The sequence below is a fragment of the Littorina saxatilis genome, linkage group LG3 (genome assembly GCF_037325665.1).
Source record: "Littorina saxatilis isolate snail1 linkage group LG3, US_GU_Lsax_2.0, whole genome shotgun sequence".
Taxonomy (NCBI): Eukaryota; Metazoa; Mollusca; class Gastropoda; order Littorinimorpha; family Littorinidae; genus Littorina; species Littorina saxatilis.
In genome coordinates this window covers 23,256,344-23,325,742 of record NC_090247.1, presented here as the reverse complement: position 1 = coordinate 23,325,742, position 69,399 = coordinate 23,256,344, and the positions used below count along the sequence as shown (strand labels likewise).

Here is a 69,399-nt window from a genome sequence, read left to right as displayed (position 1 = left end):
GAGAGAGAGAGGGGGGGATTGACAGACAGAAAAAGCGCGAGAAAGCAGAAGAGAGAGACAGTTAAAAGGGATGGAGGGTGCTTTTTATTTTATGGTTGGTTGGTTTTAGTTCTTAATGCACTGTTTTTGACAATAGTTTTCATTCGGTAAAAGCCAAATTCAATTACTGCTCGCTCTCTCTCTCTCTCTCTCTCTCTCTCTCTCTCTCTCTCTCTCTCTCTCTCTCTCTCTCTTCATTACACACACACACACACACACACCGCACACACACACACACGCACACACACGCACAAACGCATACGTACACACTGTATCGTACACACAAACTCACACACAGAAAAACATCCGTGTATGTGTATACGGTATCATGCGAGAGAGAGAGAGAGGTAGAGAGTGCGGAGGGGGAAATCCAAGATTAAGGGTGGGTACGAAGTCAACGTAGTTGGCATCGCTGATAGCCGTGCCATTGACAGACACGAAGTGACTCGAGCAGACTTTTCAATGGCACGACAAACCCCTGTCGTCGGATTGCTTGCACCCATCGCGTCCTTCGCTGTTACGCCTTCGCACTTGCACCCATCGGAAAGCCATACAATGACAAATTCTGTCCACCGTATTTCTCTTTCTTCATTCCACTGTTGCACTTGCAGTTGCAAACACAACAGTTTGCCTCGTCGTCTCCGCACTTGACTTTGCACCAAGCCTCGTTGTCGATTTTTCCTTTTGCCCCCTAGTTCCGGTAGATCTGACAATAAACTTCACAGCGCATGCGCCAAAATTTAAGTGAAAAAGGTCTATTGCATTGCAATTTGGGAAAGGCGCCCCACAAAGAGTTCCTTTCCCACTCGTGTCACTGAAACCGTGACACACCTTATCTGGTTGATATCTTACGACAATTTGCAAATGACGAAATATCACATGAATCAGTGGGCGCGAATGTGTTGCGTTTCTTTTGCCGCCAACTGTACAGTTGAACTTCAGAACTTTTCAATCGCGGAAAATATATCCCTCAAGTCATGACTGGTCTGCGCCACATGCGCTTTCGAGGATTCAGTGTGATGCCCGTGTGAATATTTTCTGGTTGCAAGGTGAATGCGATGACAACACTTTTTCTAAATCTTGCAAAAAATTATCGCACCAAATTTTTCTAAAGCAAACGATCATTTATTCCACCAACTACATCTGTAAACTAAACTAGGCAACAAAAGTATTGCACCCATTCACGTACCCCAACTTAAACGTTCATTCCGTTGTCATTTCATTCAAGCTTTCTGTGCCATTAAAAGGACCTCCACTTGGCGATCACGTGACCGCCGCCGAAATAAGGGTACCCCCAAAATCGACCTGAAAAAACCCGTCAGGTACCATTTATAAAATCGACAAAAAAGTAGAATCGTTGCAACTTGGCAACTTTGACACACGAGTAGAAAGCCAAATCGGTTATCCATCCAGAACAGGTTGTTTTGTTTTGCCATCTTGCGTATATCTTGTGTAATGTCATTTCTACTGATGCAGGTGTGAAGCGCATGAGCAGTAGAAAACGAGAGGTTTTTGCGTCTATTTTGAGGGGTACCATGACAAAAAACCGCTGTATTTCAGCAATGACTGAATGACTGCTTTACGCGACATGTCGATTATTCTTAGGTGTACTGGACCTTTGGCTTGATAAGCGTCAGAATGGCTTAATAGCTTGGTATGCTGTGTGTGTGTGTGTGTGTGTGTGTGTGTGTGTGTGTGTGTGTGTGTGTGTGTGTGTGTGTGTGTGTGTGTTGGAATCGTACAGCGTTTGGAGCTGCGAATCGGGACTTTTGCAATAGAACAGTTATTATTATAGTTATTATTATTATCAAATTGTACCCGCAGGCAAGGTGTTAATCGCATCTTCCTTCTAGTCCCAATAGGTGCGGTATGTTTGCTTCCTCGGCAAACGGGTCCGTGCAGAGCAAGGATGCCAAGATTTTACTACAACATAAAAGAGGGCTGCGTCTCGTTCATCTATGGTGGTTGCGGGGGCAACGCCAACAACTTTGAGACCAGAGCGAAGTGTCTGAGGGCCTGCGGTGCGAAGTGACGTCATCATTTCAACATGGCTGATGACAGGGAGCACACTCGCTCGTGACAGCCTCTTATCAGATTACGAACTGACTCTTCTTTTTCTTCTTCTTTTTGTCAAGCGGTCTAGCGGTCTAGTTGCTGTTCCTTTGAAGAACATGATTTGTGTTGCCTTCAAGTTTCCGGTTAAACATGGCTTGACTAAGCTCTGATTACTTTCTTTCTTGTCGTAATTAAATAAACTTGACCGGACGATGTTTTTGCCTGTTTCCGTTTATTTCTCACCAAACACCCACACGGCGCGCACCCACACACACTCACGCAGGCACGCACGTAGGAAACACACACACACACACACACACACACACAGACACACACACACACTCACGCACGCACGCACGCATGTACGCACGCACGCATGTACGTACGCACGCACACATAAACATACACACATGCATACACACACACGCACATACAAAAACCCACACCCTCACAAGCATACACAACAGACACAGGCACACACACATATAATAATAATAATAATAATAATAATAATAATAATAATAATAATAATGAATGAGCATTTATATAGCGCAACATCATAACTTTACAATTATGCTCTTTGCGCTTGACACATTTAAAATGCAAACACAGTTATACAAGCATTTACATCTACATTCATAGTCAGCAACGCTTGATTAAAAGCATACACCATCAAACATACATTACAACAGATTCTTCCACTAATTAAGTAATAAAAACATGAATAAAATAGGTAGTAAAAACACGGAAATACCAGCTGAATACCCTTAATCAAACAGAACATGTTATTAATACTGAAAAACAGCCCTAAATGTGTATACACATTATCACATTATCACTAAAACAACAAATACACTACATGTAGCCTACTGATGGACTGAGAAAACAAAATCAGGGGTTGTATTTCTTGAAGAGGTGCGTTTTAAGTGCTCGTTTGAATGCTTGGGGTGACTGAGAGTGGCGGATGTGAAAGGGGAGAGAATTCCAGTGTGTGGGTGCGCAGAAAGTAAAAGTGCGTTGTCCGTATGTTTTGGTTTTGGTGTGTGGAATGGTGGGGATGCGACAGTCAGAAGAGGCACGGAGTTGTCTTGCTGGAGAATAGACGGTGAGGAGTTCAGAGAAGTAAGCAGGAGACGAGCCAGAAAAGAAGTTAAAGCAGAGGGTGGACAGTTTGTAGTCAATGCGGGCTTGAATAGGTAACCAGTGCAGTGTGTGAAGAAGTGGTGTTGCGTGATCTCGTTTTCATGCTTTCAGAATGAGGCGTGCTGCCGAGTTTTGGACTTTTTGTAGTTTATGCAGGAGATACAGAGGACAGCCAGAGAGAAGAGAGTTGCAGTAGTCGAGTTTAGAAAGAACAAAGGCACAGACAAGAGTGTTAGTTGTTTGAGAGGAGAGTGTGTGGCGAATGGTGCTGATCTTACGAAGCTCAAAATAAGCTGCTCTACAGACTAAAGATATATGTTTGTTAAGGGTCATGTCAGATGAAAGGGTGAATCCAAGGTTTCTAGCTGATGGGGAGAAAAGAATGTCGGTGTCGCCTACTTGAACAGAAACGGGTTGGGGAGAGGGAAATGTAGTGTTCTTCTTTTTGCACAGTAAGACTTCAGTCTTATCATCATTCAGCTTAAGTTTGTTATCGATCATCCAAGATTTAACATCAGTGATGCATGTCTGAATGGTCTGGATGGCGGAATGTGTCTCTGCAGGGGGACTGGATTTATACAGTTGGGTGTCATCAGCAAAAGACTGATTTAAGACAGAATGGTTTTGAATCAGTGTGGAGAGGGGCTTAGTGTACATGATGAAAAGGATGGGACCGAGTACTGAACCTTGCAGCTTGAGGAACGCCGAAAGAAAGTGGGGCTGGAGCAGACATCTGGCCATCGACAAGCACAGCCTGAGTCCTGCCAATGAGATAGGACTCGAGCCATGCCAGCGGCGGACCGGAGATGCCGTACAGAGTCTGAAGTCTATGGAGAAGCGTGACATGATCAATCGTGTCGAACGCTGCTGAAAGGTCAAGTAGGGTAAGCACTGACACATCACCACCATCCAGAGCAGACAGAATGTCACTGATTACTTTAAGTAGGGCTGTCTCAGTACAATGAGAAGGGCGATTAGCGGACTGAGAGTACGAGATCAAATCATGGGTGTTCAAATATGACAACAGCTGCTTCAAAACTACCTTTTCAAAAACTTTGGACAAGAATGATAAATTAGATACAGGACGATAGTTTTTCAAAATATTGACATCAAGACTAGGTTTTTTGAGAAGTGGTTTGACAAGTGCAGTTTTGAACAATGATGGAAAAACACCAGATAACAGGCTATCATTGACAATTTGAGTAAGAGTTGGCAACAACACATCAAGATTCTCAAAAAGCAGTGGTGTGGGTATGGCATCAAGTGGACAAGTTGTTGGTTTTGACTTCAGAATAATGGATTTAAGGTCTTTTTCACTGATTGGCTGAAATGATGTAAAAGAACAATCAGTGGGAACATCAACATGACTGGAGGAAGCAGAATGTGCACCCATCTGATCAAGTTCAGAGCGAATATCTGAAACCTTCTTGATAAAATATTCACTAAATACATCTGGCAGCTGACTAGCGGGGAAAACAGTGGGAAGTGGGGATACCTTACTGCGGCCGGTCAACCGGCTGCAAATATCGAACAGTTTTTTGCTTGAATCGCAGGCAATAATCTGGGTTTGGAGGAAGGTTGTCTTTGCTGCGTGTACTAACTTAGTTACAATGTCCTTTGCTCCTTGAAATATTTGTTTATGAACAGTAAGACCAGTCTTGAGATACCTGCGCTCAGCACGCCTACGGTCACATTTGGCATCACGCAGTTCGACACAGATATCGGAATACCACGGTGCGGACTTGGACGGACGGACAGGGCGACGTGAAACGGGGGCATGAACATCAAGAGCAGCACGAAGTGTGGCATCAAGTTGGTCAGCGGAGGGGGAGGGGGGCAGCGCGTTCTGCAGCTCGTCCCTAAAAGCGTCTTTATCCATCGTACGGAGACAGCGGACAGACTTAAACATGGGTGGAGGAGGAGGACACTGGGTCATCAGATCAAACAAAACACAAAAATGATCTGAGGCTAAGGCGTGTGTAACAGACACAGATTGAACAATATGATCATCAGGCCTATGCATAAAGGCTGTTCTTAAAGGAAAAGTCCAAGGTTTAGGGTCACTTTTGATATGTTGACCCTCTTAATTCATCAACCACAAATGCGTGTGTAAAAATGAACACAGAAGTCCAAAAAGTATACTTTGACTCGTTTGCTGGCTGTTCTGAATCGTTCCATCGCGCGCGCAGTCTTGGCTCATGACCTTGTGCACATACATGTGCTACGTCACGGGCCTTGAACAACAAATATGGCCGGTCCAGCAGTGAGGGGTTTTCAATTTTGGGGCAAAAATGAAAAAAAAAATCGGGGGGGAATAATCTTCACCAAAGGAATCAGCAATAATTTTATGTTGAACTATACACATTGGGTATTCCATAGGTCGCTTCTTGCCACTTTTACAAAACTATGTGAAGAAATATAAAAATGTGAAAAAATGTACACATGTGAAAATGTCCGTCGTGTCACGGACAAGTTTTTTTTATTTTCTTTATGATAAATTTAATCACTCAGTCCATTTCTTTTCAGTTACACAACACACAGATCAGCCTTCAATGGAATAAATCAAAATATGTGGGTTTTGTTTTAAAGAAAGTGCATTGATTACAGAAAATGATAGAGTAGAAAGAAAAAGTAATAAATCACAGCACACGTCAACACACATAAAACTGAAACAAATGCACACATTTATGTGAAACTTTTTTTTACTAGTAACTCTGAACGATGGCAACAAGCACCCAAAACCCTTGATTATGAAACAACATCTTTGGTTTGCAAATTAAGCCTTAGTGTGCAGTGTGACACGATGGACACGCTCGTGACACGATGGACACGCTCGTGACACGATAGACATTTGCACTACAAAAGGAAGCAAGTTTGAAAATTACATTTTTTTAAAATTGGGTATTAAACTAAGCAAACAAAAAGCAGAATTGGAATGCCTTTCCACATGGCATTTTTATAAAACTGAACGAGTCAAGAGGAACGACTGAAAAAGTGTAAAGGTAACCGTCTTTGAACTTAATGTCTGTTATGATAGCGAGCTCTAGGTTGAGTGAACACATTAGACTGCAACGGGGTGTGTCTCCGGAAAAGCTTCTCTTGCACATGATTCCATACAAATAGATCTACAGTGTAATGATCAGAGAAGCCATCTTTTTTAACTGGCTCAGAGATGACAGCCAGAATATCTTCATAGTGTGTCCTTCATTCTTGGTGAAAAGAAACAAGTGTCCTTTCCAAGTTGGTGCAAGCAGTCCACCAGGTATTCTCCATTGTCAACGTCTACCACTAGACCGGGATATGCCATCTTGTCGTAAGCGACAAACACCCAACGCCCAAGATAATCTTCCGGTCGAATTCCTTCTACACTCTTCAAAAAAAGTTAAGGATAACTTTTTTACAAGCACGCCACACATAACAGACAAGACCGAATTTTTTTTTTTAAATTATAAAAATTGAACAACCAAGGCGTAATGACAAACAAAGCAAAGATCGAACGCGGCAGCGACAATTTAGCTAGAGTGTGTCAAACGTGACAACCCTCGAAAATGGAATTCACAACAATGTGAATCAGTGTCAATAACGCGTGTGCCCTCCGTTGTGTGCCAGGCATTCAACACATCGTTGGCGCATGGAGTGGATCAGGCTGCATATGTATGCTCTGGGAACTCCATTCCACTCCTGCTGGAGCCATTGCAGCAGTTGACCCAGATTGGCAGGAGGAGGGTGATGTTGCTGTACCCGACAACAAAGCTCGTCCCACATGTGCTCTATGGGGTTCAGGTCCGAGCTGTTGGCTGGCCACAGCATCCTGTTGACCCTGGCCTGCTGGATGAAGGTGTTTACAGCTGCAGAGCGATGGGGAGGTGCGTTGTCATCCTGAAGAATCGCACGAGGGCCGATCGCTTGGAGGGCTGGAATGACCAGGGGTTGCAGGATCTCATTCTGGCAGCGGACAACGGTCAAGTTGCCCACTACATGGTACAGAGGTGTCCTTTGACGTGTGCTGATCCCTCCCCAGACCATCACAGAGCCTCCGCCAAAACGCTGTCGTTCCAGAACAGCGCCTTCTGCGAAGCGCTCTCCGCGACGCCTTCACACTCGGATGCGACCATCAGCAGGTTCCAAGCAAAAGCGGGACTCATCTGTAAACAACACCTGAGCCCACTGCTGACGTTGCCACCTCACATGTTGAGTGCACCAGGCTCGGCGAGCTGCTCGGTGATTAGCAGTCAGGGTTGTTCCTCGGACTGGACGCCTTGCACGCAAGCCAAAGTTGTGTAAGCGGTTTCGGATCGTCTGACCACTAACAACAGTGTTGCCGTGGTAGCTTGTAGGCGTTGCCTAATGTTGTTTGCCGTAGCCATTCTTTGTTGCATGGCCTGGCTCTGAATGAAGCGATCCTCTCTTTGTGTGGTGACTCTGGGCCGACGAGAACGTTGTCGCTCCTGCACTCTTCCAGCTGCGTGGAATCTCTGTTTTAGTCTAATGATGACAGAGGGAGCCACTGCAAGCCTTGGGGCCACTTGCCTGGCAGCAACACTGTCTTGTAGCCATCCTATTGCCCTTGCTCTATCCAAATTGCTCAGTTTTCTTCGTGGGGGCATGTTTCTACTGTGCATAATTGTGTCAGCGTGTCAACCTTTAAATACAAGGTGGTGAGCGATGTTAATAGCCAGGACCCTGTTGTAGCACGTGCATCACAACCTTTTGCCCTGGCATGCGTTCCGCAAACTTCATGGGGCTATAAAAAACCACCCTTTTTCTACCAAAATGCAGAAACTTTTGAGAAGTCACACAAAGGGAAATAACTCTGCCTGCCAAACAAAATTCTAGGTCAAGACTCATTGTTCATTTGTTAATTCAAACACATTAATCTTTTGATTATTATGTCGATGTTTAATTTTTTGGCAATTTTTTATAATTAGATCCGTTTTTTCAACCGATCCTTAACTTTTTTTGAAGAGTGTATGTATCACTAGATCTACATGCTTACATTGTCAGCTAGCCCATTTCATCGCCTATACATAAATAACTGAATTACATCGAACAAGACACACGAATATGTCCGTTGTGTCACAATTGTGTCCATCGTGTCACGACTGAGATCGTGACACGATGGACCGTGACACGATGGACAAATTTCAACAACAAAAATTATGAATGCTCCCTGTTCCAAATTTGATTGCAATTTCAAATCTAGATAGTTAAGTGTCCCAAAGTCCCATGTATTGAATGTGATTTGAGCACATTTCAAGTTTTAATCACTATCACACACCCCGTGACACGATGGACATAAAATATTTTTAATACTCACTTTGACAACTTCAGGACACCAATAAAATAAGACGTAAAGGCCACGCGGCGATAGGTTTTTCCTGAAAGGAGGCGACAAAACTGCCGTGTGCTGACAAAACCGAGTAAGTCCATTTTTTTCAAAAATGATATTTTTTGTTCATCAAAAAGAAGAAATCAATGCGCATCTTTTGTGTTAATTTCTACTTTTTAGAGTGCTTAGATAAGCAGATATGAACAGGTAAGTCCACAACCAAAAACAACTTTTTAAGTGTGCATGAATGTTTTGACAAAACCAAGTAAGTCCAAGGGTTTCCCAATTTTCGTATAATGGTAGTTTCAAAATTCTTTCAGACGACTCATACAGAAAAGACGTCATTTTAAGTTTAGAACTCACAAATGACGTCATTTAAAGTTTAGAACACACAAATGACGTCATTTGATAAGGCGAGACATAATGACGTCACCTTATGACGTTTTATTTCAAACATTTTTCTTCTCTATATGATTCTCCTGACGATCCTTGTCTCCCTCTCTCCCTCCCTCCCTCCCTCCATCTCTCTTTCTATCCCTCCCTACCTCTCTCGCTATCTCTCTCCCTCTTCCTCCCTCTCTCAATTTCCCCCTTTCGCTCTCTCCTCCTCCCTCTCCCCTCATCCCTCTATCCCTACCGCCAACAATCGACTTTTCTCTACCTCCCTCCTTCCCCCTCTCTCCCTCCCCTCTGTCCCTCCATCCCACTCTCTTTCTCTCCCTCCCTCCCCCTCCCTCTCCCTCCTACTCTCCCTCCTTATCTCCCTACCCCTCTCTCACTCCCTCCCTCCTCTCTCTCTCCCACCATCCAACTATCTCTTTCCCTCCCTCCCTCCCTCCCCTCTCTCCCTACCTCCATCCCTCCCACACTTCCTCCCCTCCCTCTTCTTCCTCCCTCCCTATCTCCCTCCCTCCCCTTCTCTCACTCCCTCCTCTCTCTCCCTCCATCCCACTATTTCTTTCCCTCCTCCCTCTCTCTCTCTTCTTTCCTCCCTCCCTCAATCCCTCTAAGTCTCTCCCTCCCTCTCTTTCTCTCTCTTCCTTCCCCTCTCCCTCTCTCCTTTCCTTCCTCTCTCTCCCTCCCTTCCCCCTTTTCTCTCACTCAATCCCTCAATCTATCCTCCCCCTCCCTCTCTCTCCCTCAGTCCATTCCTATATCTCTCTCTCTTCCTTCCCATTTATCTCTCCCTCCATAGCTCTCCCCCCCCTCCCTCTCACCTTCCCTCTCTTTCTCCCTCTCTCCACGTCTCCTTCCATCCCTCTATCTCCCTCCCTCGCTTTACTTCTCTCTCTCCCTCCATCACTCCGTCCCGCTCCCCCCCCCCCCACCCCTGCTTTCTCTCCTCTCTCTCACTCTCTCCTCTCTCTTACTCTCTCTCACTCCCTGTCTAGTCTCTCCCCCTCTCTCTCTCTCTCTCTCTCTTTCCATCTTGTGCAAATTCGTAGTGTTATTTTCACTGTTTTGTCATTTCTCTTGACAACACTTCTTCTTCCAAATATTCTGGTAAAACCAAGTAAGTCCGCTTGCTTAGATCTGCGCATTTTTTGTTAGATCTGATATTGGGGGGAAAAGTGGTAAAACCAAGTAAGTCCACAAAATGCCCAACAAAACCAAAACCATCCATCAGATTATTATGAAAATCGGGGTTTAAACGTAAATTAATGCTATTTATCTTATTATCTCGGTTGTTTGATCTAGATAATCATCACTTTTGAGATATTTTATCAAACAGTAAAAGTCGTTTTTCTCGGAAGTAGCGTCAGTGGACTTACTCGGTTTTGTCAGCACACGGCAGAAAAGGGACGCGATCTTGGTTACATTTAAAATTACGAAAAAAGGGACCCGTCATTGTTTTTCAGTCGCGTTCAGTAAACGTGACACGACGGACATAAAAAGTGAAGACAGCATTTTTTGCTCTTTTATTTTCGTTTCATAAATAAAGTATAAAAGGACATTAAAAAAGCTGCTCACAGATCGGTTAGTGTTCTAAAAAACAATTTTTTGAATATTTTTTCATTCATGTACGATTTTTTTCTGACGATATACAGACATTTGAAATTTTGCCTTCTAACCAAAAGACACCCATTTTTTGGCACCCTCGCTTACTATTTGACCTTAAAAGGTATAAGGTAAACACACAAATAACGCAAAACTCTTGACCAGTTTGCGAAGGACATTTTGAAGAAGACATTAACCCGAATTTCAGTACAATCGGAGCACTGTGTGAAGCTCTGAATTTTGTTGAAGTTGAAAGACACGTTTTTGCCTCAAAATTGAAAAACCGTCCGTGAGGAAGACAAGTGGAATACGGACCGGTTTTCAGCCAGCCTGAGGTTTTACCGTGCCCGTTTGAGCCTCTTCGTCGTTAAAATGCTTGCGAGGCCACAATGAACTGCTTGAAACAGAGCCAGCATAAGCGAAATGGTATGTGATTCTCTTTGTTGTGATGTTGACACACTAGTCCGTAGTGGCATAGACCTCATATTAAATATAGGTCCCTGGTAGTCGCTACCTCTTGCAGTGCTAGATCGAAGTCAGGTGTGTTTTTCACAGATCAGTTGATATGCTTCCACAGATCTGTAAGCATGTAAAGATTATGGATTTATGCTATTATGGTGTTGTTTATTTTCCTATCTTTAATCACGGATTAAACTGCCCAGTTTAGAATAAATGCTTCCACCGTGATGTTCACACGCGACTATCCTTATTTTCTCTTGGAATTCTGAGTAATTCTACAGTCACACAACGAAACATGTAGACAGCAAGTTAACATTGTGCAAAGCCTGTTTCTTTCGGACAAAACTGCACTTATCCTGGTATTTTTATTTGCAACAGTAAGACACTACATGACATTGACACCACTAAACAGTGAAATTTATTTCAAATGGCGTTGGGCTAATGTGCTAATAGTGATCCTGACATTTTTCTTGCGAAACGGTCAAAGGGAAGTAATAAATGAATTTTCAACGAGCACACGTGATTCCGATATTAAACTAGATCTGAAATCATAAGATTTTCTGAGCAGTGGCGAAACGCTGATGGCGTGATATCGCAAGCCGTTTTGGAAGCAAATAAGCACTGTCAGACATATGCTGAAACACGATTACAGCAGTTCAAACTTTTTGATCATTGATTTTTAGGAGTACGCAATATCGGACAGTCACACTACAAAAAGACAATGCGTTAGTGCAAAGGTTACATAACTTACAACTCGCTATTGCCGCGGCCCGTTGTTGCCGCGGCCCGTTATTAAGAAAGATCCCCTGATTCCGTTTAAAAAAAAGAAAAATTGCGCCAGTCAGATGCCATCAAACAACAGAGTTGGTAACTCTGCCGTGTGCTGACAAAACCGAGTAAGTCCATTTTTTTCAAAAATGATATTTTTCGTTCATCAAAAAGAAGAAATCAATGCACATCTCTTGTGTTAATTTCTACCTTTTAGAGTGCTTAGATAAGCAGATAATAAGTCCACATCTCTCTCTCCCTCCCTTCCTCCCTACCTCTCTCTCTATATATCTCACTACTTCCCTGCCTCCTTTTCTCCCTCCCTCCCTACCGCCAACAATCGACTTTTTTCTACCTCCCTCCTTCACTCTCACTCCCTCCCCTCTGTCCCTCCATCCCACTCTCTTTCTCTCCCTCCCTCCTCCTCTCTCTCCCTCCCACTCTCTTCCTCCCACCCTATCTCCCTCCCTCCTCTCTCTCTACCTCCATCCCACTATCTCTTTCCCTCCATCCCTCCCACACTTCCTCTCCCCCCTATCTTCTTCCTTCCTCCCTCCATCCCATCTCTACTCTCTCACTCTCCCTCCATCTCTCTTCTTCCCTCCCTATCTCCCTCCCTTCCCCTCTCTCACTCCCTCCCTCCCTCTCTCTCCCTCCATCCCACTATTTCTCTCCGTCCTTCCCTCTCTCCCTCCCTCGGGAGGGCCGCCGCGCCTGCCTCCAATGCACAGGATTGCGAGTTCCAATCCCTGCGGACGTGGCGAAAACTTACGCTGGGGGTCGTCCTTTCTCCTTGCGTAAGAGATGTTCTCGTCAATAAAAATTATTGTACATAATGAAAAAATGAAGAAAAAACAAGTCGCGTAAGGCGAAAATACAATATTTAGTCAAGTAGCTGTCGAACTCACAGAATGAAACGCAATGCCATTTTACTCGTAGCATCGTCAGGCCACCGCTCATGGCAAAGGCAGTGAAATTGACAAGAAGAGCGGGGTAGTAGTTGCGCTAAGAAGGATAGCACGCTTTTCTGTACCTCTCTTTGTTTTAACTTTCTGAGCGTGTTTTTAATCCAAACATATCATATCTATATGTTTTTGGAATCAGGAACCGACAAGGAATAAGATGAAAGTGGTTTTAAATTGATTTGGACAATTTAATTTTGATAATAATTTTTATATATTTAATTTTCAGAGCTTGTTTTTAATCCAAATATAACATATTTATATGTTTTTGGAATCAGCAAATGATGGAGAATAAGATAAACGTAAATTTGGATCGTTTTATAAATTTTTATTTTTTTTTTACAATTTTCAGATTTTTAATGACCAAAGTCATTAATTAATTTTTAAGCCACCAAGCTGAAATGCAATACCGAACCCCGGGCTTCGTCGAAGATTACTTGACCAAAATTTCAACCAATTTGGTTGAAAAATGAGGGCGTGACAGTGCCGCCTCAACTTTCACGAAAAGCCGGATATGACGTCATCAAAGACATTTATCAAAAAAATGAAAAAAACGTATGGGGATTTCATACCCAGGAACTCTCATGTCAAATTTCATAAAGATCGGTCCAGTAGTTTAGTCTGAATCGCTCTACACACACACACAGACACACACACACACACACACACACACACACATACACCACGACCCTCGTCTCGATTCCCCCCTCTACGTTAAAATATTTAGTCAAAACTTGACTAAATATAAAAAGAAGAAAATAAGGGCCGCGGCAATAATGGGCCGCGGCAACAACGGGACGCGGCAATAACGGGCCGCGGCAACAACGGGCCGCGGCAATAGCGGGTTGACCCCTTCTCAAACGTCACGAACAGACAGTACGTTGCTACTATTTTACTGTAGTAACAAAACCTCACAGTCCCATTAAAAATGTATGGTGTGTGCCGAAAAGCAACCATATGAGATTCAGTCAGTGGGACCCTGAATCTACCTGGGGTTAAATCGGGTTATTGACTCTCATTGCATGAATTTTTAAACTGTGAATATATGTACTACTGTTCGTGTTGTTTTTGTGATCCACTGCAATTTCTGTGTATACCTTAGAATCTCAAGGTAATTTTTGAACGGGGCATACAGATGATACATGTTGCCATGGTCACAGACTGATACGTGTATTTTGCTTATCAGGTGTCAGTGCAGAAACTCCAAGAGTGAACTTAATTCGAATATCTGGAAAACCTGGATGAGGAAACAGCCTAACAGCACATCCTCCTATGTTTGCTCGGACATCTACTACCTTCAAACTGCATACTATGCGCACACACAGGAATATGGACGACTCAACATTGATCAAAATGAGTAAGTAACACAACACAAACAGATGATTTCCATTATGATAGATTTATTTATCTGAAAGTAAAATTGACCACAGAGTGTACAATTTGTTTTCAAATACGAAAATATCACATTGGATTAAAAAACAAAACACACCATCATTATATCATTAAAACTATTCTTTATTTCTAAACACATACATATCAGCATAGTTTATTCATGTAGACATCCTCATTTCGGTTCCCAGTCTGTCTGAAATCAAGGTAAGATATGCCAGAAAGAATAGCGATCACACAGTGCTTCAGCATGAATGTGAAAACCTGCTCTACGTCACATAGACACAGCGTGTCTTATGATTCTATCCACCCTCTCCAAACAAACACGTACACGTTTTCTCTGGTACGAATGTCTTAAAAGCTCAAACTAAGCTGCTGTTTTATTCTGTCTTGCTTTGCAGGAAATACAGGCACGTCGCTTACCCATAACAGGCAGCTGGTGCGCTAGCGACAGGGGTTTTGCTAGACATTTTCATGTTGGGACATTTGGCCGAAACTGTCAGAAAGCTTTAGGGCATCTTGGAAAAAGTTCGGCTATTATTTTGGCTCATCCAAAGTCACCGTAACATTGAAGCACAAGACTCAAGAGGGGAACACCAATACATACAATCATTGTCTTAGGAACACAGATTACAGGGGCGGAGCAGTCAAGCCAGAGGCGGGGGGGGGGGGGGGGGGGGGGGGGTTACAACCTGGGACCTGGGGTCCAGGGTCCCGTTCGGGGGTCTGGGGGGCAAAGCCCTCCTGAAGCTGAAGAATTTTAGCTATTTTATAAACAATTTGTGGCTTATCCTTGATTTTAAACAGGATCAACTGGTGTCAGCAGCCACTCATTATTTCTTTTAACATTGGTATTAAATAATGGCAATTTATCTTCACTGATATCTGCTCCCGACATCATATATAGTATGGTTAGAAGGAAGACCTTTTGCATACTGTGACAATTAAAAAAACAATTAACTTCCCCCGGCTTTACAGACAGAAAAAAGAAAAATAATTCACGGACAGAATTTCTTCTTTTTTTCGAGGACAAAAAAAGAAATAAGTAAGCTTATAACCCCTCGCAAGGAAATCCACGGCCGTACGTGTTTTGCCATACACAAATAGTTACCGGATGCCGCTTTTGACTACACACGCCCGACGATGCGGGTTTGTCTGAACCCATACATTTGAAAGAGGGTTTTTACCGTTTATTTCTCTAACGACGATGCGGGTTTGTCTGAACCCATACATTTGAAAGAGGGTTTTTACCGTTTATTTCTCTAACGACGGGGTGGGTTCAGGGAAACCCACAGCGCTACTTCAGTGGGTGCATCGAGTTTCTCCCTTCACCGACTTCTTGCAGGGGAGGGAGAGGGGGGGGGGGAGAGACTGAGAGAGACTGAGAGAGACTGAGAGAGACTAAGAAAGAGAGAGAGAGAGAGAGAGAGAGAGAGAGAGAGAGAGACTAAGAAAGAGAGAGAGCGAGAGAGACTAATAAAGAGAGAGAGAGACTAAGAAAGAGAGAGAGAGAGACTAAGAAAGAGAGAGAGAGACTAAGAAAGAGAGAGAGAAAGAGAGAGAGAGACTAAGAAAGAGAGAGAGAGAGAGAGACTAAGAAAGAGAGAGAGAGACTAAGAAAGAGAGAGAGAGAGAGACTAAGAAAGAGAGAGAGAGAGAGACTAAGAAAGAGAGAGAGAGAGACTAAGAAAGAGAGAGAGAGAGACTAAGAAAGAGAGAGAGAGAGACTAAGAAAGAGAGAGAGAGAGACTAAGAAAGAGAGAGAGAGACTAAGAAAGAGAGAGAGAGAGAGACTAAGAAAGAAGAGAGAGAGAGACTAAGAAAGAGAGAGAGAGAGAGAGAGAGAGAGACTAAGAAAGAGAGAGAGAGAGAATAAGAAAGAGAGAGAGAGAGAGACTAAGAAAGAGAGAGAGAGAGACTAAGAAAGAGAGAGAGAGAGACTAAGAAAGAGAGAGAGAGAGACTAAGAAAGAGAGAGAGAGAGAGACTAAGAAAGAGAGAGAGAGAGACTAAGAAAGAGAGAGAGAGAGAGAGAGAGACTAAGAAAGAGAGAGAGGGAGTCTAAGAAAGAGAGAGAGAGAGACTAAGAAAGAGAGAGCGAGAGACTAAGAAAGAGAGAGAGAGACTAAGAAAGAGAGAGAGAGAGACTAAGAAAGAGAGAGAGAGACTAAGAAAGAGAGAGAGAGAGAGACTAAGAAAGAGAGAGAGAGACTAAGAAAGAGAGAGAGAGACTAAGAAAGAGAGAGAGAGAGACTAAGAAAGAGAGAGAGAGAGAGAGACTAAGAAAGAGAGAGAGAGGGAGACTAAGAAAGAGAGAGAGAGAGAGACTAAGAAAGAGAGAGAGAGAGAGACTAAGAAAGAGAGAGAGAGAGAGACTAAGAAAGAGAGAGAGAGACAGACTAAGAAAGAGCTAGAGAGACTAAGAAAGAGAGAGAGAGAGAGATTAAGAAAGAGAGAGAGAGATACTAAGAAAGAGAGAGAGAGAGAGACTAAGAAAGAGAGAGACTAAGAAAGAGAGAGAGAGACTGAGAGAGAGAGAGACTAAGAAAGAGAGAGAGAGAGAGAGACTAAGAAAGAGAGAGAGAAAGAGACAAAGAAAGAGAGAGAGAGAGACTAAGAAAGAGAGAGAGAGAGAGACTAAGAAAGAGAGAGAGGGAGACTAAGAAAGAGAGAGAGAGAGAGAGAGACTAAGAAAGAGAGAGAGAGACTAAGAAAGAGAGAGAGAGAGACTAGGAAAGAGAGAGAGACTAAGAAAGAGAGAGAGAGAGAGACTAAGAAAGAGAGAGAGAGACTAAGAAAGAGAGAGAGAGAGACTAAGAAAGAGAGAGAGAGAGAGAGACTAAGAAAGAGAGAGAGACTAAGAAAGAGAGAGACTAAGAAAGAGAGAGAGAGAGACTAAGAAAGAGAGAGAGAGAGAGAGAGAGACTAAGAAAGAGAGAGAGAGACTAAGAAAGAGAGAGAGAGAGACAGACTAAGAAAGAGAGAGAGAGAGAGAGACTAAGAAAGAGAGAGAGAGACTAAGAAAGAGAGAGAGAGAGACTAAGAAAGAGAGAGAGAGAGACTAAGAAAGAGAGAGAGAGAGACTAAGAAAGAGAGAGAGAGAGACTAAGAAAGAGAGAGAGAGAGAGACTAAGAAAGAGAGAGAGAGAGACTAAGAAAGAGAGACAGAGAGAGAGACTAAGAGAGAGAGACAGAGAGAGAGAGGGACACAGAGAGAGAGACAGAGAGAGAGAGAGAGACAGAGAGACAGAGAGAGAGACAGAGAGAGACAGAGAGTCAGATAGACAGACAGTCAGATAGACGGATAGACGGATAGACAGACAGACAGAGCAACTGACAACAGACATACAGACAGAGAGATACGGACAGACAGACAGAGAGACAGACAGTCTCTTGGAGACAAACAGGCAGACAGACACTGTTCCGCCGCTTTGGTAATTATGGGTGTAGCAGAACCCGCGCCGTCGGCAGAGGGATAGTTACAATCACTACTACTCTTTAAAAGTATGGGTTTGTATGAACCCGCGCCATCGGTAGTGTTTATGTAAATTATCATAATCAATTAATTTTAATGTTTTGTCATGTACACACTAAAAATTTGCAGACAGAGAGCAAATTAGGTGTGTGAGAGATACTTAAAATTTCAAAACGATACCTTTAATGGTTCCAGAGTTACAATGATTTTAGTGTGTCTCTGGGTACAGGTGAACCCAGGAAGCACGGCAAAGGTTAAAAAAAAAACCTTTACATTGGAACAGAGAGTAGAAAAAGAAGCCTGAAAGTAGTCAAGGTGAACCGCAGTTCAAGCATTACCTGGCCTAATTGGCAAAATTCAGGCGGCGTCTACGAGCTAATCCGTCAAAATCCGTGCACAGGGTTGAAACGGGTGTGCACTGGGCACACACTACACCTGTGAAAAAGAGGGATATGGAGACGTGCTTTTCTTGTTGCCATTAACACTGGAGTGGCGACAGACAGGTCTCTGTGATGGGGCTTTTCCCTTTCATAGTCCGCGTCAAGTCATGCACTTTTCGCATCACTACCCTTCGTTTCAGTCCCGCGTTGGCACTGTCGCTCAATAATTGCTTATCAGCTGACACTGTCCCCTCCGCAAAACAAGTCGCGTACGGCGAAATTACTACATTTGGTCAAGCTGTGGAACTCACAGAATGAAACTGAACGCACTGCATTTTCTCACAATGACCGTAGTCCGCCGCTTGTGCAAAACGGAGTGAAACTGACGAGCCTGTTTAGCGCGGTAGTGGTTTCGCTGTGCTGCATAGCACGCATTTCTGTACCTCTCTTCGTTTTAACTTTCTGAGCGTGTTTTTAATCCAAACATATCATATTTACATGTATATGTTTTTGGAATCAGGAACCGACACGGAATAAGATGAAATTGTTTTTAAATCGATTTCGGAAATTTAATTTTGATCATAATTTTTATGTTTTTAATTTTTACATTTAGTCAAGTTTTGACTAAATGTTTTAACGTAGAGGGGGGAATCGAGACGAGGGTGTGGTGTATGTGTGTGTGTGTGTGTGTGTCTGTCTGTGTGTATAGAGCGATTCAGACTAAACTACGGAACCAATCTTTATGAAATTTGACATGAGAGTTCCTGGGAATGATATCCCCGGACGTTTTTTTTCTTTTTTTCGATACATGTCTTTGATGACGTCATATCCGGCTTTTTGTAAAAGTTGAGGCGGCACTGTCACACCCTCATTTTTCAATCAAATTGATTGAAATTTTGGCCAAGCAATCTTCGACGAAGGCCGGACTTCGGTATTGCATTTCAGTTTGGTGGCTTAAACATTAATTAATGACTTTGGTCATTAAAAATCTAAAAAATTTACGTTCATCTGATTCGTCATCATTTTCTGATTCCAAAAACATATAAATATGTTATATTTGAATTAAAAACAAGCTCTGAAAATTAAAAATATAAAAATTATGATCAAAATTAAATTTCCGAAATCGTTTTAAAAACTATTTCATCTTATTCCTTGTCGGTTCCTGATTCCAAAAAACATATAGATATGATATGTTTGGATTAAAAACATGCTCAGAAAGTTAAAACGAAGAGAGGTACAGAAAAGCGTGCTATGAAGCACAGCGCAACCGCTACCGCGCCAAACAGGCTCGTCACTTTCACTGCCTTTTGCACTGGCGGCGGACTACGTTCAGTTTCATTCTGTGAGTTCCACAGCTTGACTAAATGTAGTAATTTCGCCTTACGCGACTTGTCAGAGCTTGTTTTTAATCCAAATAAAACATATTTATATGTTTTTGGAATCAGGAAATGATGTAGAATAAGATGAACGTAAATTTGGATCGTTTTATATAAGAAAAATGTTTATTACAATTTTCAGATTTTTAATGAGCAAAGTCATTAATTAGATTTTAAGCCACCAAGCTGAAATGCAATACCGAAGTCCGGCCTGCGTCGAAGATTGCTTTACAAAAATGTCAATCAAAATGAGGGTGTGACAGTGCGCCGCCTCAACTTTTACAAAAAGCCGGATGTGACGTCATCAAAGACATTTATCAAAAAAATGAAAAAAACCTTGACTAAATGTAAAAACATAGAATGCGATTTTAATCACGGTCTGTTTTTTGTGGGTTTTTCTTGGTGGTTACTTTTTTACATTTAATCAAGATTTGACTAAATGTTTCAACATAGAGGGGGAATCGAGACGAGGGTCGTGGTGTGTGTGTGTGTGTGTGTGTGTGTGTGTGTGTGTGTGTGTGTGTGTGTGTGTGTGTGTGTGTGTGTGTGTGTGTAGAGCGATTCAGACTAAACTACTGGACCGATCTTTATGAAATTTTACATAAGAGTTCCTGGGTATGATATCCTCAGACATTTTTTTTCATGTTTTCGATAAATGTCTTTTATGACGTCATATCCGGCTTTTTGTAAAAGTTGAGGCGGCACTGTCACACCTTCATTTTTCATTCAAATTGATTGAAATTTTTGCCAAGCAATCTTCGACAAAGGCCGGACTTCGGTATTGCATTTCAGCATGGAGGCCTTAAAAATTATTAAATGACTTTGGTCATTAAAAATCTGAAAATTGTAAATAAAATTATTTATTTATAAAACGATCCAAAATTACTTTTACTTTATTCTTCATCATGTTCTGATTCCAAAAACATATAAATATGTTATATTCGGATTAAAAACAAGCTCTGAAAATTAAAAATATAAAAATTATGATTAAAATTAAATTTCCGAAATCGTTTTAAAAACAATTTCATCTTATTCCTTGTCGATTCCTGATTCCAAAAACATATAAATATGATATGTTTGAATTAAAAACACGCTTATTTAACAGAATTATGGAAACAACAACAACAACACACACACACACACACACACACACACACACACACACACACACACACACACACACACGCACATACACGCAAACAAACGCACAAACTACTAGACATAGCAAAGGTGAATGAAATAGCTGTAACGATAGAGTAACGGTAATGAAGAGAAAAAAAAATTGTCCATCATATGAATACATGTCCAGAAAGAAGTAGAAAAAAATTAAAAAAAGACCCATGAAGATGGATGCTCCCCCCCCCCCCCCCAAAAAAAAAAAAAAAAAAAAAAAAAACGCTCAGAAAGTTAAAACGAAGAGAGGTACAGTAAAGCGTGCTATGCAGCACAGCGCAACCGCTACCGCGCTAAAAAGGCTCGTCACTTTCACTGCCTTTTGCACTAGCGGCCGACTACAGTCATTGTGAAAAAATGCAGTGCGTTCAGTTTCATTCTGTGAGTTCCACAGCTTGACTAAATGTAGTAATTTCGCCTTACGCAACTTGTTGTTTGCTGTAGTTGTTATTTTTTCCCAAAAAAACATTTACGCATTTCTCGTGTGGTTTTCCCCATTCGTCTTTGCGATCTTTTTTAATTTATTTTCTTGTTCTTTCTTTCTTTCTTCCTTTTTACATTTAGTCAAGTTTTGACTAAATGTTTTAACATAGAGGGGGAATCGAGACGAGGGTCGTGGTGTATGTGTGTGTGTGTGTGTGTGTCTGTGTGTAGAGCGATTCAGACTAAACTACTGGACCGATCTTTATGAAATTGGACATGAGAGTTCCTGGGAATGATATCCCCGGACAGTGTTTTTAATTTTTTCGATAAATACCTTTGATGACGTCATATCCGGCTTTTTGTAAAAGTTGAGGCGGCAGTGTCACACCCTCATTTTTCAATCAAATTGATTGAAATTTTGGCAAAGCAATCTTCGACAAAGGCCGGACTTTGGTATTGCATTTCAGCTTGGTGGCTTAAAAAATAATTAATGAATTGTCGGTCCCTGATTCCAAAAACATATAGATATGATATGTTTGGATTAAAATCAAACTCAGTACACTAAAAAGAAAAGAGATACAGAAAAGCGCGACCATTACCGCACTATTCTGGCTTGTCGATTTCACTGCCTTTGCCACTAGCGGTGGACTGACGAAACTATGAGTACGCGGTCTTGGTGAAAAAATGCAGTGCGTTCGACAGCTTGACTAAATGTTGTTATTTCGCCTAACGCGACTTGTTATTCTCTGGCTCAGCAGATTGCGATTCGCGGTGACTATCGTCTGCTATGTCGTCTGCTTCGATCGACTCGACAACACTGCTACCACTCACACTGACACTGTCCACATTCGCGGTGTTTCTGTCATTTTGTCAGGAATCACTTACCTTGGCGAATGGTAGCAAACCTTAGCCAATTTAGTTTTTTTTCTTTTTTGGTTGCGACATTTCAAATCCAAATCGAAAGCACTGACTGACTGATAAACTATCGCGAACCGGCGAACGCAAACGCTGAGAGTGTGGTTTCCCTTGTCCAAGGGAAACCACTCTTGCATCTATAATTTTCGTCAATGGCTTCTGTTCAAAACATTGATGTTTCGTTTTTGGTATTCGCGAAGGAAATAAACGTCAGTCAGTTGACTAAGTACATCGGCAGCAGTTTTAGCAATCAAAGCCTGACCAATACAAAAAACTGGACAAACTTTGGCCGATTCAGGCGAATACTCTTCGGACATTTGGCCGATAGGGACATAAAAGTTTCGGCCAAAGTAAAAAAAAAAATCGGCGATTGGCCAAAGGGCCGACCCAAACGACACCCCTGAGCGAGTGGGGTTTCTCGGCAGAAGCATCATCGTACCATTACCAACCTGTGCAGTCAAAACAATCAGAAATACTTTCCTAAACGGATGAAGAGTGGGGTTCAAACTCCCTGAGCTACAGAAGGCTGAAACTATACTTTTACAAATCGTGTGACTGTGTTGAACAAGTATCTTTGGTTGAACAGCTTCCTGCATGGTTTGAAGATGATACTGGGTTGTCACGTGGTCCGGTGCATGGTTCACATGCTGCAACATTTTGTTCCAGATATTGTCCACTGTTGGTGTACTTCAGCATCAGGTAGTCAGTCCATGAGCCGGTCAGCATAGCCTGTGTCCAGTATTGTCCGTTTGCCTGTTGCCTGAAACATGGTTTTTTTTGGAAGTAACTCACGATCTCTGCACACATTTTAACATGTGAATAAGAACAGAAAAAGTTTGTCAAAAGTATACATAGTTTAATTTGCATTTACTTAAAGGCCAGACTTTCTTCTCGTTCATTATTTCTTCATAAAGATTCTGGAAATTAACAAAATGTTTCCCCCTCTCAATTGCCTCCTAACTTTTTTTTAAAATGCATGTCGGTTTGTTGTCATCTGTGCATTACTACCTCTTGCCACCCGTGCGGCCATTGCCACCAGGTATCTCAACAATCAAACCGTCTATACAGGCTTAAAGGCACGTCCTTTTCCAAAAATTGCTCACTACACAGATCTGCGAAGACTTTTACATAGAAAAAAAAATCTCTTGACTTGAACATATACCAGGAATCAACATCCTGACTGGTTTTTGGAGCTGGATTTTTTAGGGAATGTTTTACACGTGTGGCGTTTAAGAAGTTAATTCATAAAATTCTACATTCGCAAAGAGAGTACCCATACAGAGTGTTCAGTTCTGGTATTTTTCAAAACGGAAGGATGTCCATATCCCATGTTAAAGCCTGGTAAGATTTGAGATTTTGAACCCAATCGTTTACACGGAAAGGGCTGTCGAAGGGCTGTCCATTTAAGAGGACGCATCCATGCCTGGATGAGAAATACACTGATAACACAGAAAAGGCACGAGTTTAACCTGCATATTCACAAAACTGGTTCAGAGGCCCGGTAAAGGGCACACATGTTAGTTATTTTAAGAGAACATCACGAAGACCTAATTATTAAATTAAAGCCTTTCTGCACGAATGTACATCTTCTATGAATTAATTTATAAAACGCCACATGTGTAATTCATTCCACACACAAAATCCAGCTCCAAGAAGCAGTGAGGCTGTTGATTATTGGTATGTGTTCAAGTCGAGAGATGATTTTTCCTGATATAGTGAGCAAAGACCTGCATTTTTTTAAAACTGTTCAGAGGCCTTGAAATGGTTAAACATTTTGTTTCTTTCAAGTAGTCTTTATGAAGAAAAAATTAACAATAAGGAAGGCAAATGCAAATTAGATTCCTCTTGACGAACTTTTTATGTTCTTCTTCACGTGTTACATTATGCGTACGTAGATCGCAAGATATTTTCGAAAAAAATTCATAGATAAGCCAATCTGCAAACGGACAAAAATTCACAATATTATTTTATGAAGCCAATAAATTTGACTCAAGAACTAAGCTTATGTGTTTGAGGTGATGTGCATGGGTATGAATGTTGAATGAGTCCGTCAAAGATACCCTCCATGTCGCCTTACAGTGGAACGTACCATTAAAATTATACCACCTTAAATTACCTTGCTCTTTCAAATGTACTGCTTAAAGTTAAACTTCTTGAACATGCAACTCTTGCTGTCTACAATAAAGACCATCAGGTCAACAACATACTCGTGAATGTTTCGTTTTGGTCTATAATTGAACATTTCAGAAAATGCTTTCATATTTTTTATTCGGAAGCATACTAACTTTATTTGAAACTACTTTTACAGATATATAGTTTTGCAGGTTGACGGGAGGTGAGTTACGAAAGAAATTCAATCCATATGTCGCTCAGCACAGAAAGCATAAACGATTAACATGAGTAGAAATGAACTTGTACTTGTTTTCATAATGTATTATTTGGATGGTATCTGTCAAAGACACTTTCTCGTTTTTTGCAAAGCTAGAATAAGGTCTGGAAGTAAAACAAGAGAGAAAATGAATGCGAGTATAAATCAATTCGAAAGTATGCTTCTCATCTATACAGTACACTAAACATTTAGACACCCTCTGGAAGTCGTCTGGATGTGTATCCATGTTGTAGCAATTAGACTGGTTTTGCGTCTCTCAGTCAATGCAGAAAGATTAATTCCCTGCACAATTCGTAATCTTCTTGTCTCTAGCATGCAGGTGTCTGTTTACCTTACCGGTTGCACATCCACCAAAAGCTTAGATCTGGTAAAAATAGCATTAAACCATGCTTCCAGCAAACGCTGCCAATTTCATGAATTGATATCAGGGCATAGTTTGCGACTGAATAGAATAGATAACGTGACACACGCATTGTCTTACGTGTCCTCAACCCTGACTACTTTTTACTCTCACTCAAAGCTCAGCTCAGACCGTTCTGTAACTCTGTAGATCTAGCCTGTGGCGCATCTGTACTCCAGCGAATATCAGCCGTACCCAGACACACTGTTCTGCACCAATTCGTATTCGCTGCGCAGCAAAACAATGTTTACGTGTATGTGTTCTGCGCGTTCTTAGAATCCGGTTTCATTCTAGAATGGACCGGGTCCAGGTTGGAATTCTAACCCTGCGCAAGTACAGGGGTGCCATTCTAGAATGAAACCCTTGTTGCTGGTCCATTCTAGAATCGGCCGTGCGCAAGGTTGGAATTTGGGTCCAAGTTGGAATAGTCATTTCAGTTAGACTATCACACAGCCAAAGCCACAAATGTGGATTTTCTGTTTGTTTTTGTTTTTTGTGTGTTTGGTTGGGTTTTTTTCTCGGTTTTTTTACACTTTACTCAAAGACATCGTGAATTGGGATTGTGATGTTCTGAAAGTGATTACGATTTTGAGAGACACTCAGCACTGATCGCTACGAACGGAAATTTCCGGACTGACAGTGTTTTGCAGATCTCGCTTGTAACTTTTAATCTTATTCATATACATGAAGAGTTTGAAACGTGGGCATATCACAGTTTGGAAGGTAGGGATTCTGATAGATTAAATAAAAACTGTCAAACTTTTAGGCATGGAATTCCCCTTTGAGAGTATTTGTTGTGGTAGTACTACTACTATGAATTGCTTTCAATGTTTTCCCATAATATCATAAAACCAGACAAAAGTTGTTGTTGATTTCTGTTTTTGTTAATGTCAACTTTTTTTTTAAACCTGTGACAACAGCTCTATAACTCACTCTGTCCTTCTGTTGGTCTGTCTGTCGGTTAGTCGGTCTGACCGTCTGTCTGTCTGTCTGTCTGTCAAAAAAATTGTCAAAAAACCGGACATTTCCGAGAGGGAGACAGCGCTGACATTGCAAGCGGCCGCAACCGGCTCTCATCACAAAAACAACTGCCCTGCAAACATTACCGCCCTGGTAGTCCCCCTTGCTATGGTCTGCCTTTGTTTATTGCGTACTCAGGAGTGTCAACTTTCTTGACATGACATGACATCGCAAGATCGCCAAAGGATTTTTTCAGGGGTAGACAAATCAGCCCCATTTTATCAAAGGGAAGGTGCAGGTGGAGATAATTCAAGGGAAGACAACTCTGTCTTACCTACAAATATTACGGCCCCCTTTATTCACTCTCGCGATGCTTCACGCATGTCAACTTTCCTCAGAATGGACCAGCAACAAGGGTTTCATTCTAGAATGGCACCCCTGTACTTGCGCAGGGTTAGAATTCCAACCTGGACCCGGTCCATTCTAGAATGAAACCGGATTCTAAGAACGCGCAGAACACATGCATGAAAATAAAAGCATGTACTCTGACCTTCAACGCATTCCTTCTTGTGAGATAATCCGCTGTTCGTATGTCGCCTCGGAGTTTCGATGGCTCGTCGACTGTACCAGCCTCGCGTAATACTGCCCTCTCCGGACTTTTATGAAGGGAAGACACTGCCAGTGGTCAAAACATTTGTTTCAGGGATGAAACGCCAACTTTTGTGCTGCAGAAAAATGGCGAAATTTGTGTCCAGAAAGTGCCCGACACTTTGAAATCTGCACGCTTGTGCTGCACACACCTCTTCCATTTCCACAAGAGACTCATAGTTTTATGAGGGAAAGTGTGCTATGAAATGCCTGGGGACATTGACGAGTTGTTGCAGTTTGCGGCTGCTCTCCACCGAGGCATTCTTTTCGGGCATACAGTGGTGACTTTTCTGTGTGAAAATCAAGCTGGTACTAGTCAGGTAGAATCACAGGCGAAGGTGTCGTTCTCTGGAAGTAGTGGTCTAGTGAACAGAGAACGACACCTTCGCCTGTGGTAGAATCAACACAAAAACTTGTGACGTCACAGTGCACCGACGTCACAGTGCACCGAAAACCACGTGACCACTACTTGACCCCAGGCGACTTGTCTTGGTTAGCCCCGCAACACTAAATCTTCAACTACAACAACAACAAATTTTTTTCAATTTTTACAATATTTTTCCAGAGATGTTTGTAACATTTGGCATTCGATTTTCAAGTTTTTGGAGATACTTGAAAACCTTGGACTTTTCCTTTAACCAGACGAACCTTTGGTTCGCGAACTAGGTTCGTGGGGTTCGGCGAACCTCAAGACTGGTTCGGCGAACTTGTCTTGGTTCTTAACCAGACGAACCTGAGTTTTCGAACTAGGTTTGGGAGGTTCGGCGAACTAGGTTCGGGGTTTGCAAGTCATGTCTTGGAAACCTTGAAGATCGGGCCGAACCTTTGACTCTTCTGCCAAGGAGGAAGACAAATTATTGAAAAACTGAATCTCAATGGCGGACGAAATCACCCAAGTCAAAATTACATTTTCTGAGATTTTATAAAAACAACGCTTGAACGAAAAGGTAGAATGGTGACTTCCGTTCGATTTCAAGTTAAGCTTTTCACTTTTCCGAGCAAGACAACCGCTGAGAGTGAAAAAACGCCGCTGTTCGACTTCGAAATTTCTAGTCGTAGACGACCTTCGCTTCTGCAGCATTGTGTTAGTGCAGGTGAGGCAGTGTTACTCATTTCGCTGAGCTCGTTTTCGTATTGTTGTGCATTAGGATCATCTAGTATGATATGAATAAAAGCAGGAATGACTTAGGCATGTAAACGCATTGATTTTGTCGAAATCAGCACAGCAGTAAGCTAGATTCTTTCTGCTCAATTTGTTTAATTTTTTTCTTCAAAAGTTTATGACTTTGATTTTGATTGTTTGTTTATCTCATCGGCACAACATCCATCAGGCAAAATATCAATATGTTGAATGATAACGTTGAGATAAGGAAGTTCACACATTTATCTGCTTGCAACAACAATCGCAAGGACAGATCTATCTGCTTCGTTGACTGCTAGATTTTCATTGAATTTCCCAAGTAATGATGATCTCGTTTTCAATTAGATCTGGACAGTGTTTGTGTTCTTAGATTCATGATTGACCATGCAGGCTGATTGAGATCATAACATTGTGTTTGTTTGTGCTGGTGCAATGTGCAGATCAATGGCCCGGACCGCAGGATGACCCAGTGATCAATACAACTTGCGTTCACCACTCAACATTGTCTTCCACCTAACTCAAGGGCAAAAATGAAGGTACATGCTGGTGAAATCATTGTGCAATTTATGTCTGTGAAGATCAAGATAGTTGTTAGCTCTAACTGATCATGCTTATTATTATCAAGTTACATACACACTCCGCCCCAGCACCACCCTAAACCCATAACAACACTCTCCAGTCCAACTACCCCCACCCTTCCGTGCAACATATGTTGCCGTCTGTACCTTGTTTGTGGTTATGGGGAGTGCTCAAATAGTTCCATAACTGTTAATATAAATTAAAAGTACTGAGAGTTTCATTTTCCATTGCTCTTCCCCTTCCTCACGTCACATTACACACTCCCTTTGCCCCATCCCCCACCCCCTCTCTCTTTCTATGCTCTCTTTTTTCTTTTACTTCTTCTTCTCTTTCTCTCTCTCTCTCTACCTATATAAATCAGCTCTCTGGTTGTTGCTTCTGTAAGTGTAATGTAAAGTTCTACATCTCTGCATTTGTATTGTCATTTTTCAGAATGCCCTTGTAATAACTTCAGCGTCTGCCCATGGAGTCCATATAGGTCAAAGTCTCAAATGTGATGTGATCAAGAGGATGCCGCAATGATCCAGGTAATATTGCAAATACTCAAATTGATCTAAAAGCAGAAGCATAACGTGATCCACAAACATTTCTGCTTAAACATTACAGGGTTAGCCTACAGTACACCCAGAAAAACAGCTGAATGTTAGTGCATAATTATCTGCAAGTGCAAGCAACATCGACCCTCTCCCCCTGCTCTTTTTCCATCAGCAAGAGCAACATTTATTTTCATGTACAACTTTTCTAGTGCCTCTTATGTTGTATAACTGTTGATATTTAAATGAAGCAAGTGTTTGTTTTCAATGGCACTGCATTTCCCATGTACACACACACACACACACACACACACACACACACACACACACACACACACACACACACACACACACACACACATTCGCATTGTCTCTGCCTGTCTGTCTGTCTGTCTGTGTCTGTCTGTCTCTCTCTCTGTCTCTGTCTCTCTCTGTCTGTCTCTCTCTCTCTCTGTTTTTACATCAGTAATTTTGATCACTTGCACTTTACTGGGATTTAGTTACTGAATCAGTCATTCAGTGAGAGTGTTATGTAGAGTAGGAGTATTGAGTCTGCTGCTGCTGCTGCTGTTGTTCTTTTACTCATTACTGTTTCTCCTCTCTGCATAATTCTTGTTCTCCCTTAAAATGCTGGTGTTTTTTTCATCATTACAGTATCTGTCCATTGAGTCTGCGTCTGAGCTGTGATGGGACCAAAAAGATTCCAGAATGAAAGAGGTAACTTTTACTGATCTTTATTTAGTTTATGGAGAAGTTGGTTCACATAATGCATTACAGAGTTGCTGCCTTTTTAGATATATATGGCCTTAAGTCTGAAATGGTGTCCACAGCTGAAATAGCTGTGCAACCTTGGCTCTAACCTGATTTGTACATCAAAGAAAAATAAAATCCTTGTAAAGATTAATGAGACTTGTAAAAAAAAGTATGAAGTACACACCTACAGAAACATTGTGTGCTCAGTTGTTGTTTTTAATGAAAATGTCGCCATTATCTGAAGTCAGCAGCACTACATTTTGGCCATTTTTTGTGACATGACCTTACAGCATATTGAAACATGGTCTACTCTGTCATATTTATGGGACAGAATGTCATGAATGACTTTTCACTGAGCCAGTAAAACTCAAATGTACCTTTGACAAAGCAAAGTTTTTGAATTTTGTCAGTGAGCCTGTAGAAAATGGGGAGACAAAATTTCACAGAAAGTTCATAACTATTTCCGTAAGACTTCATTTTTGTTCACTGATCAGCTCTAAATAATAATTAAAGATCGAAACCTGATATATTTTTGTAAAAAAGTATTTTACAGTATGTTTTGCAGAGGTATAAAACATAAAAAGGGTTGTTTGACTTGTTTTTGCATGTTCAAAAGTAGTTTGAAGTTTACGTGCAGATTTTCTTGTGAAAAAAGAGTTATGAACTTTCCAACCTTTTGCCTTATAAAAAGAGTAAATTGACTGGTTGGGGAACACCTAGCTTTGTAATGCATTTGGATCCACTAGCAGCAGTCACACTGAAAGTTTGCATCAAGTTCATTCATTGGTGTTTGAGTAATTGAGAAATAAAAAATTCTTGTGAGAAAGTTATGAACTTTCCTACTATCTCCACTGAGAGTGTTTTTTGTCCTTAAATGCTAGCCATGAAAGTTACGGTTGTAGTGGAACAGCAATTTTGCATATAAAAGTACATTAGATTTAGATACTAAGCAATTTTTGTCACTAAAGTCAAGCAGTATGCTTTAGTTAGCCATTTTCTCTGTGTCTTGCGCACTATTTTTATGTGAGAGTTACTAACTCATGTCAAAACCCAAAATATATGTAAAATGACTATTTTCAGTTTCCAAATTACACTGTACCATGATTTTTATCACAAAAAGAATCTACTGGCTGCTGACTGTTTCTTTCTGAAGTACTTAGCCGTTTTGTCATGAAGTTCATAACTTCACATAACTCAAGCTCATTTTTCAAGGGCGTGTTTAAAATAATGCATTGTTAATAGCAAAAGAGTACATTTGACTTTATCTGGACATTTTGTAAGAAGTTTTCTGAACATCAACCCTCAAAATTACATTTTGATAATTCCAGCATGAATCTGGGTTGACTGCACGGTGTACATAACTTCACATCAACTGACCCTCAGCCCCACGGTGTGAAGTTATGAACACATGCCATGAGTATGATTTATACACAATAATTAATTTACTACACTAAATCACTACCTCAAATGATGTGCTGCTCTTCTCCAGAGTAGGCTGTTACAGTTTGATGTCATTTTTATTTTAATTTACCAGCAGATTTTAGTACATAGCTTTTCAGTTAAATAAATGATGTGAAGTTATGAACACACAGTCAGCTGACATAAACACTAACTAAATAATGATTTCGGTAACAGTTTTCATGACTGAGTTTGGTTAAGTAAATCATTAAGTTGTTTAGAATTATTTGCAAGAGACTTTAGTTAGTTATTTTAGTATAAATGTGTGATTGATGTGAAGTTATGAACTTTCACAAGTTTCAAACAATTTGTTTTATTTTGGCAATTAAAATCTGATTTTGTAATATAAGTGCAGCTTTAGCCTATACTATAACTCTGTGTTCTCAGTTTGTCATTGTTTTGCAAATATATTATACAGTAACTGTACTAGAGACCAACATAACAAAAATTCTTGTGAAGTTATGCGCACGCTCACATTTTATGATTTTTGTTATCGTTTGTTTTCACAAATGTTTTACTTTTAATACTTAGTTGTATGTTGATTACATAGAGTAGCTGGAGAGAAAATAAGATGACATATGCACTTTCTTACTTTGGTTTGAATTAGCCATAGTTTGTGATGTCACGGTGTGAAGTTATGAACTCCTAGGACATTCTAAAAATACTTTCAGTTTCTGCCAACTCTTTGAGTCAGACAAACATTTTGGTGTATTGAAATCCTTTTGATGGTACTTTTCAAGCACATTTTGCACAAAAACAGCAAAATTGTAGATTTAATGATAACTTATGCCAATATTTGCTGTGAAAAAATTGTGACAATATTAATTTCTATAAATAATACAGATAACCAAGAAATCTTCTCCACACTTCATCTTCAAAAATTACCTTCATGTTCCAGCTCACCTTTTTCAGATTAAAAAACAAAACAAATTGTTTCCTGCCTGTATAAATTAAATTTATTATACCAATAAAAGTAAATTATGTGAAGTTATGAACTTCCCATTAATGGAGTTCACATCTGCATCATGCGTGGCCAAAACAAGTTTAACTTGCTTGAAATGCAAAGTAATTTGCTGTAGCAATTTGCTCAGATGTCTAAAACAGACCCAATACATGTAGCAACAATGATTTAACAAGTCTAAATTTTGTGACGGTGTGAAGTTATGAACTCCTGCAAACTTTTAAACCTGAATCTGTGAAGTGATCAAACATGAGTTTTCTTAAATCATAGCTGTTCCTTGCGTATTTATGCTCTAAAATACATCTCTATTTTCAAAACAAAGAAAATGTTCATTTTTAAAATTGATTTTGTATGTCACAAAAATGGACACCTATTCTGACTTTGGGCCATATATATTAAACATTGTACCAGTCATTACATGATCAAACTGTGTTAGCCACCCCAGCTTCCCCGGTTCCCAGCTATCCTTCTATCCCCGCCTCTAAACCCCCACCCCAATCCTTCCATCTCCCCCAAATCAAATTTACTGACACAACACTGATTTTCATTTTACCTTATTTAAGTGTTCTTTGAATAAAATTATATAGCCTGTTGCTGCTGCAAATGTTGTTGTGACTGTTCTTCCTCAGTGTATATTTTTTTCGTTTCCTCAGAATGCAGTTCTCCCATGCACCACAGCGTCTATCAATGGAGTCTACAATATTGTCTGGGATGTGATTTGAGCAAGAGCATGTCAGAATGATCAAGGTAACTTTTTAAACACACAGAACTGATCAAACTGTAGAATTCAAGTACACAATTTCAGATGTTTTCAAATGCATAACATACTGCAACAGTCAGGGTCTTTCTCCACATAAGGAGTGTGTCTGTGTGAGGTTTTCTTGGTAAAATTGCGATTGTTGTCGCTATGCGCAGAGTGCGACCTTTTTATTTGATTTTTGTACTATAAAGGCAGATATTCAAATAAAAGAAAGTCTTGCATGGGGAGGGAGGAATATGCATGAGGCTTTTGACAAGCCAAACTGTCCTTATTTATTAGAGCCTAAACATACGTTCCTTACCGTTAGAACCAAAATGTCAGACATCATAGATGCTCCAATTAAACAAAAGAAGGGCATCCTTTTACTTAAACATAAGTGTTCTGTGGCAGTGCATAGTGGGAACCTTTTTGCTTAATGAATTTCACATGTGTCTGTATCTTGAATCTCCACCAAAAGAAGCTGGACGTAAAAAGGGGTGTCTAAAAAAAGCGCCCTATTTCCTTTTTGATCTCTTTTTTTTTCGCAGTCAAAAATGTGATTAAAAAGAAAATAGGAAGGTTTTTTTACCATCCTGTATAGTCTTGTTGTTCCCATGTAAAAACCTAGTCAAACATGTGGTGTCTGATATGCTGGGTAATATGGTGAGGAACATGCCTTTATAAAGGCCCAGTCATAATTGTGAAAGCCGTTCTGCTCAGCTGGAATTTGATGAATTTTGTTGTTGTTGTGTTTAATGAAATGAATTCGCAAAAAGGAAAACAATTTTTTTTACTGTTCACACAAAGCACTTGTAGATATTTGGTATGTGCCGCATGTCAGGGGTGGTCTTATTCAATCAATCAATATGAGGCTTATATCGCGCGTATTCCGTGGGTACAGTTGTAAGCGCAGGGATTTTTTTTTATTTTTTTATTTATTTTTGTATGCAATTTATATCGCGTACATATTCAAGGCGCAGGGATTTATTTATGCCGTGTGAGATGGAATTTTTTTACACAATACATCACGCATTCACATCGGCCAGCAGATCGCAGCCATTTCGGCGCATATCCTACTTTTCACGGCCTATTATTCCAAGTCACACGGGTATTTTGGTGGACATTTTTATCTATGCCTATACAATTTTGCCAGGAAAGACCCTTTTGTCAATCGTGGGATCTTTAACGTGCACACCCCAATGTAGTGTACACGGAAGGGACCTCGGTTTTTCGTCTCATCCGAAAGACTAGCACTTGAACCCACCACCTAGGTTAGGAAAGGGGGGAGAAAATTGCTAACGCCCTGACCCAGGGTCGAACTCGCAACCTCTCGCTTCCGAGCGCAAGTGCGTTACCACTCGGCCACCCAGTCCTAATACATACAGGTAAACTGACAGGTACTTTTCCACAGTGGAACCCCCCTTTCAGACCCATTCATTTCAGACTTCCTCCTTTTTAAGATCTTGCTTCTTTAGATGTTCTGTGACGGGTGAAGTGGCGCGCAGTGGTAAGACGTCGGCCTCCTAATCGGGAGGTCGTGAGTTCGAATCCCGGTCGCTGCCGCCTGGTGGGTTAAGAGTGGAGATTTTTCCGATCTCCCAGGTCAACTTATGTGCAGACCTGCTTAGTGACTTAATCCCCTTCGTGTGTACACGCAAGCACAAGACCAAGTGCGCACGGAAAAGATCCTGTAAACCATGTCGGAGTTCGGTGGTTTATGAAAACACGAAAATACCCAGCATGCCTACTCAACGAAAGCGGAGTGAAGCTGACTATGCTCTCAGAGTATAGTGTGGGGAACCCAAATGGGCAAACAAGCTCACACGTCACCAGAATTTCTGGAACGCTGAAGAAGAAGATGTTCTGTTCATAACCTCTGTAAATTACCCCCATTTTTAGACCCCTTCCATTTGATTTTCTCACATTTTTTAAGGTCTTAAAAGGGGTTTCCCCTGTACTCCTAAAAAACCCTGACCCACAAAGTAATTTAATTATAACTGCTGTAATCGTTCCTTCCGTGTGCTATTATCTGTGTTTTTTGTTTTTCTTTTCTCCTGTGTTGTCTCATCCTCTGTGCGCCCTGAAAGAGACCTCCGGGTCGAAATTGCCGTACCTTGTCTTATCCAGCTGTGATCCCGCCTTCGTATTAATGTGAGGGCAGTACTTTTTTTAAACTTTCAATATTGACCGTACGTTTTGCATAAAACACCAATAATTAATTAAAAATACATCAGAAAATTATTTCCTCACTATACACAATAACCCCTCATTTAAAGGCTGACAAAGTCCTATTTAATTAGTTTACTTACTTCCAGGGCTTTTCCCATTGTTGCGGGGATGTATAAATTAAGCTTCCTGCAAAGTTTTAGGTTTGAAGTCCTTACCAATTACAAGAAATAATCAATTCTTAATAAAGTTTATTGCTATCTTTAGAAACAGTTCTCCAGGGCTTGGGCTATTTTTAGACCGTCAACACAGACAGTACCGCTTCGTCAATCCCCGCGTGAAGGAAATCGCTCACCTTCCACGTGCAAAACGTAGTGATATTGACACGCCAGATTAGCGCGGTAGCGGATTGTGCTAAGGCCACAAAAAAAAATTGTCTGTTTCTGGTAACATGGCTAAAAAAAAAATAGGGTCGGTAGGTCGGCTTTTTTTTTTTTTTTTTTTTTTTTTTTCCCCAAATGTAGACCAATAAAACTAACTTTAAAAATCGCGCAAAGAGACTGGATTCACTATACATAGAGACAAGACACTCAACACATTTACAAATCGTCAGCGGACTTTCGTTTTCACACGTTTTTGTTGTTCATTGTCTCACCCTGTCCTTATACCACCAAAAAAAAAAAAAAAAAAAATAAATTTGAGTTTGGAAAAAAAAAGTTTAGGGTTGGCGCCGAAATTTAGGGTCGGTCGGGTGACCAGAAACAGACAATATTTTTTGTGTGGCCTAAGCAGGAAAGCGCGCTTTTCTGTATTCTTGTTAACTTCGCAATTTCCGGAAAACATCCACTTTCACTTTGAGACGTTATGTTTACATTCGACACTATTAACACCACTTTGCAATACTGAAATAATTTTTTCTGTTTTCGAAAGCTACAGCCAATCGTTATTATATCCCCTTAGGTACAGTTTTATAACATTATTGGCACATGTAAACAATAGGAATTAATTAATGAACGCTACGAAAAGGGCAGCCTTTAACCTATGAACTTGCAACTGTGTTGACCTGTGTAATGTAACATAGACCACCACCATCTCTGTCTCTGTCTCTGTCTCTGTCTCTCTCTCTCTCTCTCTCTCTCTCTCTCTCTCTCTCTCTTACACCCCTTACCTGTTCGCAAACCTTTACCCAAATGTATGCTAAATGTATATACAATACAAGACAAGACAAGGCAAGACAAGACAAGTTAGGAAAAGGTTGCCAGTAGGCCAATAGAGGGATGACAAGACAAGGCATGACAAGACAAGACAGGACAGGACAGGGACCACAAAAAAAAGAAAGAAAAAAAGAAAGATAACTAATTCGGTCAACAGATGTAAAAGAAATAAGCATTTGTTTGGGTTGAATGTTTGGGTGTCACCCTGTATATACTTGTATTTTTGCAGGACAGGGTCGAGTTGTGATGATGTCAGGGCGACTGAAGACACACCAACAAGTATTCTTCGGAAGTGTTTGGAACACAAATGAACATTATTTCATAATAAAAAGGCAGCCGACATTGATGTTCATATCGGTTCATGTTCATATTCTCAGCACAGACGTGTGCTTAGAAATCGGATGTTTAAGAACAAGAGACAACCCTGAATAAAGCCTTATGAAATATGGTTGGAGCTGGATCAAAAGTGTGTGTGTGTGTGTGTGTGATTGAAAGGCAACATTTATAAATGATGAGACAGAAAGCTAAAGCACATCCTTTCATCGTACGTTCCATATCGTCCTCCTACTTTAAATGCTTGCTAATACAGACGTTCTCCAAGAAAACGTCTATCCAGTAATGTTTTGTTTATCGCAATGAAAGCTTTTTTTTGAGAAGAATGAAGAGGAATCAAATTTTTAAAAAACAAAAACCAAGACCAATTGAATTGCTCAAAACGTAAAGAAACAGGATGATTTTGGTTCAGTAGTACTATTTGTAGACCCTTAAAGCAATACATCCACAAGGGATTCCAGTGTATCAGTGCAAATAGAAAATTTCTGATATAACTTGAAAATTAAAACAGACTGAATTGTGATAAAAAGAACCAAAATCCCGAGTAGTTTTTTTTTTTTAGGTCTCCCTCTTCACTCAATCCCCAAACTCATATTCTGTACCGAAAAGAGCTCAAACACACACGTGGACAGACAGACACGCACACACACTTTGGTAAACATCATGTATGCTTCTCGACTCTGCTGATCCACAATTAGAAATATCGCTATCATCATTTATTTTTGGTCACCGTCTTTCCCTTTTCACAGGCAAGTTTTTTTGTGTAGCATTTCCCATAGAACCCCGATGGCTCCACGGTAGACACAATGATCAGTCCATACCAGTCATGTTTTTTCTCGAATCAATTTATAACCTTTAACCCAGGAGGGTAAATGACATAGATTGATAGAAGGCTTCGGGTAATCTTGAACTTTAATGTGTTAAATTCATAGCTCATAATTCAGAGGCATTCAAGCCTCCAAATTTGGAGAACCTGCACTTGTAATCATAACAAGTCTTTTAGATCCCTTTAAACTAAAGTCACGAAATGAACTCCGATGAACTGTACGAATCATAGCGTACTCTGGTACGAATGCATTTTGTTTACAAGTTACATGCGTCAAAGAAGGAATTATCCGTGTCAGCGGACAGGGGAGGCAACTTTGTCGTGTAATTGAAGTCCCTTGGTTGACAACCTACGCCATTTTCGCCGATCAAACAACCAAATTAATTAATTATGCTTAGGTTTGGAGCTTAATCCGTCAATTAATTTCATGATAAATGTTCTTGGGCTTGATTACAGGTACTTGGATCTAAAATAAGTAAAGTATGCCACTCGATTCTGAGCTATGAATTTAACACACTAAAGTTCAACTTACCAGGCTTCGTGCACCATGATCAAGTGGGAAGGAGAGACCCAAATCGACAACCAGCACGGAGTTACCACTCAATCGGTGATTTCGTCTTGGAGGCAGCCATTTTTGGAAGGGGAATAACTTACTTGCTTTTATTGTCGACTCGGAGTGAGCTCCCCTCGTTTGTCGGCGATCCAGGTTTCGTGTCTTAAGGTAGTTCACTGGACCCGTTAAATATAATTTGGTTTCTCCCAAAAGTTGGTTATTTTTTAAGTTCGATCTGTCTGCTATGCATTCAGCATAAAAAAAATATAGGGTAGTGGGTTCGTTTCGGAGCTATGAGTCTCGGAAGACAGTGCCCGTTTTGAATTTTGGACCGAAAAATCGAAAAATGGGTATGTTTTGAAAACGGCCAATTACACAAACATCTGCATAGGAATAGTCATTTAAAAAATATCACCCAAAGCAGCAATGGGCAGGTAACGAAGTGCACTGGTAAACGAAAATGTTGCGCATACTCAAACTTTGTGACGTCACGTCTTTTGCCAGAGTTTATTTTAAATTTGTTCCTCAAGTTGAGGTATTTTATTGCTGGTAGCCTGGAAATAAATTACGATTTGATGAGATGGGTTGTAAACGCAAGAGCGATCAAAACGGCATTAAAAAAAACAAAAAAACCGACAGGTTGGTAGTGTTTTTAGGGGGGGTTCACTCCCTTGATTAACCCCACCCTTTGCACTATTACTGTCCAGTGTGCCTCAGAAAAATATGTGTCACGATAATGTAAAGGGCTGTTGTCCGATCATTTGTCTCAGATATATGAGCCAACTAAATTATGTTTTTAAAAACCACTGTTACATATGACCTCTGTTGAAAGTCAAAGGTCACCGCAACTTTGAAAGGCCACAAGTCCGATTCAAATGTAATAAAAACACCAATCAAAAGGTGGAGGTCACTTGTTTGATACAAGTGTAATAATACAAATTAATAATCAAGGCTTGGTTTATAATTTTGCTTAATAGTGCGTACTGTTATTTGTTACGGTTTGAAGGCTGGGACTTTTTGAGGGTGGAATTAAAGCAATTTTTCGCCTTATGGGCCCCTTATGCCTCGAAGGACTTCAATTATTGTATTATCTGCTGCCAGCGTACAGTAGAAAGAGGGCTGCATACACAAGACACTTGTTCTTAATACTACTGGCTGTTATTCTAGTTCAAACACCGGTTTTAACATGTGGTATTCTGATGCAATCACGCTGTGAGCATCACGGGTTGGGAGACACTCTCTTACCTGCTACCGGAGCTTCAATGTTAGCTTTGGTGATTATTACGATGTCACTGGCAAAGAGAACGGCTTTGTACCGATTTCATTAGATGCCCACGTGTTTTTGACCTCGTGGTTGGGAGGCGTGTCGCATTGTTTTTATTTCTGGCGGTGTCGTCATTTTCTGACGTCATTCACTTACGCTGCCTGAAAAATGTGACGTTTGTTCTATTTACGTCATTCGAATGTTCGACGTGTTCTTCTTCTTCTGCGTTCCCTGTTCGATGTGTTCGAATTCCCAGCCTGCCAGGAAAAAATGGCGACACAACTCAGTGGCTTCCCTTTGTGTATGAAGAGTAATATCCCTGTCTCCATTTGACCTACCTTAACTGGACGAACTAGTCCTTGAGTTTGCCGAACAAGTTCACCCAGTTAAGACACAAACCATGGTTCGCGAACCTTAGTTCGGCGAACCAATGGTTCGTCTGGTTAAGAACAGCCTTAACCCAATCCAGTATGTGATTCTTCTTGTGCGTATATATATATATATACAAACATACACACAAAGACTCACACGCACGCACCCTGCCACCAACACACACACGCACGCACGCATGCACACACACACACGCACGCTGACAAACAAACTCACACGCACCCAACACTCTCTGTCTGTCTGTCCGTTTTCAGTGGACGTCAGACACAGCGCTCAGAAAAGTGCAAGCCTTGGTAGTGCCTGGTTTGACAGGCAATGTGATGACATGAGAAAGACTACCAGAAGGTCACTCCGTGACTCCAGAACTCTTCTCCCCGCAGAAAGAGACACCAACTGTTCAATGAGGAAGGAGTATAAGAAGTTGTTTGACGAGAAAGAAAAACAGTATAAAGAAAATGCAGAGAAATGTTAGAAAGCTGTCTTAATTCAAAAAAGGTTTGGTGGAACTTTAAAGCTGATTTCAAGAATCAGCGCGCGAACGAAGGGGCGATATTACAAACGATCAGTGGCTTGAGCACTATAAACATGTGTATGATCCGAACGACGATGAAAATGCGAATGTAAAGGAGGAACGAACCTGTCAGAGTGAGGCACATGGAAGAAATGCAGTCATGAAGGTGACACTGAATTCTGACTTAACCTGTCAAGACGTAGAGAAAGCCGTTAAGCAAGTGAACGCAAATAAAACTGCAGAACCTAATGGTGTTATACAAGAGGTCTCAAAATGTGCACATGTTTAAGTTATTCTCTTTTGGTCGGTCTGTTGAATTCCCCCCCTCCCCCCCCTCTGGTGTTCACCATGAAGCTGGGGCTGGAGCCGTAATTCAATCCTTACACAAACAGTTCATTGCAAAGGTAGTATATATCTAGGTTAAAAATCTGAACTAAGTTGTATGATTATATAATTAATAAAGGATTGTCAACTTGGACAGCTAATATGCTGACGCTACAGTATTTTGTTTTATAAAATCATCTAAAAACAAAAAAAGCGTAATTTATTTCGAAGCTTTGCAATGAAAAGTCTCGTTTCCCCGTTTCCTGTTTCTCCGTTTTATTGAAGTAGCCGCCGTCCAGTTAACCGTGGCGGTAGCTGAAGCGTAGTAGAGTTTCACCGTTTTGGAAAGTGTCGTTTCGCCGTCATCCTTCATCCGATCGTGCGTGTTTGCATGTGTGTGCGCGCGCGAGTGTGTGTGTGTGCATCACACGGTGAAAAATACTCGTGATTGGATGGTCTGTATGTGTTGATGTTGTATGAAATAAAACAAGTGTGCGATGCAGAGAAGCAGATTATTGTTGTTGTTTTCTTCTTGAACGTATCCCCTTCCCATGTCAATCACCATGGCAACCGCCACAGTTTGGTAGTACAGATAACCGTGTCCCGTGCGAAGCAAATGTAATGATCATTCAACTATTGGTTACGAAGGTTACATGTTTTTACTTGACGGCATCAATGCTAGTCTGCTTACCCTCATTAGCTAATTATCCGACTAGTCTAGCACATTAACCAGAGCTAGATATTATGCACACAACAATGGTGTGTTCCAGCGATGTTGGTTCCCCACTGTTCAGTCAATGAGATCACTATTCGCGTTGATACACGCTCGACTGGTCAACACTGTAAGTGGCAATTAGCAAACGATCAAGAGCATTTTTCCATAGTGAACAGATGACGCGTATGAATGAAACTGTTCAAACTGTCCGAATTGCGTCATTCAATTTCTGAGTACATGTTTGGGACACAGAAAGGAATTTGGTGCTGTAATGCATTTCACTCTCATGAACAGGACCGGAACAGTGAGTAAACTGACCAGTGGTCATTTTGAGAGCATCAGACGCGCAAGGTTGAACATCTTCCCCTTGACAGCGGCTGTTATGGCTACCACTTATGCATTGTGAATTGTATTTATGTATCGATTAAAATTTTCATTTCCATCCTTCGATCGATGTGACGCCAGAGTCCGACTAAAACTTATTTAGGCGGATGGCCAAGGCTTCAAAGGAGAACATTCATGTTTGTGTGCGTTAAACAGTACAGTGTAAAAAGATGTCGAAAAAAAGACGAAAAAAAGAAAAAAAAAAAGATGTCGAATAAAATCGATGAATACATAAACGTTGTTGTATTTTTGTGTGTGTTGTTATTCAAACATAATATTTTACACAGATCTCCACAGTCATTGTTGTACAAAATCACTAGTGCTGTCGAATTCCGAGTCAAATGACTTAATATGGTCAACAATTCAAATAACGTAATGTAGGCTTATGAGTATCATGACAACCACCTGTCACTCGAAACCCAGATGTTGCATCCAAAATAAGATGTTTTTGAGTTTAGCTGTTTGATCATCAACAATGGCATGTGTTTTTTTTAAAGCTCTTTGCTTGAATTGATTTCAAAATTATATGAATCGTATTTGATAGTTTTATGTTCATTTCCCAGATGATTAATGACGCCGCCTTGTATTGAAAGGCCGTTGGGCGTGTTGTTTCTAGAGAAGAATGGGCGGGTCTGGTCCCTCGTCTTAAAGGTACTGTGCGCGCCTTCGTGTGCGAGGCTGGTACTACAAATTGTTCATACGAAATGACAAACACAGGTTACAAGCGATAACGCGCAAAAATACTGGTTTATTACTTTACATCTGATCAGTATTGTATATTGATTACAGTACTATGTATTGCATATTCAGTATTGCATATTGCGTATTGCGGTAAAAAAAACTAAACAGAAAGAAAAAGAGAAAAGAAAACAAAGTATTAGACATGGCAAAGATATCAAAAATGCATAAACAAAACGCAAGAAACAAAAAGGGAAAAATAAACAATCACAAAACAGGCGAAGACAAACAGACAAGAACGTTACAATACCAAACACTCGTTGGTTAATCCTTTAACAGTAAGAAAGGATTACGTTCCTTACGTTAAATACAATAAACACTAAGAATACTCGAGAAACTTAGCATGAATACGTTTAACTCCAAAATGGCTACTTTGAGGAAAATACAAAACGTTGACTCATCAGGCCACGAATACAATAGCAAACTGTCATACTAAAAAGTATCTAAACGACAACGTTCCTGCGTTAATCAAAGTCACAAACAAGATATTTCCTCATCCAATTTCCCCCAATAGCGTTATTAGAAATAAGCTCGTTTACAAACGATCACCACAGACCGCAAGCTCTTTTACCTAAATTCCTTTAACGTAAGGCTAGGATAAGTCAGAGAAAACGTTTCACTTCGAACTTCGTTAACCACAGAACACAAGTTATCATTATAAACATTAGCGACTTTCTAGCGTCTACAAATCATTGCTGTACGTTTCACAAAACTAAAACTGTAGCCTCTCAACGAAGGGCACAAAAAAATTCACAAGTTTCAATAAAACTGTATCCAAAACACGTTCACGTTGACAATATCCAAACTGTACACGTTGACTTTAAGACATTACAAGAAGAACTCCATCAGCTCACTTGCTAACTTTGATACGTTACATAAAACATCCAAACTGTTCACGTTGACTTTAAAACATTACAAGAAGAACTCCATCAGCTCACTTGCTAACTTTGATACGTTACATAAAACATCCAAACTGTTCACGTTGACTTTAAAACATTACAAGAAGAACTCCATCAGCTCACTTGCTAACTTTGATACGTTACATAAAACATCCAAACGCTTCCATAAAACCCTCAGATCGACTGAAGAGAGGAAGTCAAACAGTAATATTTATAGAAGACAAAAACCTAACATGGAATAGTTATTCAAAAGTCAAAGGTCACCATATTGACCAACCAACAACATTCCTAAGACAGAATCGGGTGAGACTACTATTTTACAACCAATCAGTAACCGATCACGCACTTCGTGCATGCTCAAAACTTAAAACGGTATATTTTACAGAAAGAAGATCAAGGAACTAGCTGACATTAAAAACTAAAAACACGTGAGTCACACGTATTCTAAAACTTACAACGCAGTTTCGCAGGGCTCACCCCAAAACTAGGACACGGAAAAGAGCACGTGAATCTCACGCGTATTCTAAAACTAACGACGCAGTTTTGCAACGCTCCGACCAAAACCAGGTCACAACAAGAACGTGAGTCTCACACGTAGAAAATAGTTAAATAACGCTCCACAAAAACAGGTCACAACAAGGTGCCAAGATAAAAACACGGTTTACTTGCTTTACACCGTAAAAGGGCTGAAGCATACGTATTACAACAAAAAATAGGTGAATGCATGCCACATCGGCATGCACAGGTACCTTCTCTCCTGCGTGGACAGTCTTGTAAATCACGATGGATCCCACCGGGCCTTTAAATGGTACAAGAGCATCTTTCCATCACTTCATCTCCAATACTTTATTTTGCCATTGCTGGGAAATTCGTGTCGCTTCCTCCCAGGGGAAAGCTATAGCAGCAACAATAGTCGCGCTAGGGTCACGTTTAGGTACAATCAGCCACACACACTAATAGCAGAATGACATAGGTCTTTTACGTGCCACTGTGGTGACAAGGGGTGGGATTTGGATACTGTCTCTGAGTCCAAACAATCACCTTCCCGAAGCAAATCTCAATGTTTATGTTTTGCACACACACACACACACACACACACACACACACACACACACACACACACACAGACACACACTCTCACACACACACACACACACACACACACACACACACACACACACACACACACACACACACACACATATCACTTTAAGTGTAACTGACAGCGTTACAAAACGACCGGAACATTCAGGCAGTTCCACCATTCTGATAATCATCGTTCCACGGCTATCGCCAGTTTCTCTCTGACAGCATGCTAAATTATTGCGCGAATCTATCAAAACAAGAATACAGAGTTATCTCCCATATGTTTTTCGCGAGCACTGATTTAAATTTGAGATCAGTGTTCGCGAGACGAACATGATTGCAGATTGGCCGACTTCGACAGTGATCTCCGTTCTGTTCTTCACAGTTATGATAAAGACATCGTTCTAAGGTCAAAACAAGTCGAAATTTTGAAACTGCTGTCGGAAGGAGACCGTACTATATGGTTGCATCACTCTCAACTGGTTACAGAAAAAATCGTCTGCACCGGCGCGCACCGAAGCCAAAGTTAATTATCACGTGACACTTTAGAGTTGTTTGCACAATATATACATCCGCGAAAGATAGCTCGCTTGAAACTGTCTTACATATCAATTCCTTTGTAATTTAAAAATTACACAACACCATGAAAAATCATTATCAACGATCGCGAATCTGCTTCTATCCATAACACATTACGAAAAGATCTAAATATGTAGAAAATCGAGTTCCTCTCCAGAGAAGGAAAACCAAGGCATCCTGTCAGGGATAGAATGAGACCCGAAGGGAAGTAACTCATTTTTGACCTGAGTTCAGAATGGCAGTTACACGTCACGAGAAAAATAAAATACATACCGTGTAGTTCCTTTGTGCTGCTCTCCTAATTGACCGTTTTATGTTCAGGGTGGCAAAGGTCGGGTATTTCTGATTTAGAAGGTAGTTTTCCACATCTGAGCAATTTTTCGACTCCCCCAAATTTATACCATTGCTAACAATTTCAGGTGGTGACAATTGCACGAGTATTAGGCTGTACCCGTTTGGAAAGTGATAGAACGTTCTTACTGCTGACATGCCTCCTTCTCTCTTAGATACTCCTGTATTTTGTGTTGAAAATGCTTAGGACAGCACCTGGAAACAGCACAACTTTCGAAAATTCTGCAACATTTCAACAAAAGCAACATTGGGGGTAATATTGACTAATTGATTGACTGACTCTGGTATTGTGCTTACGAATGAATAGAATACATATATGCACACACAAATATGTCTACAACCACAAACACGTTTTGTTTAATAATTATAAAACAAACAAGTCGCGTAAGGCGAAAATAAAACATTTAGTCAAGCTCAGTCGAACTCACAGAATGAAACTGAACGCATTGCATTTTTTTCCGCAAGACCGTACACTCGTAGCATCGTCTGTCCACCGCTCGTGGCAAAGGCAGTGAAATTAACAATCCAGAAAAGCGCGGTAGCGGTTGCGCTGAGGAGGATAGCACGCTTTTCTATATCTCTATTCTTTTTAACTCTCTGAATGTGTTTTTAATCCAAACATATCATATCTATATGTTTTTGGAATCAGGAACGGACAAGGAATAAGATCAAATTGTTTTTAAATCGATTTCGGAAATTTAATTTTAATCATAATTTTTATATTTTTAATTTTCAGAGCTTGTTTTTAATCCGAATATAGCATATTTATATGTTTTTGGAATCATCAGAAATTGATGAAGAATACGATTAACGTAATTTTGGATCGTTTTATAAAAAAATAATTTTAATTACAATTTTCAGATTTTTAATGACCAAAGTCATTAATTAACTTTTAAGCCTCCAAGCTGAAATGCAATCCCAAAGTCCGGCCTTCGTCGAAGATTGCTTGGCCAAAATTTCGATCAATTTGATTGAAAAATGAGGGTGTGACAGTGCCGCCTCAACTTTTACAAAATGCCGGATATGACGTCATCAAAGACATTTATCGAAACAATGAAAAAAGGGTCTGGGGATATCATACCCAGAAACTCTCATGAAAAATTTCATAAAGATCGGTCCAGTAGTTTACTCTGAATCGCTCTACACACAAACACACACACACACACACACACACACACACACACACACACACACACACACACACACACACACACACACACCCACACACATACACCACGACCCTCGTCTCGATTCCCCCCTCTATGTTAAAACAGTTTTGACTAAATGTAAAAAAGCGTTTCGATCGGGTAGACCCACTGAGTCGTTTATTGCAAAACTCAGCATGTATATTGGAGAGATAATGAACCCAATACAAGAAAACAGAGAAGCGAATGACGCAGAATGACACAGAAAAACAAACCGGACCAGACGGGAATAGAACCCAAGACCTCCAAACTCCGAAACCAACACCATAGCAACTGCGTCATCGAGGAAGCGATGAGAGCCTACGAATTTTAAGTCTACTTATAGCTAACGCGGTCGAGTGCAGACAACCAGTAGGACACCTTCACCAAGGCGTAAAAGGAAATCAAAACTTGACTAAATGTAAAAAGATAGGCTAGGACTTTTTGTCCTGGGAAAATTTGTCCGCTGAAAGTCTAAGAACAATTTTCCGGGTTGTGACAATCGTTCCCAGGAACAAAAGTCCGTAGGACTCTTTTTCCCAGCGGACAACTTTTCCTTTTACACCGGTCTTTTTCTTCTTCTGGGTTCTTCTGGTTTCACACAAAGATTCGTGATCGAAAAACTGTTTGTGCACCAAATTTCTTTCAAAGTGTCCTGTTTTTTCGATCTACAATGTTGAAAATTGCTGAAAGTCATTGAAATAGACGATCGTTTATCAAAATTTGAAAAATCCGTTGGTTAAACACTTGTGTTTATCGACTGCGCTATTTCTCTGCGATGATAACGTCATTGGCTATTTTTAGAAAAAAGGAATTCCCACATTGAATAATAAATCAATTGCTCGTTGTCAGCAAGGAAGAACTGAGAAGAACGTCAGTTGCAATCGTACTGGTAAGTAGGCTTTCTTTTGTCTTGTGACTTTGGTCAGAAATTCACATTAACATTCTATTTGTTTTTGAAAAGACAATGTAGGTATGATTGCATTTGTTCTAAAGATGTACTTTCTACTTGAGCTGAAAGGACTTGTATGTTTTTGATGGAGCTATGACTTGTTTTACACTTTGAACTGATATGAAGTGTTCCAATTTGGAACACACTTTCTGTGACCAGTTATAAACAATGTTTTGAACACTAGTGGTTATCATGTGCTACATTTTACTTTCTTCTTCTTCTTCTTCTTCAGCGTTCCCGAATGTTCTGGTTACGTGTGAGCACTATCATAATAGAAGCACCAACTACTATTACCAGCAGTCGACACGCGATGATACATATGCCCTTTGACCTTTCCTTGGAAATATCCATTACTAAAAATAGAATACGGGATTGTGACAAAACTGTTCAATGGCACTCATGCACTGTATTCGATTTTCAATACACGACTCAAAATCGTTGGGATAAATCAAAAGAAACAAAAATACAGGTATGCAGAGTTAAGAAAACAAAAAAAAGTTGAAACATTTAGAAAACATGTTTTACAAAAAACTTGCCAAGTATATAACTCGAACTCGAGACCGCCGGATCTACAAGCAAAAGTAGTGTACCAACCCGCCACAAACCCTCTTGACCTAAACCTGTGAAAACAAATACATGAACTGCAACCGCCACGTCATCTTCCACATGCCTGCCAGGGTTATCGAACGAGCATTTGTCGACAAGTCGGTTCCCCGTTCGTATTTGTGATTAGTACGTTTTCTTGTTAGTCTCATCATTACATGTAGTCGTGGTGTTACCTATAGGGCATTACATTTTCACCAAAGCCGAGGTTACTTAAAAAATATAATGGAAAAATCAGTCTGGGGAAATTTTCCCGCTGGAAGTACCCAATAATTATGCACATTTTTGATTATTTTGATTCATTACATCATCCAAAACGTTTGGAATGAAGCAAATGAATAAAATACAAGAATTACGAGTTCAGAAAAAAAACAAACAAAATTGCCGTCGAAGCGAATAGAAGCCGGGACCACAAAAGTAAGAACTAGCGCACCGTCAACCTGGGACTCTACCGACTGAGCTATTTTGTCGCACTGTATTTGATGGAAATTTTAACTTCAAATATTACACTTGAGTTCTCGAGCGTGGCGACGACTTAGTGACTCGAGTTTCTGAGTCTCTCCGTTCGTATTTGTGTACTGTTCTCCATATCTCACTGTTCGGGGCTAGTTCAGTAACTGACCCTACGCTCCCGGTCACTTCGTATAAGTTTGGAAAGCAATATCAAGTAGCGATAATTTCAAGCGAGACCGACATTATTGATACGAAATGCATTGACCAATCGCCGAAAGGCGCATGAAAGGTTTCCCCAAAATCCTCTATTCTCGATGACATACCAAGGAGTTAGTTCGGGAGAACGACGATCAATGGACGGTTTATTATATAAAGGGAAGCAAGCGGTTAAAAACGGGCGTCGATAGAGCGGCTAATGAACAGGGATGGGAACTTCTAGTATGATAGACATCTGGTAGAGGTAGTATTTGATTAAGGGTGGAAATGTGTGTTATCTCCCAGGTCAAATTATCTTCTGTCCGTTGAAAACGCTATCAACATAGAACGCACACAAAACTCATACTACAGTTCTGTGAGGCATAGACGAAATATGACTGTCTAAATGACGAATGAAAGCGGACATACACCTAAACGCCGTTTTGAACTGTCTGGTTGGTGTACACATGTAAATAGGCCCAGTGAAATTGAACACTTTATCTGTACATATTTATTATGATATAATATGCGTGTGGAAGGTGTGTGAAGTTTGGATGCATACACCATAACAAAATCCTGTGCTTTGCATTTGGTAAATAAACTGTTTGACTTGACTTCTCAGGAGTAAACGTGAGAGTTGCAGCCCCTAATCGCAGAAGAAGAAGAAGAAGAAGAAGACGAAGAGGAAGAAAAGGTGTACAGTATAAAAATCTAACATTCGTCAAACTATCCCTACATTGCTGGCCGCGTGACCGCCTAACTTGGGAAAACAAATTAAACACCATTTGTAAGCGGCAAATATACGTCGGTTTGTACGGAGCGTTCAGCACAGAGATTCATCACGGATATACACCATGGATCAACAGGCTATTCCAAGCCACATGGACTCCCTGTTGAGACTTTCGTGTCTCTTGTCGTCCAGTTGTGAACAGCAGAACAGTTACTACACCACTGATGTGGACCTGCATGCGCAGTCCCACGCAGAAAATCAGACATCTGACTGTCTTCTTGACAATGCAGCCCCCAGTCTTCTGACAGTCAGCCTCTCAAAGAACGTCATCTGTTTTGCCGTCGTGGTGTTTGTACTGGCTTTCCTCGTGTCATCGCTGTGTGTTGTAGCTCTTTCTATGGGATTGAAGGAGCGTCACGACATGAGCCTTGAAAGCACGGTGTGTAAGCAAAACGATTTCAATTTTGTGGGGAAAGCTTCGGAGAAAGAAAAAAGCTTACTTCCAGACACGACAGAACAAGACAGCAACCTGTGTGAAAACGACGAGGACGAATTTTGCGACAAAGAGACAGAGGATTTTCCATATGATCTTTTCACTCGCTTCAGACATTTGAGACCAGCCCTGACAGTCCTCACTGTGTATCCTGCGAGCAGACGCGACCAAAAGCAAGGTCAGGGGTCAGGAGGTCGTGATCCTGCACATCGTGAAACCTCGCCTCAGCATTCAGCACCGACACAACGACAGTGGCCGCCAGACAGCATCCACGGCGAGCCGTGGTCAACCTTCAGGCATGAGATGCATCGTATGGGGACCTTCAACAACCTGACCGCTCCCTTAGCCGTGTCTGCCCTCAAGCTTGCCCAGGCAGGATTTCTGTGTCTGCCGGGTGACGCCATCATCTGCTACTTCTGTGGGCTGAGGCGTGACGAGTGGCGTGCTGGGGAGTCGCCTTTAGATGTGCACAGACAGCTGCAAGGAACATGCCCCGTGGTGAACAGTCGGGGCAGCGAGAACCAAGCAGATAACTCCATGCAGGAACAACACATGCAGCAGCTGATGACCGCCTGGTCACTGTCAGGACCACCCGTCCTTCCAGACAACAGCCTTGGTCAGCAGACTACAACAGGGGAAGTGGCCGATGCTCGCGGTGCAATCACTCAACCATTACAACCCTTACACACACCGACTGCTGGTGCTGCACGAGCTCCTACTGGCCGCTATCAGACAGGAGACTTGGCAGAAGACGGCCACTCTGCCACCCCACTCGCTCTAGCCGGGGAACAAGCCAGCGCATCGGGTTTCAGTCCAGCCTCAGCCGTGGCATCGCCAAACCAGACCAGAGACGGACGCCACCCAGAAGCATCAGCAGCGCCCCTACCAGCACAGACCGCAGGGGGGAGCACCGGCAGACAGGCAGGACGTCAGCAACCGCCTCGCCTAGGTCTGATGGGGGGCAATGCGGCCAGCGCCAACCCGGGAGGTCCAACACCCATCCTGGATGGTACGGCACAACCCGAGTCTCCCCGCAGCACAGCAGAGACCCCGCGTGACGTGTCCAGGGCCGGTCAGCAAGTGGTCACCTACCAGCAGCTGGGCATCGTCACGGACAGTCCGAAGAGACCGGACATGGCTATGGTCAACTCGAGGCTCGCCTCCTTCACCAACTGGCCCGCTGAACACAGTCACACGCCGCTACAGCTGACCGAGGCTGGCTTCTTCTATGGAGGTTAGCGAGAGAGAGAGAGAGAGAGAGAGAGAGAGAGAGAGAGAGAGAGAGAGAGAGAGAGAGAGAGAGAGAGAGAGAGAGAGAGAGAGAGAGAGAGAGAGAGAGAGAGAGAGAGAGAGAGAGAGAGACGTAAGACATTTTATTGAGTAAACACAAGGTTCAATTCAGCGGGGAGTATGTGCGGGTGGCGTGGGAGATCATTAATAGAGGTCACAATATTCTACTAATTGACAATCAAAAAGCTCTCAGTCTCTCCCTATCTCTCAGTCTCTCTCTATCTCTCTCTCTCTCTTTCTCTCTCAGTCTCACACACACACACACACACACACACACACACACACGCGCGCACGCACGCACGCATGCATACACACACACACACACACACACACACACACACACACACGCGCGCGCGCGCGCGCAATCACTTTCGTCCTGATTCCTGGTCTATCGGAACACATTTGGAGACCTAATGTAAACAGTAGAACACGTATCATACAATTGTCTACACAAATCTTTGTTTTTTGTTTTTGATGTAACTTTTGTGGTTAATATTTTACAACAGTTTGAAAGAACGAAAACATCGCTTGCAATAGCTAACGCGACTGTTGCGCGATTCTTTTCTGCCTAATGTACTGCTTGTACACCGTCATGATTATTATGTTGCTCTTTTCGATCTGGGTGGTATTAATTTTGATTACTTGTTTTAGTTGTTCGTTGATCTACGCAGTGAGCGTCACATGTTTACGTTTAGGCCTATCTATTTTAAAATCCAGCGCAAGACGCACCCAATAGAACAGATGGATTGTAGAAGGTATTTCAAACACGTATTATTATCCAGTTCGGGAATTCCCTGAATTACTCATGTACTGAACAAAAAGTTGTAGTGTTATTCTCCAAAGCGGTGTACGTTACACGGGTGATATTAATTTTCGTTTCTTGACTCAGATCTGTTAACCATACACATGCTTTTAATTAATGATTACTGGTTCCACATCATTATGAACTAATTGGCCTACAAACCAAAAAAAGGAAATATGTGCACATTATGATGTTAATCCGTCCGTTCAGTATATTAGGGGGTTGAAAAAAGCATCATTTGTTAACATGGAAACTGGATTTAAATATAAACATTTACACACATACACAAAAAGAACAAAAACGTATACGATGCTTTTGTTGAATGTGTGTATAATAATATCTAATAAACATTATCATCATTTAACAGGACCATTAATGACAAAAATAAATACAATAAATTCTAATTGCCATTTAGACTGAGAATGCATGTAAAAAAATGGTACCAAGTTCTGGTTCAAAATAGCCGATTTACATAACAAGAATATTGAACTAAACAAACTCAATCATTTCTAATTTAAAAGTTGCTAATTGCGCTTTGTTGCTGTAAAGAGCACTTTAACTCTGTATTGTTTTGTTTATGTTATGCTTTCATGTGTTTGTTTCACTTTTTTGTGTTTCCCCATTAATTTTGTGTTATTAGGTTTAAAGATGTGCGTTTCATTTAAAACACACACTTTGTTAAGAGTGCTTTAGTATATGTAAACCAAACACGTTGCCGAAGAGCTTAGCGTATATGCATCAAAGAATAAGATTCCAACTGCGTGGCTATGCATGCCTACATAACACTACCATTTTCAGGGAAATGTTATTGAGAAAGAAATTGTAACTGACTTAATTGCTTCATCAATATATGCTTTTGGTTCCAGGTTACGCTGACTGTAGTCGCTGCTTTTTCTGTGGCGGGGGTCTGAAGAGCTGGGACCCTCCTGACAACCCCTGGGTGGAGCACGCGCGTTGGTTCCCCCGCTGTGCCTACGTTAGGCAATGTCAAGGTCAGGACTTCATCGACGTCGTGCAGGAGCTCAACGATGGCAGACGACCGGTATGACGTCATCAGAAACCGTTCCGTGATTTTTTCTTTTTATATTTTTGGAAATGTAGGGTTTGGGTTAGGGTTGGGGTTAGAGTTTGAGTTATTTTCGTGTTTGATTGTAATTGAGTTTTCCGATGCGGAAATTGAACATGCAACTCATCCATTCAGTGGTTTCTTTTGCATTTGATTTTGTCACACACACACACACATACTTACACGCCGCACACACACACACACACACACACACACACACACACACACACACACGCACGCACGCACGCACGCACGCACACGCACGCACAAACACAGATACACACATACGCACACACAGACACAGACACACACACACATGCACACACACACGTAAAGAGAAAGAGGCGATTTATGCACAGCATGGGGGGTAACTCCTGTTGTTCACATTGTGTGCGACATTTTGATTGCTTCCCCTTCCTGAATAGCTGAACAAGATTTTTAATATGCTGAAATCATTCATCTCGGTGGAAACTATGCACAACTTATTCGAAGTAATGAAATTTGATACGTTCTCATGTGCTGAAAACAAATATTTCAAACTCAAACAAATACTTCCAAAGCACATTTTAAAACCCACAAACAAAATAAGAAAAATACGCAGTCTCTTTATGAGGGCAAAGTCGTGTATACGTTAAACAGACACATACTGTACTCATGTATGGATGTATTGATTTTTTATTTTTTTTGCTGGGAAGAAATATAAATTAATTGATTGATTGGTTGGTTGATTACAGATAAGTTTCAATGAAGTAAGGGAGACAATCAACCAAAGACGTGCCGGTGGAGAAAGGATTCAAGGTGAGTTTGCCTCACTATGCTAACATTAACAAAACCTCTCTCTATCTATGCGTTCATTTAAACACTAATGAGCACTATGTGTTCTACTTTTGCCAGCACAACCATGTTCTATGTTCCCTGTAAGAAAGCAGCCCGAATTCCCATGGGGGTAACCTCACAGGACTATTTGTTGAAATGTTATCCTTATCTAATGTTACAAAGCGTTCACAACTTGAAATGTGTTCAAATGTGTTCACTTCTGTTAAGAGTGTTTGTACACATCTTATCATGGCGTCTTCGTGTTTCAGAGACATTGGTTGATACACCTGAAAACAGCTTCATGGCGATGTCAGTGTTCAGACCGTTGTGATAAAGTTGTGATGATGTCACAGCAAACGTTAGCAGCTGTAGCATAATGTTGTTCAACCATTACTTAAGGTGTCTTTGTTTCACAGAGCTGTGGCGTTATGTCGTACACATATTATCGTGGTGTCTTTGTTTTACAGAGCTGTGACGTTATTTCGTACACATATTATCGTGGTGTCTTTGTTTCACAGAGCTGTGGCGTTATGTCGTACACATATTATCGTGGTGTCTTTGTTTTACAGAGCTGTGGCGTTATGTTGTACACATATTATCGTGGTGTCTTTGTTTTACAGAGCTGTGGCGTTATGTCGTTCACACATTATCATGGTGTCTATGTGTCACAGAGCTGTGACGTTATGTCGTACACATATTATCATGGTGTCTATGTGTCACAGAGCTGTGGCGTTATGTCGTACACATATTATCGTGGTGTCTTTGTGTTACAGAGCTGTGGCGTTATGTCGTACACATATTATCGTGGTGTCTTTGTGTTACAGAGCTGTGGCGTTATGTCGTACACATATTATCATAGTGTCTATGTGCCACAGAGCTGTGACGTTATGTCGTACACATTATTATCATGGTGTCTTTGTGTCACAGAGCTATGGCGTTATGTCGTACACACATTATCATGGTGTCTTTGTGTCACAGAGGTGTGACGTAATATCGTACACACATTATCATGGTGTCTTTGTGTCACAGAGGTGTGACGTAATGTCGTACACACATTATCATGGTGTCTTTGTGTTACAGAGCTGTGACGTTATGTCGTACACATATTATCATGGTGTCTTTGTGTTACAGAGCTGTGACGTTATGTCGTACACATATTATCATGGTGTCTTTGTGTCACAGAGCTGTGACGTAATGTCGTACCCACATTATCATGGTGCCTTTATGTCACAGAGCCAGTTGTGGACCCCGCCATCACTAGCGTCCTGGAGTTAGGACTGAGTAGGGAAACTGTGGATGCTGCGGTACAGAGACTTCAGGGAGAGGGTAGGCTTGCAATGTTCACTCTGAAATGCCGCGTGCTTATATCGTTTTATTGCCAATATGTGACCCTCCACCACGAAATGAGTCGCATGTCACCTCGCGCGGTTCTGCGCTAGGCTTAATATAAGTCCGGGGAGTGTCTGGTAACAGTGTGAGGGTCACCTTAGTCACAGGCTTATAACTCAAATAGTTTTCGCTCTTTTCTAAAACGGTTTTCACCACTTGATAGAGCATATGCAACTCTTTAGGAAAATGTAAACATATGAAAATCATGCAAAGGTGACGTGCGACTCATTCCGTGGTGGAGGGTCACATATAGTGCACCGTAGGAATATTTGACCAATCCGGGCTGATTTTAGCTGACCCTCTAAATGTTCTAGCTGTCAGGCCGGGGCCCTTTTTGTTTATCACCCTAAGAATAGCAAAGACAAACTAAACTTTTGAATTAAACGTATCAGGATGCCTTATTCTGCCGGCTCTTGTTGATATCCATTTCCTTCCTTGGCATGTCTGTTATCACTTGCTAACAGTCAGCATATAACAAGTAACTCACAATACTAAACAGCCGAAAGACTGTGGTTCTTGAGTTGAGCTGAGCTGAACAGAATAAAAGACAATGAATACCTTATAAATCAACCTGCAATACCTGGTGTAAGGTTAAGGTACGTTGCTCTCAAAGATGAGGCTTAAATGTGTCTACAGAGGATTGAATCGAAAACAAACACCACCAGTAGCATGAGTCTGTATATCGGAAGAAAGATCGGACAAAGGAAGAATGAAAGAGAGACACAAAAAAAACAAACAAAAAACCCGAAGAGAACAACTAAAAACATAAACTTAAGCAAATTTGAAGAACAAAAAACATGTCCACACAAGATGAGCTGTGCTATTCATAGATGCTAATTAATTTTTCGCTAATGTTTGGGATGTTTTGACCCTTTTTTCTCTGAATTTTGAAGTACAAATGACAATTACACTGTGGAAGTTTCGGTTTCATTAAAAACGAAAGGATGTTCACGTCCTGACTTGACTTTAGTGTTTTAAGTTCAGTTATGTTTGAACTGCTCTTATTCCAATGCATGTCCCCAACTCACCGACATGAACTGTTTCAGGCCACATGCTAACGGCGGACAGACTGTACGACAGCATACAGACAGATGGAGCCACTGCAGCAGGGGGCGAGACTTCACTTCCTTCATCGTCAGACACTGAGACCGGTAGGTTTCGTTAGCCGTCAAGGTTTTTAGGTTTGCTCTGAATTTGGCCCACAGTCAGTCGATAAGATCTACCGTACCTTGATAATCGTGACCTGACCAACGCGTGTGTGGTTATTTTCTTATTATATTTTTTTCTTTAAGACAGTGGTCCAGTAGCTTTCATGTTAAGTAAGTCATATCTCCATTTTCAAGGAATGATTTTTTATTATCAAATTTTACTTTATTTCAATAATAAATGCTGTTTCAAATATTTCCTTTGTCTGGAAAATAAATTAGGACTATTTGTGCATATTGATTATCTACATTTTGTACTTTACAAGCTGCTAAAAATACATGACTCGTCTAACATACAAATCAGAGAATGAAACATGGATTTAAATAAGAAGCTTCATTTGAATAGACAAACAATGGATAGTGTTTTAAAAAAAAAAGATGAAAAACAACAAGCAAACCAAGAAACTAGTACGTCCACTGCCTTATATGTTACACGAGAACCCCCTTTTAATACCCCACCCAGCCCGTTTTAATACTGTCTACATTTATCCCTGTGTTTCCCAAGATTGTCTCTTTTTTGAGTTAAAATGTATCTCCATTTTAAAAGTCCCTCCTTTAAAAAGACCCAATTCTCTGGAAGTTTTTTGGACTGAAATAACAATAACAATAACAGCAGTCCATCAACATGAATACAATAACGTTGAAAATTGTCTTCAACTCGTCTAACCTGCCTTTAAACGATTGATGAAATACAAATTGCACAAAGAATTATATTAAAGGGGAATCAAAAAACAAGAAAGGTAGTTTGTTGGACCGTTTGTTATTGAAAAAACAATACGCTACAATCACGAATATGTCGACCCAATGGTCTTTTAAGTGCACAGACAGTCAATAGGTAACAAAAACTTATCTTCGTTGTTTTCACAGCCTGCTGGTAAACCGCAAGTATTGCTTTTAGAAGTTGTCAAGCAGACTGTAAAAACAACGAAGATAAGTTTTTGTTACCTATTGTTTGTCTGTGCACTTAAAAGACTGTTGGGTCGACATATTCGTGATTGTAACAAACGGTCCAACAAACTACCTTTCTTATTTTTTTATTCTGAAATTTGGAACGTTGGCAGACTCTTTGTATTTGGATTTTGTTTATATTCAAGGGGGTTGTACTGTATACCTGACTGTTACTGTCCAGGTGAGGCGAGCGAGCTGGTGGCGGAGAACAGCGAGATGCGACAGCAGCGGATGTGTAAGATCTGTCTGGACAAGGAGTCGAGCATCGTCTTCCTGCCCTGTGGTCATCTGGTCAGCTGTCCGGAGTGCTCCCCGGCCCTCAAGCACTGCCCCATGTGTCGGCAGAGGGTCAAGGGACGGGTCAGAGCTTTCCCTGCCTGACTGTTATGTTTGACCGTTTAAAGTGTCTGTGTGTTGGGCGAAGCGTAACAAAAAACCGTATCCCTATTTGTATTTGAATGTCACCGTAATGTATGTGATGGTATTCGCGCACAGAATATGGTTTATGTACATTGTAGCATATTTTTAAACCAGAAATGAAAATGATGATGAAGAACTCATGCGAAAGAAGAGTATTTCGTCCGGTTAGTTCTGAACTATGACAGAAACACTACTGGTCATGCTACAGGAATATTAATGGTTCACTGACAGAAGCTGCCACTATCATAAATATGCTGGGGTCGGGTCGGGGGGGGGGGGGACTTTTGGGGGTGGGGGAGGGAGAAGAGATGTCAACGGAATGTGGGGGGAGGCAACTACTTGATTTGATTATAAATAGACAAATAAATATCAATAATACCTGCATAATCTTGTGTACAATGATAGCTTAAATCAGATTATGAGAAAGCTGAACAGGAAGATTTGATTCTGTGGTCTTCACAGTCCAGAAACGATTGGGTAATTCATGGTATTGATCAGCTAGATCAGCAGAGTTTGAGTTCGTTTACTCATAATATTTGTATTATGACATATATTGAGGAAATGGATAGAGTTTGTTTAAAAGGTAATATTTACCAAGTATACAACGTTTAACACCCCATGGATGATCTAATAGCTATTGTCGCCCGAGATACGTATACAGAAACCGTAAACAAATACATGTATTTATAACTGTTGTTATAAACAGACGCCATTGTAAGTCTTAGCTAAACAACAAAACACGAGATACAATAACAAAATTTAAAATAAATAATTTAAAAAAACACACAACTCAAACACACGCACACAAAACACCCACTAAAAACACACACACCCAGAAAGGTATCTGTGTAAATTGTGTAAATTAAAATTCATCGCAACCTTAATCAACTGATGTTTAAAGTGGACGAGCAAGATGTCAACAGAGAAATGAAAAATACGAGTGATCACTTAGCTTCATAATTATGTTGGTTGTTTTTTAACCTTGATTTCCGTGGGGGAAAAACTGTCTTCATCTTTCTAAAGACATCTGCAAAGATACCTATTCATTGTATAATTGTTTTTGATTTTGTGTTTGGTTCGTTGCTTTCTTTGCCTGTTCTTAAGTCATCTTTATATATATTGTGCATTTTCAAGTGGGTCTTTAATATATATTAGAGATTAGATTCGATGTGGATGTTAACGTGTGTACTGCGTTTAAAGTCTGAATAAAGGAATTTTTGGTGTTTGCTTGTTGTGTGTTGTTTTCTTTGTAAACTGATGCCTTTTTTCAGTCACTGTGGAACTATAGTTGATTGAAGTTGATGTCTGCAGTTGATGAAGTTTGATTATGTAGTTGATCGTTGTTTAAACTTAGGATCGCTACGTTCGTTTATAAACATCTATTTTAACTATTTGTCATCGTATGTGGGTGGGGTTCATTTGTTGTTAATTTGTCGGATGATGCTCATGAGTGGATGACAACCCACATTTTCCTTTGCAGACAAACAAATCAAAAGTTGTTCTTTGCAATCAAAAATAAAGATAATCTTTCAAAACATTTGAGAAAGCTATCCAGCTTAGTTCTTATATCAAAGGAGAAACGTGTAGAACCTTCACTGTTTGAATTTGACGACCAGAACGACGCGACAAAGAGAACACAACTGCACGTAGAACTGATGTCAACGTGGGTAAAGCTCTGCATCTCTCTCTCTCTCTCTCTCTCTCTCTCTCTCTCTCTCTCTCTCTCTCTCTCTCTCTCTCTCTCTCTCTCTCTCTCTCTCTGTTAATCTGTCTGCCTGCCTTTGTGTGTGTGTCTGTGTGTGTGTGTGTGTGTGTGTGTGCGCGCGTGTGCACATGTGTGTGTGTGTGTGTGTGTGTGTCTGTGTTTCAGGAAGATCACGAAATCAGTGCTGCAGTTAGAATGTAAACAGTTATTTGGTGCTTGCTTCGCACAAAAGTGATTACGTGAATAGTAACAACTCCTGACAAATGAAAAGTGTGCTTGAATGGAATGGGTTCCCTTTGGTTAGAACTGTTCACACTGAATACACTTTAGTCTGCAAACACTGAGTTCATGAACTGTACGAAAAGAACAAAGATTTTAAGGCAAGTTATTTTGTTTCGAAGGCTATTGCGGGTTGATTAACAGACATCCAGCTGTGCTTGCACATAAGAATCACATCGAATAAACAAACGCTCGCATACAGTGCACACACACACACACACACTCACACACACACACACACACACACACACACACACACACAAACACACACACACACACACACACATACACACACACACACACACACACAAAAGAAAAAGACAATTCCGCACCTGGTCGGCATATGAAAGAAATCAAAATCAAAACATTAATTGGTTCAAGTAATGTTTTATTCATTCTTAACAAGCCATCAGAGCACTTCCCAACATAAAATAAGTTAACAGCCGGCAATGCAGTGTCAACTGTGTTATGAAAAAAAAATCTAAAAACGGATAGACGGCTAACGTTCCAACATTCAGAATGAAAAAAAAAGTGGTAGGACATTGGAACGTTTATCATTGACAAAACAAAACGTTTCATTTACTGGTACGTCGATCCAAAGGTCTTTGAAGTAGACAGACACTTATGAAACAGATAAAGAACTTATCTCAAGATTGTATGTATCGCTTGAAAAAACCCGGCGAGGTAATGATCTTGAGATAATTCCGGTGACATGCGACTCATTTCGTGGCGGAGGGTCACATTTATGGAAGTGTGAAAGAAAAATGTTTGAACTGCAGCAGGAAAACCACACACTTGTATTATTTGGACAAGACGGCATATCAAACACTGATCAAGGTTTTGATTGTACTTTTTTGCAGGCCAGATGTTTTGTATACAAATGTAAAATGAATAAAATAAAACAAACATTGCACACTTTTCTACAGGAACTGGACTACATAAACAAGATTGATAAACATATCCACTGTACAGAATTGAATTATGGAAAATGTAGGCTGAAATGGGCTTCATATTTTACCATTGTGGAACAGCATTTATCATAATTGCTTGTCTATTGTATTGAATATGTTTGTATCCGTCATATCCACTCTATTATTATGTGACTTCTATGCATTGCATGACAAAATGTAAAATTGCCTGAATAAAACATTTTTGAAGAAAGGAAAAAAATATACCCTTCATTCCTGGGTTATTGAAGAAGGTTGCTCAAGACATTGGGTGTATCAGTTTGACAAACATATTATGTGTGAAGACAAAGAGCCAAGGTACGACAAAATATGTATTAATCTAAAGGTAATTGAACAAAGAATCTCTCTGTCATGTTTTTAGTGTCATTGTCGCAAACAGGGGGACATACAGGGGTTGTGTATGTGACACTGAATTACTGTCAGGGTGACAAAAACACAACCCAGGTATTCTCCACCTACATTCAATCAATCGTGACTAGTCAGCAGTCAGCAGTTATGCATAGACCAGTCAAGTGAGAAAAGCTACGCAGCTGTTGCACGCGTTATCGATCAGTGGCGAGGTTTAAGGGAGCTGACGAGACTCAGCGCAGAACACACTGAGTTATACATAACCCTCATTGTGTAACGATCAGGTGATCAATATTGCAAAGGAATGAGCTTGCTCGCAAGTCTTTGAAGCAAAGCCAATTTCTAAATGTATGTGTGCCAGACACCAGTTAAATAGGCCAGATAACATGAATGTCTACATAAGCTGTGAGTATCTTTAAATCTGTTCAGAAAAAATGCCACACTGGTGTGTTTTCCTGAAAAAAATGCAGTGACACTGAATTGCTGAACAGGGACAATATGGCGTAGGCCCTGACCTGGTCGTAAGGTTCACAGTTAGGATTGATACGCTGCGCCAGTCAGTCGAGTCGGACTCTTGAACGTAGAACGATCGTATAATCATGTTTCTGTATGTAAATGTAACAATTCTATCAATCTGACTCTACCCAATTATAAGCGGTTTCTTTGAAAGTACGTTGGCGTATGCGTTGTACCTGATTTTGTATCTTCATAATTTATTCATCTATGTTAGAAAACGACGTGTCTGCTCGAACGAAGTTTTTTCTTGGTGTTTTTAGGGTACGCGGTATTTCGTTACAGATCCGTTCTGCCATAGCGTTATTTCTAAGAAAACCTCACTACACATTAGGATCAACCTAGCCATTTACTTAACTTCACGTTCTTTGAAAGGCTAGACCCAAACACAGAGCGTTAGCGTGTTTCTGTTTGTTTTGGAGAGAAGCCTTTGTGTGTGTTGACTTGCGTAACCTTTGTGCTCTGTAGAATACATTCATTCGGTCAGATTCTCAAAATAAATACATATTAGCGTGAACATAAGAGCCTATGTTTTATATATATATATATATATATTGTGTGTGTGTGAGTGTGTGTGTGTGTGTGTGTCTGTGTGTGTGTGTGTGAGTGAATCATACAACAATAGGCGTCCTGGCAGAGGATTTGTGAGTGTCAAAGGCAGTAAACTAGCGATTAACATCATATATTTGATTGTTTCAGTGTCGGATTCTGATTGAACAAACAGACACATACATTCACAAGGTGCTGGACGTCGTTTAAGTATTTTAACACCACCTCCAAACCTCCTCACTCTTCAGTTTCTCTGGAACCCAGTTCCTCTCCAGTGTCATTTTTAAGTACCAGAGCCAGACAGGTTTCAAACATGGGAGTTGATCTGGCAACCTTTCGCGTTCGCATCGGCGGTTTCTCCTCAGCTCTACTACGGATTAATGCCAGGCTAGTATGCAAGTGGAAGAGGACATCCATGAAGACGGTCTGTCCCACGGATCGTCCGGGAAAGTTATTCATACTGTCCCTCATCCTGGTCCTCTTACTGCGGGGCGGAGTGGAGCAGAACCCCGGTCCAGGACACACTAGTGTAAAGCCTGAAACCGAGTCCAAACCGACCGATCATGTCCAGCCACTCTTGGAAAGTCGTCCACTGCTGCACCGCGCCTTTAACTCTGATCAAAATCCAAACCAGGTAAATGACAGTCAAGACATGAAAACTCAAGCGGAAGAAGAAGCCCAAACGGAGCAGTGCGCGAATCAAGAAGCGAAACGGAGATGTGCCATTGTCGCGTTACAGGTGAGTAGTAAAGATACTTATTTTCGTGTTTAATTCTTCTGATTATATAATCGTATGAACAGCTTTAGATATATAATACTGGCCACATTTGAATTAAACACTTTGCAAGCCCGCTTGTATTGTTACTTAATTGATAAACTAAACTTTGCCTAAAATTTATTGCAACAAATTTCGCACGCAAAGAAAAACGTTAAAACGCAAATCATTTTAGTTGAACGTTATATGCTGGTTTGTTTGTTTGTTTGTTTAACGCCCAGCCGACCACGAAGGGCCATATCAGGGCGGTTTATATGTTGCAATAATTTTTTGGCCAAGTTTACATCAGCAGAACGCTCTAATAGGATTTAAGCATATATTGGTTAGAGCCCTTACGTTCCTTTTACACACACACACGCACGCACGCACGCACGCACGCACGCACACACACACACACTCCCACACCCACACACACACACAAACACACACAAAAATATGCACACACACACATACACACACAAAAACACAAACACACACACACACAACCACACACACACACACACAGACACACACACGCACATTAGCGCGTGTGCGCACACAAGCACACACACACAAACACACATGGATAACCCAAAAAGCAACGGTATTCACTCTTTCAAAACCCACACAAACCTGACAATTATGTTCGTAAATCGTCTATTAAAGGCTGCCATATACGTAGCGTTCATTAATTAATTCATATTGTTTACATGTGCCAATAATGTTATAAAACTGTACCTAAGGGGATATAATAACGATTGGCTGTAGCTTTCGAGCACAGAAAAAAAATATTTCAGCATTGCAAAGTGGTGTTGATAGTGTCGAATGTAAACAGAACAGTCTCAAAGTGAAAGTGTATGTTTTCCTGAAATTGCGAAGTTAACAAGAATACAGAAAAGCGCGCTTTCCTGCTTAGCAGAATACGCTACCGCGCTAATCTGGTGTGTCAATATCACTACGTTTTTCACGTGGAAGGTGAGTGATTTCCTTCACGCGGGGATTGACGAAGCTGTACTGTCTGTGTTGACGGTCTAAAAATAGCCCAAGCCCTGGAGAACTGTTGCTAAACATAGCAATAAAGAATTAATTATTTCTCGTAATTGGTAAGGACTTCAAACCTAAAACATTGCAAGAAGCTTAATTTATACATCCCCGCAACGATGAGAAAAACCCTGGAAGTAATTAAACTAATTAAATAGGACTATATGTCAGCCTTTAAGCCTCACATATTTGTGCTCCAAATCAAAATTTGTTAGTAAGTATTCGTTTGCAGAGCTTCATTCCCTGACATCAAAGCTTACAGAACTATTTATTTTTGACAGCCAGCAGAAAAAGAGGATGCCAATGGCTATCAGTCAATGGATGAGCCCTTGGGAGACAATCTCATGCTGAGGTCACCGGTAGGACACCGTTTTGTTAATCGTGTGTGTGTGTGTGTGTGTGTGTGTGTGTGTGTGTGTGTGTGTGTGTGTGTGTGTGTTTGTGTGTATTTGTGTGTGTGTGTGTGTGTGTGTGTGTTTGTGTGTATGTGTGTATGTTTGTGTTTGTTTTTGTGTGTGTATGTGTGTGTGAGTGTGTGTGTGTGTGTGTGTGTGTTTGTGTGTATTTGTGTGTGTGTGTGTATGTGTGTGTGTGTATGCAAACAATTTTTGAATGTTTCTTTAACAACTCCAAATGATTGTGTTTATGATGAACTTGGTTGTTACCCCTTGTATATATTGTCAATGATAAGATGCATTAAACAACCTGATACTATGTTTTCAAAGACGGCTCATTGAGCACTCCTATCGCTTGACGGAAAGGGTAAAAACACCTGGGTATTCAAAAAAAGAATGCTTTTGTGTCGTTTTGGCTTTGGTCATGTCTGGTTTTATGGTTGTGGACATGAACAGGCTTTTTTGAAAGTGTTGAGAGTGAGATTGATTGATTGTTTTAGCCAAGGATGGTGGGATCACTTGGAAAACAAATATCGGCTTGTCTTACAGTTCCTCACTTGTACTAAACGAGAAAAGTAGTTTGACCGTATAACTTCAGATATGTTTAGATATGTTTTATTTCGTTTCAGATTAGGTGTTTCCCCAATTAACAGTCACAAATTCTGTTATGCCCCAGCACAACAAAGTTAATGTTGCCCTTTTTATAAAGATAAAGAAGAAGTCGAAAACCATTTCTTATTTGATTATGTTTATAATCGTGTAAAGTACCTTGAACAGTCACACAAACTCAATATAGTCCAATTGTTGAAATGCAGAAATGGCGATTTAATTGTTAACACTGCAAACTATTGTTTATTTTCTTCAAGTTGAGACATTCTCTCCTTATAAAACTACAATTCTTGATTTGTTTGATTGTTTGTGCATTTACAAACCCGGAATTTCCGGCTGTGGACATTTTCAAAAAACGGAATTCCGGCACCTTCTCGGAAGAGTGGCAACCATGCATTCAATCCTCGGACATCGAAGCAGCCCATCGTGTGGGGAAGAGGATAGAGGGAAAACATCGCTCCATCATTGTTTGGTTTGTTTCCCGAAAAAAACAGAAAAGAGGTGGTGAAAAGCCGTCGACTGCTGAAAAATTCTAGCCCAAAACTGGTCATTGTGGGAGATCTGACCAAGAAAAACTACACTCTGTATATGGCTGCACTAGACCACCCTGGAACCGAGAAAGCATGGACTTCGGACGGGAAAATCCTCGCTCAGTCAGCTGATCGGCGGATCTTCAGGATTGAGAAGACTGGTGATCTGCGTCTACTGCCCGCTCTTGACTCTTCCTTCATCCCTAACCTATCCACCCCAATGTCGTCGACTCCTGTTACAGCCAACAAGAAGGCACTGAGAAAAAATTAACCACGTTCGAGAGCAGACGACACACACATGTGCGCTTTATAAATAGACAGACCATGTGACCCTGGACCAATCGGTGTCGAACGGAATATCGAGCTGCGTTTGTCGTAGGACGCTGTGTGTGTGTGTCGAAGCAAGTGACAACAACTTCAGAACGGATTTGTACCCAAGTGCGGGTTGCTTGAGAGCATAGAGTAAGATAATCGGGTTTTTTTATTCACAAGAATAGTATGTACATTGTTTTCAGTCTATGTTTTAGTTGTTGTTCCGTTTTTGCTTGTTCTGTCCGTTGTTTGGTGTTCCTGTCATTCGTGTCGTGCCGTCTTCCTCCTCTTCCTGCCCCTATCAGTGTGTTCAGCTGGTGGTCGCGTTTTCTAGCTGTGCTGAATATCATTATCATGCCTGATATTTGGTTAAATAATTCTCATGCATGTTCTGACTATCTGTTGTGCTTCTGTCTTCTCGCGGATGTATTGTTCGGTAGTTTGGTTGTATGCCATTATTTTGTTAGTGTCCAAACCCTGGCTGGCTCCCAATGTTTACTTTTTTTTTACTCCTAGTTGTACTGATTTTCTGCCTCGCTGTTGCCTTTCTTCTGCTCAATTTTAAAATGACTGTTTTCATGCATGTATCTTGTTGAAGTTACTGTAAGTGTCCATATCACACAACGAACCATGTGGTTGTTGTACCTGCTGCTTTACCCATGTTAATTGTTATGGTTGTGTTTTGAGTTTGGTAATACCTTCTTTTTTACAATGTGCATGCCTACACGTTGACATTTAAGTTGATGATGTTCTCTCCTGTCTCCTCTTATCCAAAGAGTGATTTTTTGCTTTACTCTTCGATGAAGCTCTCTGTCTCTTTTTGTGTGGTTGTATTTATTATATTTATTGGGGTGACTTTGACATGATTGTGGCACAATGGTTATATTCCATACACTTTCTCAGGATTAATTTTCATTCAAGCTCTGATAGAGTTTTTAGAAATGTGCATATTAACACGACATCCTCTTACAAAATACTGATATACCCACCACTTTACGCCTTATTGTAACAATGTTATATTATTCTAGAGTACACAACTTTATCATCATGACTGCTCCTTTGTTTGTGACATACTGTTTTCTATTCCACGCCCTCCCCCACCCCTCGCTTGTCCAGTATTGTTATGTGAATGAAGATTTATAATGGTTTTTATGGATCACAATGGTAGAAAATGAAGAGTTAAGAATCTGTTCCTTTAATGTAAATGGTCTTGGAGACTTTAAGAAAAAGAAAGATGTGTTTGATTTTCTTAGACAGCAAAATGGAAATATTTTGTTATTACAAGAAACACATTGGAAATACAATAAGAAAATTTGATTAGGTCACAGTGGGGTTATGAATACATTGTTGCTGGTAATGATTCTGCAAGTAGAGGTGTTGCTGTATTGTTTAAAAACAACTTTGATTACAAGATTCATAATAATTATTGTTAAAGATAATGATGGAAGGTATGTTTTGATTGATATTGAGTTTCTGAAAAAAACCGTTTGACGCTTGGAAATGTTTATGGCACTAGTAATGGTGATTGTCTTTCTTGATAAACTGTTTGAGAACATTGTGCAGATGGATAATGAGTTAATTATCATTGGAGGCGACTGGAATGTTGTTATAAGCCCCGATATTGATACAAACTACCCAGCCAAATCGTATAAAGTTAATTGTAGGAGAAAAGTTGTTGACTTTATGGAGCAGTATGATCTCATTGACATATATAGAGCCTTTTATGCAAATTTGAGACGGTATACATGGAGGCGGTTCCATAGTTTACAGCGAAGCAGACTTGATTATTTTCTTGTGTCAGAACAATGTAAGGAGGATGAAAGTCGCTTGCTCATTTCAATGCTTATTATTCTCTCAGGTGCCAGGAGAAAAGGTTCTGTACAACTCTCGCTTACTCTATTACACATGTCGTATGCATAAAGAGCGATTACTTCCCTTTGGTTATTTGATATTGTGTCAGAACAGCTAGGTTTTGAGATTGTGAACCCCGCGGGGGAGTCCCATATTGGTTGGGACGAGAAAGAATTTACCCGATGCTCCCCAGCATGTCGTAAGAGGCGACAAACGGATTCTGTTTCTCCTTTTACCCTTGTTAAGTGTTTCTTGTATAGAATATAGTCAATGTTTGTAAAGATTTTAGTCAAGCAGTATGTAAGAAATGTTAAGTCCTTTGTACTGGAAACTTGCATTCTCCCAGTAAAACAATTTAAGTCTTTACTTAAATTTGGTTATGACCTGGTTCAGCTGAGACCTCCGTAAGACAATCGGAAAAGATAATTTGGTCGCTTTTCTGTAGAAAGTCAAACCTACGATAATTCAAGGGAGTTAAACCTCCCAACTTCCTTTTCCGTCTTGAACGCAGCGCGAGAAGACGTGTTTTTCGCGGACGAAAATTATATCGCCTTCGTGTGATATTTTTGGTCAACATCGACTCACTTGACGGTATTGTACGGTGGTATTTATGTTAATAGCGTGTTGTCAGCCTATTATTTTAACAATAGTTTCAGGTGTATGAAAAATGTTGTTGAAAATACAAACAGCATGCTTCTCAGTCAGTGTACTTCTACTTGTACGCCACCTTCACTGAAAAGCAGAATTGTCACGAATGATATTTTTTTTATGGTATGGTACGTTGCCAAGAAAGTCCCCTGCGTGTTGCAAGGTTATCAATTTCATAACTGGTGTGTGCGGAAAGTTGTTTTTCATCAGCATTATGTTAGTCATTCTGCAGATCGGATATGGCACTCTTCTTTGAAAGAAGTCCGTAAAAGTAAGCCCGTGTGTGAACCCCGTAGTGCAGTTGTCGGCCATTGTTTTCTGCTTGGCGCGAGTTTGCGATTCGTGTGATTTACACTTGATCTCATCAAAATGCCGTTTCTCAAAGAAGACGAACCGACGCGTACTATCGATTCGTCTGTTGTCAACAAATGGAGGTGGACGTGCCTGAACGAAACGGACAGCCAAAACAACCAACACCGACTTTGGTGCCGGAAATTGATTGGCCTGGAGTGTGTTTTTGCATGATCTGCAGCAAAGACATAAAATACGGTTCAAACGGCAAGAAAAAACTGAGCGACCATGCGAACAGACGAGAACATCAGAAAGCACTGAAGGTGAGTCATGTATTTGTGGAATTAATCTTTGGATTTGACCGAAAAATTGCATTTGGGTGTGTGTTTTGTTTGACCCTTTTATTCTTTATTGTGTGATTGTGATCTGTCTGATTTTTTTTTTAAATTGGGGGGGGGGGGGGGGTGGTGACTTGAAGAGAGGGTCACGGGCACTGTTGTTTCTTCTTTTCTTTTGCTTTTTGTTGTTGTTTGTGGTACTTTGCATGTGACATCTAATCAGTGTGTAGTTCTTTTGAAAGTAGGCTCTGTAGAAGTTGGCTGAATCATGATACCCCCCCTTTTTTTCACAACTTGTAGGGGAAGGGTATGTTTCTTTGCTGTACTATGTTAGTAAGACTGTTTGTTTGTCTATAGGTGCGAGGTTCCTGTGAGACGTTGACAGTGGAGGGGTCTTCGTCAGAATCCCACTTCAAGCCTGTGGTTGGTGTACCATCTGTTGCTGACCGCAAAGCTGAAGCAAAAATCAGGATCTTGGCCTTTGCAGCAGAGCACCAGTTGCCCTTCAGTATTGTCCCTGATCTTCTTGAGCTGTCCAAATTGCTTTCTGAGGACAAGAAAGCACTTTTGAAAACAAATATGTCCCACCAGTGTGCCACCTACACAATGACCCATGGACAGGCAGCAGCAATGAAAGTGCAGCAGAGGGAAACACTCAAAACAGCTTTCTACTCGTTGAATGTGGATGAGGCCACAAACAACATGGACAAGGTATTGAATGTACTTGTTCGTTACTTTGACGAAGACACGCAGGAAGTTAAAACAGAACATTTCGCATCAAGTGTCGTTAACCAAGCTACAGCAGAAAACATCTGTCAGTCTGTATTGGATTCTCTGGAAGATGACTCGCCAAGAAAAGATCGTTGTCTTGTGCCTCCTAGTGGCATGATTTCGTGTCTCATGGACAATTGTGCCACCATGCGAGGGAAGAGGAGTGGTGTTGAA

At 40.8% G+C, this 69,399-nt stretch overlaps 1 protein-coding gene and 2 long non-coding RNA genes across 5 annotated transcripts; all 3 read left to right on the top strand.

The window, feature by feature from the left end:
* Positions 1-13,612: 13,612 nt before the first annotated feature.
* On the top strand, positions 13,613-23,883 carry LOC138961907 (uncharacterized). Its single transcript, XR_011454347.1, has 2 exons — positions 13,613-14,110; positions 22,550-23,883. It is a non-coding gene; the product is annotated as an uncharacterized lncRNA (long non-coding RNA).
* A 2,780-nt stretch (positions 23,884-26,663) lies between these two features.
* Positions 26,664-36,314, top strand: LOC138961905 (uncharacterized). 2 transcript variants are annotated; one of them, XR_011454346.1, is made up of 6 exons: positions 26,664-27,374; positions 27,862-27,957; positions 28,433-28,527; positions 29,188-29,250; positions 32,359-32,452; positions 36,054-36,314. It is a non-coding gene; the product is annotated as an uncharacterized lncRNA (long non-coding RNA). The 2 variants fall into 2 exon arrangements; XR_011454345.1 differs by lacking the exon at positions 26,664-27,374 and having other exon boundaries at positions 27,470-27,957; positions 36,054-36,312.
* A 10,479-nt stretch (positions 36,315-46,793) lies between these two features.
* LOC138961904 (E3 ubiquitin-protein ligase XIAP-like) lies at positions 46,794-57,587 on the top strand. Of its 2 annotated transcripts, XM_070333577.1 has the most exons (7): positions 46,794-46,853; positions 48,787-50,621; positions 52,346-52,521; positions 53,280-53,343; positions 54,595-54,687; positions 55,797-55,901; positions 57,085-57,587. In XM_070333577.1, exons 2-7 carry the CDS (start codon positions 49,019-49,021, stop codon positions 57,282-57,284), a joined length of 2,241 nt encoding a protein of 746 aa, XP_070189678.1. In that variant the 5' UTR covers positions 46,794-46,853; positions 48,787-49,018; the 3' UTR covers positions 57,285-57,587. The 2 variants fall into 2 exon arrangements, with proteins under 2 accessions (XP_070189678.1, XP_070189679.1); XM_070333578.1 differs by lacking the exon at positions 46,794-46,853 and having other exon boundaries at positions 48,755-50,621.
* Positions 57,588-69,399: the final 11,812 nt, after the last annotated feature.

Coding starts and splice junctions, on each gene's coding strand:
- LOC138961904 (XM_070333577.1), top strand. CDS start 49,019: ATGGATCAACAGGCTATTCCAAGCCACATGGACTCCCTGTTGAGACTT. Junction 50,622..52,345: donor GGCTGGCTTCTTCTATGGAG/GTTAGCGAGAGA, acceptor TTTTGGTTCCAG/GTTACGCTGACTGTAGTCGC. Junction 55,902..57,084: donor ATCGTCAGACACTGAGACCG/GTAGGTTTCGTT, acceptor GTTACTGTCCAG/GTGAGGCGAGCGAGCTGGTG.